Genomic DNA, 57,487 nt, shown 5'->3' with positions numbered 1-57,487 from the left:
CTGATTTTGTGCTATTGCAAAAACAATGAGGCTCACTTGGGCTCTTAATAATTGGGCTCCCTCAAGAAAGAATTGGCTTGATAAAAAGAATGGAAACGATCATGGCCCGATTTCTATTAACGGCTTTAGCCCATTCTATTAATCATCGAAAATAATTGAAGGCCAAATTTTCAGCTACGTAAACAACGTTTTGGAGATCAAATAAAAGGTAGAAAAAGTCGGGGTATTACAATAATGACGTACATGCTGCTTTGTGAAATCCAAGGTGGCAAGAACATTGAAAAATAAAAGCTTTTCAATTGACATTGCTCTTTTTGAGTATGAGCTATACTACCTGATGTTTGTGTTAACATCAACGGTTACCATTTATATTTGTATATGAAATAAATGTAGTCGTGCCCTCTAGCCCGTCCCAAAACATTCACATGCCCGGCCCAGAACCGGCCCACTTCTATTAAGTATATATACAAACGATATTATTCTTATTAAGTATACATACACACTATATTATTCTTATTAACTATGCACGGGCCAAATGATTTTCAAAAAATAAGAAAATATATTTATTACGAATTAAATGAATATAAAAAATATATAAACATAATGTAAAAATTATTGCAAATGAAGATTATAAACTTCGAACGTAAGCATTGTATTGATAAGATTATGAAGACTTAAACAAAATACTGCTACTTCTACATGCTTCAATCATGAAATATACTATAATGAAAGGAGATGAGAGAAAGAAATAGAAATAAAAATAGAATAGTATATACACACAAAATAAATAAAACTGTTTGAAAAAATAAATAATTCATTATTCCTTCGAACAAAACATAGATTTCAAACAAACTTCTCAAAAAAATCGTTACAAACATCTCTCTAACATAAGTAATTCATACATTTTGAAAGACTTCTTTGTAGACAACATTAAGAGTTGAATCACTTCTACTATCATTCTCATCCCCACAAACTAAAATCTTCAAACCTTCACGACTTGTAACTCTAGAAATAGCAACATAAAGTTGTCCATGACTAAAGACCGATTTTTTCAAAAATATCCAACATGTGAAAGAGATTGGCCTTGACTTTTATTAATGGTCATTGCATATGACACAGCCAATGGCAATTGGCATCGTTGGAATCTGAATGGTAGCCTTGGATCAGACGGTATCAAGGACATTCACAGAATCAAAACCTTATGACCAATACTATGCCCCCCATGACAAGAGCTTCCAAAACATAATCACCTAGTCGGGTAATTATTAATCTGGTGCCATTACACAAACCATTAGAATGATCTATGTTTCTCAACAACATCACAGGAGTTCCAACTTTCAACATCAATTCATGATTAGGTGTACCTGAACACTTCAAATTATTCAAAAATTCGACTGAATGTATGTCAGCAGAACCATTCGAAGTGGAATCAGAATTTGAAATGCTATCAGAGCTCAAATACACTCGACCTTTAGACCGATCCATTGAAATCATGAACTGGTTAACCGCATCAACAACATCAAGCGTGGGAGCAAGTATAGCACGGTCATGCAAACAATTGCTCAACTCCTCAGGATCCATATAAGAATAATAAATCTTCTCAACAATGGTTTTAAGAGGATCTCCATCATTAGACAGTACAACGTGAGACGAAAGCTCAATAACAATTTCACCGTCATTCGGATCTCCAACAACTCATCACCTACAGAAGCCACCCAAGAAGAAAATTCCTTCCACTTAGAAGCTTCAACAGGATCTTCAACACTCAAAAGTCGCATGTTTTTGGTCAACCTCAATACTGTACAACTACTCCAAAGATATGAGGAATTATTGGTGGTATTGACAACATTATGTCGACTCCCTTTAGGAATAACAGGTAAAATTTGTCTAAAGTCACAACCAAAGACTACAATTTTTCCACCAAAAGGTTTGCCCATACTGGACTCACTACACACGCGAAGAATATCTCTAAAAGTCCTATCCATGGCTTCTATGCAATGTTTATGAATCATCGGTGCTTCATCCCATATGATAAGCTTCAACCTTATGATAAGCTCGGCAAGATCCGTCCCTTGTTTTATGTTGCATACACAGAATCTTCATTAACACTGATAGGAATCTTAAAACGTGAGTGAGCAGTTCTACCTCCAAGTAACAATAAAGAGGCAATGCCACTAGACGCCACGTTTAACACAATACTTCCCTTTGAACGAATTCTTGTTCACAAAGACTTCCATATGAATGTTTTACCAGTACCTCCATAACCATAAACAAAAAACATTCTTCATTTACTTGAATTGACAGACGACATTGTTGTATCATGAACATTACGTTGTTCATCCGTGAACTTCGAAATATATTCCAAGTGTTCTCTCCCTAAAGCTTCACGATCATAACACAACTCATCGCTGACCAATGTATTTTCATAGTTTCAAAATACCGGGATTCTGGATACGGCATACCATGGTAATCTCGCAAACTTTTACCAACATTCTTTAACTATTTCTCAATATTAGCCAACACATAATTCTTAATTTCTTCATCATTCAACACCAAACCTGGAGTAATAAAAATAAGAATATAATTAGGGCGACATAAAAATATTTAATAAATTTAATAAATACAAAAATATGATTTCAAATAAACATTACCCGGTTGATTCCTTAATTTTCTTTGGTTATAAACATCATCATCGGATAAATGTTTCCAACACTTTTTCCAAACCATACCCGGTCGAGAAACAGATTCTGATGACAACATACTTACAAATAGCAATCTTAGTGAATAGGCAGAGGACCAAAACGAAGCCTCAACAATTCCATCAATATACTCCTTATCATCATCCAACAATCCCAAAGCGAAGCATGCATCTCAAAATGTATCATACTGAACACCATTAACAAATCTAAAATCTTCAAAGCATGTAGCTCCCTTAACGACATTCAACAGACATCTCAAGTAATACATATCACCAGAACCAGGGGCAACATAAAACAACTTCCCAATCGAATAGCGTTGCTTTCTAGGTTGCCAGTGATCTTTCTTCCACACAAACTTGCTCGAAAATTCACCATGTCAAATTTCTTCCTTTAGAATAAATCTTATTTGCCTCTATCCAACCTAAGAACTTACTCTCATGAATTGTCCTCCGATTCATAACATTATCCAAGGAATCAGCTTCATAAAAAATGATATGTTGTTCATTAGGAAGATGAAAACTCAACCTTTCAACTGAAGGATCCTTGTACTGAATCTCAAACCCAAAAATTCTCCAAGCAGCTTCACATGATGATACATATCTACAATCATAATACAAACTTACTTCATCAAGATTTCTTTCAACACCATCAACACCAGATTAGAAAAAAGATGTCATCACCCTATCATAACCCTTATGTACATATTTGAACAAATATTTGATTGACCGGGACTGATTGCACCACTCAACATTAATATGACCACCATATTTCATAAGGAGAAAACGATTATGAGGAACAACATATCTGTTATCCAAAGGAACACCATCCTTCAACACAAACCGATCATTATCTCTACGCATATAAATGGGATAACCATCATCAAAAACAGTATCAGAAACAAACTTCTTGGGGTAATACTTAGTACAACGTCCATCACGCATGCAAGGGGATGATTTTCATACAACACCGCACGGACCATGCATCATTAATTCTTTGACACACTCATGATAATATGGATCAATCAATGGATCTCGAATTTCAGCAGATATAATTTCATCAATGCGCCGAGGATGAGGTTGTTTATCCTCATTGCTTAAAAACAACAAGATATGTGCATGTGGCAATCCACGCTTTTGAAACTCAATGGTGTAAACAACTGCATCACAAATAATAAACAAAATATGGTTCAATAATAAAATAAAAATGTTAACTTCATGTTTTAAAAAAATAAAAATAATAAAAACCTGCTTTAACGGCTCCAAAAAATTTTTACTCTTAACATCGTTTATGAAACCATCCAACTTCACTTTAAACATCCTACTGACGATATCAGGGCGATCATCAGATTTTAAACCCCTAGACCCAACCAACCTACCAATCTCAGGCCACTTAGGATTGCACGTATATGTTATAAAGAGGTTTGGATAGCCAATCCATCTACATATAGCCATCGCATCTTGGTAATTCTGAATCATATATCAGGCACCACCAACAATACTGGAAGGCAAGATAACTCGTTTTCCATGCCTGGAACTATCAGTTTCACCACGTAGAACCGCCTCCTCCAAACCGCTATAGATCTCAGCCCGCAATTTCTTTTGTTGTGTTCGTACAAACGTCAAACGACCAAACTCAATCATAGTGTACCCATCAATAACAAATTGTTGAAACAATCGCTTAGCATACAAAATAATAGAACACTCAGCAACTCTGTCATGCATGCGGTACGAATAAAACTCTTTAGGGCTAACTCTCTTTCTATTGGACAATGAGGATGTAGAAGAATCAGAAAAACCTATAAATTCTGTATAACCATCCTCCCCATAAGGGAACAACAATGGATATTGCAATGAAAGATATGAAGGATGAAGTTCACTAATCCGCTGCAGTTTTCCTGACTATTTTTCAACAATAATGTCTCTATCACCTAATGTGTGATCAAAATCCCCTACCACATGCATGGCCACCTCAGAAAAAGAAGGTAGATTATAAGTCCTTCCATCCCGACCTATTTTTTCAAGCAACCTCAACTTCACATTACCAAGACATTATATTCATCCAACATAAATTGTAAGTCAGATACAATCTCATAGTGAAGATTATTAACATCATTTAGTGATGGTGATCGTCATAAATGTCTTGCCTTTTAAATAAAGCTAAAAAGTTGTTTTTTTTCATAAATTTTAAACTTGAAATACAATATCACGCGGTATGATCCGTTGCTAACTTTCTTAAGTTGCTAGCTCTGCTAATTTGACAATGCAATGTGTTAAAAATATCAACACGAAGTTTGATATGTCAACATAAACTTAGTTGATATTTTTAATACATTGTGTGGACATTGATATTTAAAATGTCAACACAAATTTGTGTTTACATTTTAATATGACCGTGTTAACATTTTTTAATACACTGAGTTGATGAGTTAGTAAGTTAGCAAGTTAAGAAAAGTTAGCATTATAACGCACCCTATAATATCACAAATTTAAATAGTTGTTGAATTGCATATGTCATCACATCACATCAAATAATATGATTATCCATCGCATTTTAATATAGTTGGATTCCATCATCGGTAGAAAAAATTAACAACTATTTAAGTTTGTGATATTAGGGATGTGATCAACTGCTAACTAATTAGCAATCCAAAATTAAGACCAATTTTTAACCATTATAGTAGGAGATCTAGTGGTTGATATAATGCTAAGTAAACTATATTTTAAATTTAAATAATTATTAAATAAAATTAAAGGGTATTAATGTGAATTCTCTCTTATTAAAATTATCCCAAAACTTTAAATTTACGTAACTCATTCGATTTAAATTATTTTTTCACAAAAAATATATCAAATTAAAGGTAATTTTATAAGAATTCTAACGAGATCCCAATTGCATATGTTCTGACGACGTTCGGATGATGAAATTTGATGATTTTTATTTCAGTTTTCGTATATGTTGATAAGCAGATTTTTATCAACAAATATATCAAAAAATCTCAATATAATGTATGTAAAATATCGACATAATGCATGTAAAATCTCAATACAATGCATGTAAAATCTCAACATAATGCATGTAAAATCTCAATAAAAATGTGTTGATATTTTCTTGTACTTGTGCTGAAATACTCATGTCATTGTGTTGATATAAAAAAAACACGAAAATTATGATATAATAATAGAATGACGATCTTAACCTTTTGTTGATATTTTGTCTACTATTTATTGAAATTCGTAAGATTTAATCTCATCCACTCATTTTAAAATCTAATGGTGGAGATTTGGTCTCATCCACTCATTTTAAAATCTAATGGTGGATATTTTGTCTACTATTCATTTTGGATGTATTTTGTCTATATATATATGGATGTATTCAGATTAATGTGTTAATAAGCATTAAAACCTTAAACTAATACCACGTTAATAAGCATTAAAACCTTAAACTAATACCACCCCCATGGTTTGTCCATGTAATGGCTGAATTTAGTGCCACTTGTTCCTTAATAAAATATCAAAAAAATCGGCCAAGGTCGTTTGTGGAAGACACATTTTAGTCAGTTATGGAAATTCCTTTATTTTCTCCTGCAAATATCAGCGCATTATTTTGTTTAATTGATTCTGATTTTGTCTTCACGATTACACGCCGTTTTCATTTTTCTTCTCTCCCTCAATTATATTAAGAATTTTGTACATTAATATTTGAGTACTCTTATTTTTTTTAAATCATGTACATTACTATTAGTTAAGCTTTACATTAATATGCAGTACTAGTTCTATAAATTAAGAGATACATTATTATGTTGTAATAGTACATTACCCTTGATTAATATTTCATTTTTTGTGTTAGTAATAAAAAAATGTATGCTAAATATTAATATACACGTATTTTTTTACTTACAACATGGTAACATTATGTCATGCATTTTTTACATTATTCATTATGCCTAATATTTTGTACATTATACATTATGACATGCATTTTCTACCTTCATCTTAATATATTAGTTGATTAACTTAATTATTTTTGCTGCATCTTTATATCAACCAATACATCAAGTCATTATGATGGTTATGTTTAAAAGCGACGACGTACATTATTATACTGTTTTCGTACATTATCTTATATAATTTTTGTTTGTATCCTTTGGGTTTTTGGTTTCACATGGATCATGATGTACGAATATGGCTTCGTAATAAGAACGATTTAGTTTAATGTATAAAAGATTTAGTTTAATGTCTTGTAGCACGTTGCATCCATACCCTTTGGGTTTAGCAATCCATCGGGCTAGGTTGTAGTATCGACCGACTTACGAAAACTTCACCAAGAGCAAGGAGATAACTCTTTTCTCTTAGGGTTTAGCAATCCATTTGGCTAGGACATATTACCAACACTTTCCTATAATTTCTGTTTTTATCATTTGATTTTGGTTTCATACAGAACTTGATGTACGAATATGATTTTGTAATGTACGAAAGACTTAGTTAAATGTACGAAAGAATTAGTTTACTGTATGAAAATGGTATTTGAATGTATGAATCCCAGACATTAATGTAATTAAATTATTGAATAATGTATGTACATATATAGCTACATCATGTCGTAGTGAATGATATTTTGAAGTCATGTACAATTATGCACGTATAATGTAGCATGTGTTGGGAAAGGTTGCATGACCTCCTCAAAGTCCTCATCACCAAGACTTTTTGGGGGGCTTTGTACCAATTTGTGTTAATAATGTACACGGCCTGAATTTAAAAAAAAACATTCAATCGGCGACAAGCACTCACCAATATCACATTACAGGTCGAAATCACACTTAGAAAGATGGTTTATGGTGATTTTAATCACTACATCAAAGTGAATTTCACCACTTTCACCACTTTAGATTCCCTAATGTACAATCACAGGCGAATGAACAATGCAAAATCAATTGACAAAAGCTTCAATTTTATAGCAAAAACTGGAAACTCAACCAACGAAAAACCCTAATCAACACAAACTAACTTAGAAATCAAAATTGATACAGACATAATGTACAAAAACAATCAAAGAGCAGTTCCTCAAATTTGAATCTACACGAATTTGAAGCAAATTCAAAGTTTGGGCTTTACCTTTCACCCCGCCGTCGAAATCAGATGGTAATTGAACTAATTCCGTCGACGAAAATGGATTTCCTGGGTATACACTGGAATTCCCGCATCGTGATGGTCACCGATTCGCCGTCCTCTAGGCCGTTCGTCGAGATAAGGGTCGGTAGAAGCAACTTCGAGTGAGGCGGCGGCTAGGGTTAACCGATATTACTATTGAGGGAGGAGAGAGGGTGGGAGTGATGAGGGGAGAGTGGGAGGGAAATGAATGGACGATGAGTTGAAATCCCGTAAATCACGTACCTGCACTTTAGAAACCGAACCGTCTAATATTGTGATACCAAAATTGCCCTTTGATGTACGAAACTGGTAGCACAATGTACCGACTAACATTTAATCAAAAACATTAGAGTAATAGATCCAAGGGATTGTATTAGTCCTATGTTTGATACTAGGGGTGATAAGGAGGGTAATGCACCCCTATATATATGTATGTATATATATATGTAGGGTTGCGTTAAAGATAGAACCATTCTTAAGTGTAGAACCTATAACTCTACATATTTTATTCATTGGATGAGGAAAAAATGACGGTCAAGATTAAAAATCATACATATTAGACTATGTTTTCACGACATTCCGGACTCAACATGTGAAAAAACTCACATGTTGATGGAAGAATGAATGAAACGAAGAAGAGTCCATGCATGCTTTATTATTTCACTTCTCTGCATTCACCCATTAATAATAGTTTTGGTTGTAATGGGAAGTTGTTGTGCAAATCAACACCATTGGATTAAAAGATCTAACGACCTCCGTTTGGCATTTGTTCTACGTTTAAGAATGGTTCTACGTTTAAGAATGGTTCTGTCTTGATCACAATCCTATATATGTATATATATATATATATACACACACCTCGCAGACCCCATCCTATTATTGATCTCATTATCAGTGTCATAAATATATAGTTGAGCAAACTTGGGAAGTGCACCATGCTGCTTTAGCAAACTACCAATTAAGGGATAATTTTGACCATGTACACAAAAAACAGGAGGAGAACGGCCGTGTTCATACTATTATCAATTTTACCTCACAAAGAAGTAAAACAAAACATAGAATTATATGAACGAATATTTTTCAAGAAGTGAACACTTTTGGCATCGTTAGGGAACATCAAACACAATAAAACTTCAGGAGGTGTTATCATAAAAGGAATCTCGATATCCTCATTCATACAACAAACGGAATATCTCGGACTCTTAGGTTTATTCGGTTTGCCAAGACGTTCTTCATACCAAAACAACGCACCACAATGCGAACATGAGAACAAAGCATCACCGATATCCCAATAATCTACAAATAAAAAAATTAATTAATTTAATTCATTCCAGTAGAATCTAAAGTTTTATTAAAAATCTAAAAAAATTAATAAAAGTAAAAAAAATATGATAAAATTGATATAATTCAATCTCGATAATGATAGAAAAATACCTCCAGGGGTGAGTTGTAATTGAGTTGTAATTGAGATGTGAGAATTGTAATGGATGTGCTAGTGCTAGTAAACTTGGTGGTAAGTCACTTAGCCAAATATGATCCCACCTTGACCAAAAGCCCCATTACATCCCAATGATTAAAGTCCTTTTGATTCATGTGTCACAATGACTTGATAGTGATAAGTTTTGCCTAAGTTTGGGGGAGACACCATGAGTGCCTTAAAAAATAATAGAATAACCGGAAAAACTCCTTTTGATGATCTAGTTATGACGGTTTGAGACTCCCTAGACGCTACTCGAGCATAAATTGGAGTAGTGGAGTGACAAGCTCTTAGGTGGTTAGTCGGTTGATTGGTGCACGTTGCATGTTCCAAAGTCCTACTTGCGAGTGAATGCAGGGTCAGTCCAATAAGTTTTGAGGACTCGTGTGGGTTGTTGTAATGTGAGAGGAAAGATCATAGAGGTCTAGAGAGTGTTAAAATGTTTAACTTGCTCGGGACGAGCAAGACTTAAGTTTGGGGGTATTTGATGTGAATCAAAGTGTAGTCCTATATTACATTATCTTAACATACTTTTTAAGGTGAAAAATGGACTCATTTTGATATATTGTAGGACAAAAGACCAAGCTCTAAGAGAGAGAGGAGAACGGAAAAAGATCTGAATCTGATCAGTAATCATCCCTTCAAGATTAATTTTAAATGCTTATACAAGGCCACCATTGGATTCATGCTCGAAAGAACTTCGCGTGGACATATCCTACTGATTATTTGTAATTTCCTCCTTCTTATAGGAGTTAATTTTATTTTTTATTTTTTAAAATAATTGTGTTCATCTTTCATTGAATATATACATATCCTACTTATTATGTCTTTGCTATTTCTCAACACTCATTCCAAGATTCAACATTGAATACATTTTACAGTATACAAAAACAATTATAATATTTTACCCTATTCACATTTGTTAATGTTGTAAAAATATGAAAATTAATATATCTTTTATACTTGTTCAGGTAATTGAAGCATTGGAATTTGCAGAAGATACGTATCTCAATCACCTTTGAAAAGTGTGATCTATTTTTGTTTTTGTAATAAAATAGGATTGGGCTTTAATAGTTCAAAAAATAGTGAACTGTACAAACCAATCAAAGTAAAGCTAAAAAAATTCGAAAAACAAAAACAACATAGAAGCATTGGAGCCATAAATGACAGTAACAATATTCATAAAAAAAAAGCAATACAAATAAAAATCAAAAATCAAAAATAAACAAATAGCAGAACTTCATTTTCCCGCCAAAATGCTACCAGGTGGCAGTAAAAAAAACTGGCACTTTATATATTGATAGATATACATTTAATTATGTATAATTGTATTTTATATAATGTATAAATAGGGGTGAGATCAAATGTTAACTTTCTTAATTTGCTAATTTTACTAATTCATCAATGCAGTGTAGTGTATTAAAAATGTCAACACTTATGTGTTGACATTTTAATGCCATCATGTTGACATTTTTAATACACTGCGTTGATGAGTTAGCAGAGCTAACAACTTAAAAAGTTAGCAATATAACACACTCCTGTATAAATATAAGGATGGACATTGGAAAATATATTGATAGAGGTTTTATTGTGTATATTTACTTAATAAATATATATTGAAAAATAATACTTCCTTCGTCTTCCATGACCATGAGTCCCGGTTTATTAATTTAGTTCGTCCGCCATTAGGAATCCCGGTTCAGTTTTACTCTAAATGGTAGGTGGATCCCACATTCCACTAACTTTTTCCACCCACTTTTCTACATATTTCTTAAAACCTGTGCTGAACTCAAATGAGACTCCTAATGACAGACCGATGGAGTACTCCCTCGATCCCTAAAAACATGATCATTTAGTTCTGTATGGGTTTTAACGTATAATTCATAAAGTAAGAGAGAGATAAAAGGTAGTGTATGTAGTGCTAATGGAGAGTGGACTCCACATCATAAGTAGTTTAGTGCAGTTGTAATTAAAATGAAGTGTAAAGATAATTCGTTGTTTAACTATCCCAAAATTAGAAATTTCATATTTTTCAGGGACAAACTAGTAAGAAAATAGTTCGAATTTCAAGGACGGATGAGAATAGGACTTCATATATCATACAATCATACCAAAAAGTGTATTTCTATATTTCAAAACTAGTACAATGACAATACTATAATTACTTTTCTTTATATTTTCCTTAAACTTTACCAGTTATGCATTAATTCTCGTGGCGTCTCAGATGTTCATATTTTTATGTGACAGAGGGAGTATATGTTAAAACACTTTTAATCCTTTTCTTTTATTTTGTATATTTCATCCTTACTTTAATTCGTAAATCAATCTGTTTATAATAATTGATCTTGATGATAGTAAGAACTAAATATTGGCTAAAAGTTGATCTAAGGTGACAGTGGAAACACAAATACAATTATTCACAATACGTCCATTTTTTGTGTTTTGCAATTACCTTTCTTAGACCACCCGCAACGCGTTACGCGGGTGGCACGAGTCTCATTCCTCCGTGACGAGACGGGCACGGGATGCGTTGCAGCGTCCCATCCCGTCACCAGCCCGCCGGATTACTCGTCACGCCGAGACGCCGCGCGAGACGTCTCGCCACGCGCTCCCGCGACGTGGCGTGCGCTGGGGCCATGCTTGACGCCCACTCGCCGGCCTGAGAGTGGGTTTCGTCACGCAGACGCAATAATTCATTTTTTTTAAATTCGAATTTAATACATAAAAAAATAAAAAATTCGAAAACGGTAATATAACCGTTTTCGACCGTTTCCTTTTTTTCTCTATAAATACTCCTATTTCATCTTCATTTCACACACAAACACACATCTAATCCTCTCAAATCATCTCTCTTTCCTCTCCAATTTTCATCTCAAATCATATCTTTTATTCTTCCCCCAAATTTAATCGATCTAATGGATCCATATGAGCAAATGCGTCGAATAATGGAAGAATCACTTGAAGAAGATCGACGCCGGGAGGCGGAGGAAGCCGCGCCACCCCAAAGACACTCCCGGACTTACATCCATCGTAACCGGGAGGAAGCCGCCGCAAGGTTAGTCCGCGACTACTCCTGCGATAACCCGGTGTGGGGAGATACCTATTTCCGTCGCCGTTTCCGCATGCGGCGACCGCTATTTCTCCACATCGCAAATACATTGGCAGTCCGGGAAGAGTTCTTCCAAGAAAAGTTCGACGCCGTCGGCCGTCCCATCCACACGACGCTGCAGAAATGTACTACAGCAATCCGTCAGCTTGCGACTGGACAAACGGCGGATGTGTTCGACGAATACCTCCACATTGGAGAAAGCACTGGGAGAATGTGTTTGATCCAATTCTGCAAAGGCGTCCGGGCAGCCTTCACCGATGAATTTCTCCGGAAGCCAACCACGACAGATTGCCAGTTCCTGCTCCGCCTTCACGAAGAAGTGCACGGATTCCCCGGGATGCTTGGTAGCGTTGATTGCATGCACTGGCAATGGAAGAATTATCCGGTGGCGTGGAGGGGGTCGTACACGAGCGGCCACAAAGGCACCCACCCCACCGTTATACTTGAGGCCGTTGCCGACTACCGGCTATGGATCTGGCATGCGTACTTCGGGGTCCCCGGCTCGAACAACGACATAAACGTGCTCCACCAATCCGACCTCTTCGCCGAAGTTTTGGATGGTAAAACGCCGGCCATCAACTTCACCGCTAACAACCGACGCTGTAAAATGAGGTACTATCTTGCTGACGGCATCTACCCGAAGTGGCCAACCTTCGTGAAGACGTGCACCAGGCCTGTGAACCCAAAGTAGGCGCTTTTTGCGCAGAAGCAGGAGGCTGCTCGGAAGGATGTGGAGCGGGCGTTCGGGGTTCTCCAAGAGCGCTTCAACATTATCAAAGCCCTGGCTCGTACGTGGTTCATGGAGAGCATGGTCGACATCATGTATACGTGCATAATCTTGCACAACATGATTGTACAAGACGAAGGACCCGAGACGGGAAATTGGTTCGACCCTAAAGCCCCCGGAAGCTCTATCGCAAGTAGTCCGCCATGCAGTGGAGTGCATACGTCTATACAAGAATGGTTGTCTATTCAGGCAAGGACACGTGACTCTTCCGCCCACGCCCAACTCCAAGATGATCTAATGGAGCACATTTGGGCAAAATTTGGCGGAGGAAATTATTAAATTATGTATTTTTAAATTTTTTAGGAAATTATTAAATTATGTTTTTTTTACGAATTTTATGTTGTAAGTTTATTTTATTTAATGAAGTGTGTTTTTATTAATTGAATTTGGTTGGAAATAAAAATAAAAAATAAAATTGAATGAATAGTAATTTAAGGGATGGTTAAGGGACGGATAAGAGATGGAGGGTTGCAGGTTCCGTCCCTTAATTAAGAGATTTAGTAAAAAAGTATACTGTGACCCATGAATAGTAATTTAAGGGACGGATAAGTGACAGTCATGCGGATGGCGTTACAATTGCAAACTTGGATATTTTCATAGCATCTTTTCCGTCCACGTTTTTTTAAATCAATTTTGTATCTATATGTCTCTACTTTCCATTCTCACCTTTAGTTTAAAGTTTATATAGAAATTGGTATTTATAAGGTTCAGTCAAAATATCGTTGTTTTCTAGGGTTTACACGTCCAGCATAAATATTTGACTTGCATATCTAAATTAAATTGTTTCAAGAAATAAATTTGACTTATGTTATTCAAGTGAAACATATTGCATTCTGGAATCGATACAGATTCAGCTTTTATTTTTATGAAAAATATAACATTGAAAATATTAATAACAATTTCTAATGTTTTAAATCAAATTATACATAAAAAATAAAATAAATATCGATAAACGTGTAATAAACTAGAGTTATGCTCATACTATAAGGTAAATATGATAGCATTTTACATAGTTAATAGATAAATAATAATATGCTACACATCTTGTAAGTATTATCATTATCGTTTAATATGCATTTTCAACATTATCTAATTTATTTTCTATATTTAATTTCATTATAATACATTTAAAAATTATTACTAACATTTCTCATATACAAATTTCATAAAATCAAAGCTGAAGTTATTATTTTTTAAATTATTTTGAAGTTATATAGAAAATGAATAAATTTAACTTTAACTGTCTAAAATTTGTAAAATGTCAAAAAATTTATAATAAAATTAAATACTGTACTGTACAAATTTATTGATTCTTCTAGTTTCTTGGTTAATAAAGTGTAGTTTGGCTTAATCATGTTCACATATTTCAATCATTACGTGCACTCTTCGTCTCTTGCCAAATTACCCCGCCGTCCTTCTTCAATCTCTATGATTAAGAAAAGCGACAAATTCATCGCTGTTGACTCCTATTTCCAAAAAAATGGTGTTTAAAACATGCCAGACTCTCTCTCATGTCTCAAGAAATCAATATTTTCAACTATTATTTCCTATTTCCTCTGTTTTCATCAGTTTTGGGAACTATTCGTTTCAAAAAGCTGAATATAGATTAGACAAGTGTCTCAGTTATTTAAAATTGATCATTTTCTGTTATTTCTCCTGCAACTGCTAGATCTCTCCAGCTCCTTAAAGGTACTCGCCGATGTTAGAAATCGCTTTAAAGTTGTTCAAGTTCCAATTTTGGGAATCTTATATTGTTTCTCGATCACTACTGTTATGTTTTGCTCTCTGTTTCATCCTATGCAATTGAGATCTTGGTAGTATTATATATGAAATTGGCTGTCAGAATTGACTCTAAGCCAAGAATTAGTGTAATTTATAAACTAGTGTGGAACAAGGGAATTCATTGCAGCATAGAGTAATTTATAGTCACTTTACATTTAAACTGAAAATCAATTTGGCATTACTTAACTTTTGAACCCTAGAATTGGAGGAGAGAGAATGATGACTTTGTTTTGTCTATGCATCTATGTTCATGTGAATATTTCCTCATTTTGCTGCTTTTTCGTTTATTCAGTGAGACACTATTGGAATGGAAATCATATCCTGCCTTACTGCGCTTTCGTGTTGTGTTGTGGATTCGAAAGGGAGTCTTCCTCCTGTTGTAGTTGGATCGTCTTTGAGATATTCTCACCGACACACCTCAGGGTTAAGGAAGCAAAGAGCTTTGGCAGCAGTCTGCTCCGCTAAAAGATATGAAGATGTCACCACAGGTGTTTTGAGTGAAACCTATGATCCTTATGTGCTTGATGGCCTAAATGGTTTAAGTGGCACTCGTGAGGCTATACCTAAAGTCTCGATTCCTGGTTTGCCGGATGGAGACAATGTTGCTACCATAAACAGCTGTTTCTGGGAATGGAAGCCCAATTTCAATGTACATTATGAAACATCAGGTTCAGAGAATGTCAACTCCCCGCCTGTTCTTTTCCTGCCCGGATTTGGTGTAGGCTCATTTCACTACAAGAAGCAGCTGAATGATCTTGGTCGGGATTATAGGGTGTGGGCGCTGGATTTCTTGGGTCAAGGGATGTCGCTGCCAAATGAAGATCCAACTTTGCAGTCCAAAGATGGGAACCAATATGTGTTACCGGGCCAAAATGATGTTTGGGGCTTTGGAGATGAGAGTGAGACGTGGGCGGAGGAATTGGTTTATTCGGCTGATCTGTGGAGGGACCAAGTACACAAATTTATAGAAGAGGTACACACCGTAACGCGACTCACTCATTGTCCCAACTATTATTTTCTTAGATCATATGAATAATAACTGTAACTTGAGTTGAAGTTATAGATGATTAAAGTATTATTGTTGAAAAAGTGTTTCTTGCTTGCGATGTTGCAGGTGATTAAAGAACCCGCTTATCTTGTTGGAAACTCACTTGGGGGATATATGGCACTCTATTTTGCAGCATGCAACCCACAGCTAGTGAAAGGCGTGACCTTGCTGAATGCAACACCCGTCTGGGGATTTCTCCCTAACCCTCTAAGATCTCCAAGATTGTCGAAACTCTTCCCTTGGGCTGGAACGTTTCCTCTCCCTTCCAGTGTCAGGAAGCTAGTACAAATTTTGTAAGCTATACCAGAATTCTTTCTTATCTTGATATTTTATAGAAAACTGTCCAATAAGAACAAGCGTGCTTCTGAGATAATTGCTCGAGACTCAAGTCCTGTTTGGTGTTGTAGGTGGCAGAAGATCAGTGATCCAACAAGCATAGCGAAAATACTAGAGCAAGTATACACAGACCATTCAACGGATGTGGATGATGTGTTCACACGCATTGTTGAGACAACACAACATCCAGCAGCAGCTGCATCCTTTGCTTCCATCATGTTTGCACCTCAGGCGGAATTATCCTTCAAGGAAGCTTTATCTAGGTACGTGACGAAGAAGAACTCGTGGCAGCTTCTCTCCTTTTCACGAGTGCAGCCATATCAATGGAAGTTTTGATTGATTGCAGGTGCCAGATGAACAACACACCTATTTGTCTTGCATATGGAAAGGATGATCCTTGGGTGATGCCCATCTGCGGTATGCAGGTGAAAAACCAAGTTCCCGATGCTCCCTACTACGAGATAAGCCCAGCAGGTCACTGCCCTCACGATGAAGTTCCAGAGGTACTAACAATAACAACGATAACAATGTTGTCTTCCAGAACTCAAGTCAGAAATACAACAAGATTAGCTTATGTTTTAACATCATTTTGTTGTTTGATATTGCTAGGTTGTCAACTTTCTTCTGCGTGGGTGGATTAGAAGCCTGGAGTCAGGCGGCTCAGTCGTGCTGCCTCTGCTCGATGACTCTCAAAGCCTCGGTTATGAAGTCACTAAGGATTTGGAGTTTTCAAGGGGAGGGCCTAACAAGTTAGTGAGGGTGCAATTCCATGGCTCCAATTACTCTTTGTGGAGTTGGCTAAACTCTCAATTCAAACCTCTTTTTCGACGATTGCTTGCTCAGCCCTCGTTGTGAAGTCTGTATTCAATCATCAATTTATTTGTACAGAAAATTGTTTCTTTAGTCCAACTTGGATGAAAATGCATGTAGATGTAAGTTTACACATACATTATGGTGTTAATAGTTAAAAGAATTTGCAGTTCGAACTGATTTGTGCAGAGGCAAAACAAACACACAAAGATGACACATTATTGTCTGATACAAACTAATCTGATGTCATGCAAGTCCATGTACTTTCTTTTTCTTTGTCGCAACGAAAATTGTTAGCCCTAATTTCCTAGATTCACATTTTCTTGGTTTCAAATAGCTCCCATTCAGATTGTATTTCAGTCAGACCAGCAAATTAATGTAAAATTATACACAAATAAAAAAAAATTCTCAATTCAGCAGTAGGATAAACAAATTGATTATCCCAACTGATTTCTGCCTATGATAGGGACAGTAAAAGGTAGAAGATGCTGCAAGTTCCGAACATCCCACGTACAATCGAAATCTGAAGATTTTAAACTACAACGTGAACCTCAAGACACATGTAAAGATATGTCGAACCAAATTCTACGTGCAAATTTATCAGCAGCTTCTTTGGTCTACTCCGCTGGTGTATCAGCATGCTTTCTCACGAAGAGCTTGCTTATGTCTTCTGTGACGACATTGCTCCTGCAAAATGGTACACCAGCAATACATAAATTTAAGGACATATTGAACCAAAGAATTTGCTATTTCATTATAGACTACCAAGACCACATAAACTAAGTCATAACTCATGAATAAGGAAAACCACTAGATAACGTTGAAAACTATTGATAATTAAAGCAATAACGTAAGCTAAATTCGCACTTCTAAAAACGCCAAAGTAATAGAAACTATTGACTGCCTGCAATTATTTTCACAGTTGCAGTTTTCCATTAGCATTCCGAAATCAATTGGGACCTAGGGAAGCAATTGGTACTAACAAGAATCAAGTTCTCTCATATATATTCTAATAACTAAACAAGGATTATTGAGCAGAACCTTACATATACAGAAAAATTAGTGACACATAGATTTAGATTAACTAGACTGATGTCTGTAGCAATTTATGACTACAAGTTAGCAGTTCAGAGCAGTACCATTATGACTTGGGTAGTAAAAGTAGAAGGGAGAACACACCTTCCAGACAGCTGAGGCGGGAGCAAATGACCACCTACAGTTTCAGGAACACTCTTGGTGTTAGGCAGCATGCCTTTTGGAACTTTATTACGCGGATAGCTTCCAGCTGATACATTTAAGTCTCTCTTTCTTGCTGCACTTTCTGCCATAGCAGCTGCAACTCGGGATGAGTGGTCAGGTGCATTCAATTGAGATGGCACCACAGGAGAGTCCAAGAGGAATGCGGCATCGGGAAGTTTAAGCACCGGAGATTGATCAGGAACCTTTCCTGATTGTTTACTTGGAGGCGGGCTCAAAGCAGTTGAGACCCTAGCAAGACAAACAAGTGCGAGAGTTCATTAGAAAACCACAAATGAGTAGATCTGGATGCAAGTTGAATCTATTGCCGTAATTTTCATGGCAAGATGACAGGATTGGGATCAAGAAGCTGGAAGGCCAAAAGGCAAGCTAAGAGCCCAAGAATGAAGAACTAAATGATGGCACGTTAGCTCAAAAATATCATACTCCCTCCGTCCACGAAAAATAGAGCACATTTGTCATTTTTGGTTGTCCACAAAAAATAGAGCACATTTAAAAAAGGAAAGTTTCCAACTTCTCTTTTACTACTTTTTTTCCTTCTCTCTTACTAATAATATGGATCCCACATTCTACTAACACTACTTCTCTCTTACTTTTTCACTTCTCTCTAACTAATAATATAGACCTCACATTCCACTAACACTACTTCTCTCTTACTTTACCAATTTCACATTAAAACCCGTGAAATCCACAATCTGTCCTATTTTTCGTGGACGGAGGGAGTAGTTCTTTCGGAGTTCCCCAAGGCTACCACATGTGGTAATAGCAAACAGATACACCGGCAATAACCAATAGACCATCAACAAGTGATTCTCCTATCCAATCAAGGACCACCCATCACCCTAGTCCCCCTAGTGTTCCATATCAGACACAAAGAGCAGGAATAAGGGATAAACATCTAAAATAAAGAAATGCACAACAAGAAAATGACCAAGGTAGGATAAAACTGAAACACCACTCCTTGCTCATTTCGTATTGTTTTATTTGGGCACAATGAAAGAGACTGCCCTAGGTTGATTGAGAAGTTGAAACAAGTACAAATTGTTAATTTAAAAGAACAGCACTTGGGATGTTTTATATTAATAACTCAATCCACCAAAACCTAATGCAGCCAAACCACGAGTTGTAATACCAAATATCAAATCCTCATCCCACCGAAATAAAATGCAGCCAAACCACGAGTCACAATTGCAATCATGAATGGTTCAATTGCCTTTATAGATTAAGCTCTCAGAGCATTCCTTCTATCCCCAAAGAAGAAGATAATAAAAGAGATGATTGTTGAAACGCTATGCTTCAGAAATAAACAAAAAGAGAACATCAAGATTGCAGTTTTAGACTCTAAAACCGTTCCCAACAATACTTTCCTTAAGAGAAAAACCCTTCACCCATCTAATAAAAATTGACATGAAACTCAATTTAAAATTAAAAGTGCCGCAAAAAGAGCAAAAAAACGAAATGATGGATTTGGCAATTACCTGCTTTGGAGGTGGTCAGGGGCTGGTCGTTCTTCAGGGTTTTCTGGAAGTTGTTCAATCTTTTCTTGGGCAGCAGCGGGGGGGTTTTGAGGTTCGTCTTCGTCGGAAGAATCTGCGTAATCCACCAGAGACATACCTTAACTATTTCTACGATTTATGATTTTGTCTTCGGATTCTCTGTTTCTTTCTTCTTCGCACAAATTTCCTCCCCTTTCTCTCGCTACAATTTATTTTTTATTTTTTATTTTTTATTTTTTCGACATCCTTTCAAAATATTTGTTCTAGTATTTTTCATTGAATTGCCTTCAATTATTTAAAATTGGAAATTGTCCTCATTATATGTTTTTTTTTAAAAGTGAATTACAAAAATGTCCTTTGGACTATGCGTTTATCACGCATGAGGCTCGTTTCACGCATGTATTCTATCATAAAACTACATCAAATTTTGTGAACTAACGTCTAATTTTGTGCCAGATGTGTATGAAATTCCGCCATTTTCAAAAACTGAGTTGATCAACTGGGCGGACGAATGGATCAGGATGAGGAGTCAAATTTGCTTCACAAACGGATCAAGTTGGATCTGCTGACATGCAGCAATTAGAGGACTGATGCGTCACACAAGAACGATCCCCAAGGGCAAAAGGTAGAGCATACTTTTCAGAGAAAAAAATGCCCTAAGGATCAAGACCACACGTCTTCCTATAAATGGAAATAGAGAAGGAGGAAGGAGGCAACTTCGAAGAGACGACGCTCATTAGTTTTTAGCTCTCTTCCAGAGCTGAATGGGAGCTCCAAACACTCCACACTCCTAAATTCCGCCTGCATACACGCTGGGTTCCTGTTTAGTTTAGTTTCGAAGGTGTTTGGTGTTGGTTTTTTGTCATTTCAATCCTTAGTTTTGTTATTCCGCTTCGAGAAGAGGCGATGAAACAATCTCTGTTTTCGTTTGTCTATTTTCAGTTTACATTTGATGTTGCAGACAATCGATGCTTTTGATTTAGTAAATTTAGTGTTTGATTTCGATCTGTGTTGAAATGTTTGCTTACCATGCATGATATCTCTGTTCTTCCTTTGATTTCAGTCCTATGACGCAGATCTTAGCTAAACTGTTTTGTTACGTTTCGATTTGTTTGGATCTGAGCTTTTGATTTATGCTTCTGTCTAGTTGTGAAGGAAATTATGGATAAGCTGTTCAGGATGTCTGGATCTAGTAGCTGAATGTTTTGTTTCTGCATGATGAAGGTTTAGTTTCTTGTTCACGTGGGTGTAGTTTAGTTCTTAGAAGTAGATCTAAGTTACAAGTTATTATGATGTTTCATTGTTTGTAATTGTTCAGATATGCTTTTACTCTGTTTTCTTATGTTGATTATGTGAAGAAGATGAAGGAAATAAGGACGATAGGATCTACCATGATCAGAGCCATATATGTTTGGAGCTATGTAGTGGTAAGGCGGCGGCGGAGGCAGGAATCCCAGGTTAGGTTCGGAGGACGGTTAGGTGGTGGTACATCTTGGAAATGGAGATGGAAAGTTAGAAACGTTTGTTGTGGATATTGAGTGTCAGCTGCTGAGTGAAGTGGGTGTTGATGCAGTTGAGTGGGTCGAACTGCTGTGGAAAGGGGAACTGTATATGGTGGAACAGTTTCTAGACGGTTTGGAATGCGGTGAGGAACCAAATGCTGATCAGCGGCTGCCATTCGAGATTCCAAGTTAGCTATGGTGGACATAATCCAATCGAGTTGACTGGACGGAAGACCGCCTGAAGTGGCGACAGCCACAGTAGGTATGTCTTGGTTTCGCCGGATTTATCAGTTGACGGCATACCGAACTGCTCGTGGCTGGAACTAGGGACGTCATTAGGATTGGTCAACATGAGAACAACAATGAAAGCACCAAATTGATACGATGTTGATCGTATCAGAGTGTAGGATCGGCGGCAATGGAGGCTCGACGATCAAATTCTGCGTGCGGAGGTCTCCTCCGCCAGGCAGTTTGTTTGCTGTGAAGAGAAATTAGAGAACACAACAAAAGTGGGAAATAACTTATCATTCATTCATATTTTTTAATACATTGACAAGTTCCCATTTTATATCTAAGACCTTAGGGCGGTTCGACCTCCTATCTCCCGGGAAAGAACCACAAAGAAAACCCAGATAGAGCTTATAAATATTCTCGACTTCCTACTCTATTACATTTGATAAACGAACATAACTAACTATAAATAACTAACTCCCTACTTAGTATTGGAAACGGATTGGAGCATAGAGCGAAGGTCCGACGATAGCTTCCTCTGCAAAGTCATCGACAAGCTCTTCTGATGTTGTTCTCTTATCAACTCCCCCCCGATAAGATCATCCTTGTCCTCAAGGATAAGAAGAGAAGATAGGGAAGTGATCGGATCCCAGGTGGGCGACGACTGATCGGCACCAGACCACTGTACTAAGGCCTGTGTAACGGTCTTCCCCTCCTGTATCACTTCTGACTGCCGAAATACTGCTGCCAAATCTGACAAAACCCGAAGGATTGGCGGCGACAGATCAGCCTGAACTACTTGTGGGTTGTCGGATTGTGTCGGGGCTGAACTCGGTGGTACAACAACAATTTTGAACAGATCATGTTGGCCCTTATGTGACAGTAGAACGGCCAAGGTGTGAACAGAGTTCTTGTGCGGTATAGATGAACAACCACGTAGCACAACCAAGGAGTCATCTCGGAAAAATTCCATAGTGCGTGCCATATAATCATGTGTGACACGACCAAGTGATTCCAACCACTCCATGCCTAGAATGATGTCTGGACCGTGGAAGTCTGAAATATGTAGATCAATTCGAAATAAATGACCTTGAAGATCGACCACCGTCTCCTTGCTGACATGAGAACAAACTAAGGATTCACCATTGCCATAAACACGAAAAGGTTTAATCTTAGTCAAAGAAAGACTTAGCTTTTCGGCGATGCGCGGATGTATAAAATTGTGGGAGCTTTAGTTGTCAACTAGAATATTCATCGCGGATTTGTTGATTGTTCCCACAATATTAAAGGACTTCGCGTGTTTTCGGCCATCGACGGCATTCAAGTGAGATAGATCTGTTGTGATACCATAATCATCTGGCAAATCACTCTCTAATGCAAGCACATCATCTTCCTCTGCATCGATGCCCATGTAAGCCAAAAAATTATTGTTACACACATGACCTGGGCCCACTTGTCCTCACAATACCAACATAATCCCCGACGAGAGCGATCTGCCTTCTCCGATGCAGAAAGGCGCACCACAGGCAATTTACCTAGCTCTCGGAATCGGTCACTGAAGGACGTGGACCTTGGGAAGAAGACGCTGCGTTTGGTTTTGGTGCAGGGGAAGTACTGTATGGAGATTCGCGCGGGATCCGACTCTTTCGCTCATAAGTGGAAGTCGATTGTTGGTGCTCGCCGACATGCCGATAATTCCTTCGCCAAGGCAAAAGCTGCTGCTAAGGTGGTAGGTCAATGAAGTTTGACCTCTCGTTGAAGAGGTTGTTTGAGACCGGCAATATAGATCGGAAGAAGTATATAGGCAGGAACTCTGGATAATTTATTCTGCAATTTCTCAAACTCAAATTGATACTCCGAGACAGTGCCGGTTTGACACAACTTAGCGATCAAACCGATGTAGCTTTCATAACAGTCTGGATCGAATCTGTATCGAACCTCGTTCAAAAAATCCTGCCGCGTGACATAGTCGTTGTTGGAGCAATAGTGTTTAATCCATTCGGAAACCGGTGGATCGAACAATGGAACAACATAGTGAAGTCGATTTGTATCCGGCATCATAATGTGATCAAAATAATATTGAATTTTGAAAATTCAATTTGTTGTGTCTGTGCCGTCAAAACGAGGAGGATCTAAACGAACTCCACGGTGCTGATCATACGATGGGTTCCCACGTGGCAAACGGTCGGTAGAAGGATACCAACACGAAGTAGGACAGGGGCCAGGCAACAGCGAATAGATTGGGCGATCTGATGAAGAATAGTGACCATATTGTGGGAGCATTAGATTACTATGTGGATTGTTGAAGGAATAAGGACGACATGATAGATCAGAGTGATACGAGTCTTAGTTTTAGGAATTATTAATTTGTTGAGATATTTTAGAGATTTGGATATCTTTTCTTATATTTATTTCTTGTTCCCTAAGCTAGTATTCTAGTATTATAAATAGGATAGATTGTTATCATTTTATTCAATCAATCAACGAAATACAATATTAATCTTTTGCCCAACGACGAGTTGAGAATTATCTTTTACATAGATTCTGCGCTGCCCGACGGATAGGTCTTCCGCGCACAGCCAGATCTTCGCCTCCGCCGATCCTACGCAAGGACGCCGGAGAAAAGATACGAACAAGGTTCGTATCAACTGGTGCTTTCATTGAGAGGTGACCCTCCCACCATCTCGAATCCCGCCGGACAACCTTACTTCGCCAACGCCTGACGGGAAGGATTCCCGCTCGCCGCGTCGAAGTGATCTCATCCTCCGAGTTCTATTATCATGTCCTACAACTATCATCGCCAATTCCACCACAACCATGTGTCACGCAGCTACGCCGGAGTTGGGCGTAGTGCACAAAACACCCTGGATTGGCAGCAGCTATTCCGACCACGACGTGCAACCTGCTGGGACCCTCCGAGCAGCCGCGATCCACCGGGTTTTCCGCCCGATGATCAGCCACCACCCACGTACAGGCGTGAACCCTACGGTCCGCCGCAACCTCACCGAATGGGGTCTTTCCAGATGCGCCGCCCCACTTGTTGGGATCCGCCCCGACAACGAACCGATAACTGTTATCCACCACCGTATCGTGATCCAGATATGGTCCCAGATTCATACGTCGAGCCACGAAACTCCTACGCCCGATATCGCCCGTGGCAGCCTCAATATCACCCTCGTCCAGCCACCAAAGCGGAGGACCCGATTGACGCAAAGTTAGACCGCTTAATGGAAGCATGTGACAAGATAGAAACTTGGTTCGAAGCCACAAATCACCGGTTTAGCAAATTACGATCGTTACCGCAGCCCGAGCCAGATCTTGATCAGCCCCATGTTTCTGCACCACTCCGAAAGATGGCATGTCCTCCATCAAGAAATAATGAGGCTTCTTGTGGGCCTTCACGTTTTGTTCCCAAGGACTCAGCGGCTCCACCACTCCAACCGCAGCAGCCGAGTCCAGCACCGCCCTTGGAGCTGTTGTCCGACTCCGCACCGGGACCTTTCCAGCTCGTGCCCCCGCCGTCTGTGACGACACCATTTGCGACCTTTACTCAGCGTCCAGCAGCTGCTATCCCGAGCTCCATGAAGAAAGAGTGGGAAACGAATACACAAGAAGGAAAAGAGCCAATGAAGATTGAGAATATTATAGTTGAGTACAAGACTGCAGGTGAGACAACAAAATCGGACCTTAAGGTAAAAATGGAGGTGAGGAGAAGCTTGTTTGAAGAAGAGCCGAGATTAAAGTCTAAACAATTGGGGAAGAAAGGAGGTGGTTCTTACGTTGGTTTGCCCATGATTGCTTATGTCCATATGGATTTGAATGTCGGTGATGTTACAAGTATGAATCATCGACCAACATCACTCGATGCTAGGTTGATTCCTCCGCGCAATGCAACATCATGTTTGGGCATTCTGCGAGGTACGGAAAAGCTTTTTGTTTTAGTATGGAATTGGGGTGACCACATCAGTCGGCCTTCGTTGCTTTTTTATGGAGGTGATGAAGGGACACGAGCAACTGCTCGGTGTGTGTTTGATCCAGGAGGAGACGCCTCGCCAAGCTTTTGCTTTCAGCTCTCGTCCTTAGTTCGTGGTTCCCACCTTGAGGACAAGGTGGATTTTAACCGTGGGGGAGTTGATACGAGTCTTAGTTTTAGGAATTATTAATTTGTTGAGATATTTTAGAGATTTGGATATCTTTTCTTATATTTATTTCTTGTTCCCTAAGCTAGTATTCTAGTATTATAAATAGGATAGATTGTTATCATTTTATTCAATCAATCAAGTTCCCTAAGCTAGTATTCTAGTATTATAAATAGGATAGATTGTTATCATTTTATTCAATCAATCAACGAAATACAATATTAATCTTTTGCCCAACGACGAGTTGAGAATTATCTTTTACATAGATTCTGCGCTGCCCGACGGATAGGTCTTCCGCGCACAGCCAGATCTTCGCCTCCGCCGATCCTACGCAAGGACGCCGGAGAAAAGATACGAACAAGGTTCGTATCACAGAGCCATATATGTGTGGAGCTTTGTAGTGGTGAGGCGGCAGGAATCCCAGGAAATGGGGATGGGAAGTTAGAAACGTTTGTTGTGGATATTGAGTGTCAGTAACTGCTGAGTGAAGTGGGTGTTGATGCAGTTGAGTGGGTCGAACTGCTGTGGAAAGGGGAACGGTGGAACAGTTTCTAGATAGTTTGGAATGCGGTGAGGAACCAAATGCTGATCAGCGGCTGCCATTCGAGATTCCAAGTTAGCTATGGTGGACATAATCCAATCGACGGAAGACCGCCTGAAGTGGCGACAGCCACAGTAGGTATGTCTTGGTTTCGCCGGATTTCATCGGTTGACAGCATACCCAACTGTTCGTGGCTGGAACTAGGGACGTCATTAGGATTGGTCGACATTACTGCCAAGTTCATATTCAATTTATGCCTATGTTTTATGTAAGAGTATTCGTACTGGCACTACAAGGCAAGGAAGAAATAGAGATACATAGGGGTTGTCAATTTTTTGCAGTTGCCTGGTTTCTTATTAGAGTTGTCCTTTGGAATATGAAGCTAAGCAAACTCGTACAGTTTCAACTTTGTCAAGATCATGTATCTTTTATGCATATGTTTTAGGTAAGAGAATTTGTAGTGGCACTATAAGGGAAGGAATAAATATAGATGTATTGGGGCTTTGTCAAGTTTCTGGTGTTGCCTGCTTTATATTAATGCAAGTTTCAATTTGTGCTACTGTGTGCTTCATGAAGGTGAAGTTGACTTGGTTATTTGATAAGCACATTTCGGCGACTCTTGGCTTCAATGGTGGTTAAATGTTCATTTAGTGTATCACATCTTATGCTTTGCTCTACGGATGATCGTTTTAATACATATTGATTATTGATTTTGTGCATTGCAAATTGATTTTGTTCCTTATTTTATTGTAGTTTTAGGTGAAGCGGGCGGCTTTAAAGATGACAAACGAGTTATTTTACTTATGAGTTCTGTTGAAGAGTGACGAACTGTGAAGAATTGAAGGTTTTAGTTTATAATGATGAGATTGATTTTAATTTTAGAGGGAACATTTTTTTAGGTTTATGAACTTTGTCAAAGTATCATTTTAGATTTGTGAACTTTGAAAATATCATTTGAGGTCTGTCAACTATGAGTTTATATTAATCGAAGTACTTTTTACCATTTCCAAGTTTTTTCGGACGAAAATACCCTCAATACCTTCAAGGGTGTATATTTTTACTAAACTTATCAAATACTCATATTTTTTATAAGAGGGAACATCTTTTTACGTCCACAAACTTTGTCAAAGTATCATTTTAGGTCCGTGAACTTTGAAAATATCATTTTAGGTCCGTTAACTACAAGTTAATATCATTTGAGGTATTTTGAACTTTTTTCCGGACGAAAATGCCCTTAAGGCATTCAAAGGGCAATTTGGACAATTCTTTCGCCACTCATCTTGCGTCAAACACCTAGAGTCCAATATTTTTTTTACTACTATTTAATTCAATTACCATCCAAATTGAATTTAAATATAATTAAAATTTGCTATAAAAATAGTACTGTGTGTTAAATTTTCAATTATTAGATGACCAATTATATAGGGATAGTGAATTGGGACTTGATACTTTATTTTATTTTTTCAATCTAAACTGCATTTTAAGAACTTACTATGTGATTTGTGAATTATATTTAGTTTATTTGTCTTGAAATTACATAGCTATTAATTTGGATGGTCATTCGGGGTATTATTTATATGAATTTCTGAATGGAGATCAATTACCATCCAAATTGAATTTAATTATAAAAATTTGTCGTTAAAAATTGTTGGACTATAGGCTTCTGGCGCAAGATTAGTGGCGAAAGAATTGTCCAAATTGCCATTTGAAGACCTTAAGGGCATTTTCGTCCAGAAAAAGTTCAAAATACCTCAAATGATATTAACTTGTAATTGACGGACCTAAAATGATATTTTCAAAGTTCACGGACCTAAAATGATACTTTGACAAAGTTCGTGGACCTAAAAAATGTTCCCTCTTTTTATAAATAAGTTTACTATATATTTTTGACGAATTTTCTAAATATAATTTGACCTTCAATATTATCACTCAATTTTGTGACATGCAAGAAAAGTTCATTCTTCAATATTTTATAATTAAAAAATTTTAAAATATTTTTGAGGTATGGATACTCGTAAAAATTAATGTCACAATCAATAGACAATATTTGAATAATTTTTTAATTATAAAAAGTTGAAGAATGAACTTTTCTTGCATGTCACAAAATTAAGTGATATTATTGAAGGTTAAATTATATTTAGAAAATTCACCAAAAATATATAGTAAATATATTTATAAAAAATATGAGTATGTGATAAGTTTAGTAAAAATATACACCCTTGAAGGTATTGAGGGTATTTTTGTCCGAAAAAACTTGGAAATAGTAAAAAAGTACTTTGATTGATATTAACTCATAGTTGATGGATCTGAAATGATATTTTCAAAATTCACGGACCTAAAATGATATCTTGACAAAGTTTATGGACTATAAAAGATGTTCCCTCTTAATTTTAAAGTTAATGCAGCGTATATTTATTGTGATAGATTTTTATCTTCCTACTCCATGATTTAATGTTTATATATTTTAGTATTATGTGATTGTTTCAAATTTATTATGCTTCAATGTTGATTTGTATAGATTTTTTATTCTCATATAACTAAAATTGTTACTCATATTGTTCATTGTTAATATTGATTCTAATTTTATCTAATTAATTTAAAATTGAAAATTAATGTGTTAAAAATATATTACTCTGCACATGCGTAATGCTAGTTTATATTAAAACTAGGTTATATTAGAGTATTTGGATTACGGTAATCAATTGATTAAATTATGTTGAGTGGCAGATCACAAAAGTATTTTTTGCAATAAGAGTAAATTAGTAAATCAATATTTTTGTAGGTTTAGAATGATCGATGACAAATTGATAATATAGATATATACGAATAATATTGTACAATTTAAATAATGGACTCCGTATTCGAATATTGTACAGAAATTTTGAATATTATTAATGACACATGTATGTCACAATGACATTTGACATTCATTAAACATCTAAAATAATCTTAAAAATCTTAAATATCATATGATTATCTTAATTAAAATTATTTTTTCATATATCATATATCAAACCAGAAATAATTTTATGATAATAATATGTTTGTACAAAGAAATTTGCTCAAAAAAATATACTAGTATAAACAAAAAAATGCCCTCCAATGGTATAAATGTCAAAAGAGAAGGAAAAAAGGGAGATAAAAGACTCGAAATAGCAAAAAAGTATAATGTAGTAGATCTTCGTGTGGATATTTCAAAACTTAGGATCAACTGACATTCGAATTGAACTATGTAGTTCCCTAATCTGTACACTCTTTTAGATACATAAATTAAAAAATAAGTATTTAATGAATAAGTGGAGGTATAATAAAACAAAAAATAAAATAGATTAGCAATGAGAGAATAAAATAAGAAAGAGCAAATTAAATAGCTGAAAATAAAATAAAATAAAAGATAAAAATTTAAATATGACTAAAAAAATATACTATACAACTTAAACTAAAATCAGATATAAATTAAATACTATAGGAGTAAAAAGGTCTCATATTTTAGAGAGATAGTAATAGTAGTAATTTATTAGTAGATGTTGGGGCCGTGAGTTATGTCTAATTTTAATATAAATAAATTAATATAACAAGGTAAGTTTATTGAAAAACAAACAAAAAATAGAAAATATTTAATTTTGAAGATATTAACCAGAAATAAATAACTAATGTAGACGGTGAACTTCAGCAAAACAAAAACCGATTCCCAAAACCCTAATCCCCAAAACCCAACATCAATGGCCGACGTCAAAGCCGTTGATGAAGGAGGCGAATTCCCCGAGAAACGCACGCTTGATCCCCCAAATTCCATAAACAAAGCCCTAGACGATTCGAGTAAGAGGCAGAAAATTGAAGTTCCCACCAGCAAAAATGGCTCCGTTCCACTCGTCGCTGATGATGCAGCGAAATCGGAGGAGCATGTAAATGCCGTTGTTGCTGCTGCGGAGGAAGACGAGGAAGATGATGAAGACGAGGAAGACTATACTGCCGAGCAAGACGAGGATGCAGACGAGGATGCAAACGGGGAAGCCAGCAGAAAAGGGAAGGGGATCGTGGTGGACAGGAAAGGGAAGGGCAAAATGATTGAAGACTCCGACAACGATGATTCTGATGGCCATGTAGATGATGATGACGACTCGAGTGATGATTCCGACAGTGATTTCTCCGATGGACTTGATGAGAGTGATCTGGAGGATGACCCGCTTGCTGAGGTTGATTTGGACAACATTTTGCCGTCAAGGACTAGGCGGAGTCGAGCGCAACCTGGGGTCCGATTTTCTAATGATCCTGGCAAGGGTAACGATGCGTGATCGGATTTTTTGATGTTAGTAGAAAAGATTATGGAAGTGTAGCTTTAATTTGACATTGTGCTGTGCCATGATTTTTCGTTACGTTTGGAAAAAGGAGCCCATTATCGTACTGTTCAGACGTTCCTTTTGATTAGTTGATGTGATTTTCCTTATATTATGGCTTAAAGTATGTTAATCATTTGATGAGATGATTTCCAATGCGATATAACTCCATCGATAATGTTTCAGATGCTTGACATGGACAATTGTCCCCATTTATTGTGATTTCTACTTATTAAATCAGATAAACTACACATTATAGTAGATGGCTGGAATAAGAGATATCTGTCTTGATGATTGAATTGGATTGAAATCTACTTTAGATACTTCAGTCTCATTATTGTTATGTTAGTCTTCTTGCAGGAAAAGAAGGTTGTTATTGCAGCTCTTGTTTAAGGAGTAAATGTATCAGAATTGTTTGATTTAAATAACATCTGTTTGTGAAAGTATTTCTTATTAGCTTTGTCACAACAAGCCTGCTTTTGCTGGGATTTCAAGCACGACAAATGTAAGACCACAGCAACCAGCATACTCGTAGTATCTATCCCTTAGTGCAACATTCTTTTACAGTAATTTACTTGATTGGTATGAAGTCTTAATGTGGATATGAAGGTACTTGAACATTCAATATGTCTATAATACATTGGATCTTCATTTAACTTAATTAAGAACACAGGGTTTCGGCTGCTGTAATTTTGTGTAATGACCTGTACTTATATAAGGTTAATTCTAATGATGTTTATGCATGATACAGTTGATCTTTCTAATAAGATGACTGAACATAGTGCAAAAGTACATATAAAGTTTTCTTGATTGATAAGAATCTAATCAGATTAGGAATCCTCCAGGTGAGGCAAGTCTAGAACAATATGTAGAAGTAGTTTAGTGAAGTAAATGACTTCTTGGTTTATTATCTTTGTGTAGTTTATGCAGAGGCATTCACTACATCATGTGTGCTTTCTTTTATCGTAACTAAAAGATACTATTAAACATGGGATGAGATGGAAGTGGATGGTTTCCTCAATAATATCTCTTTGTAAAAACTAAAAAGGTATCTCACGATTTTTTGTTGTGGATTGTATTTGGATCCCTCTCTTTTGTGTCATGCTGAATGACCCTATGTACTAACCCAGACTTGGTTTTTATTTAATTTTCAAAACATCAGACTGAGGAGTTACATAGTTTTCAGGTGATTATGATTGCCTGTACAGAAACATCTGAGAATGTTGCCATGGAAAATTACACACCTAGGAGGCTAGGACTTCTGAGGTGATGTGCTCAGTTAGGCATTAGCATAAATGGACTTGCAATGAAACACATGATCATTATTGTTAATGATAACTTGGAACTCTGAGGAAAATGAAGCTATTGTTACATTTCATGTTTGTTTATATGGTGAAATTGGATGATACGGAACGAACTTTTTGTTACGTCAGCAACATAAACATTTACCCAGAGATGCCTCACATTTTAGTTTGTTGAATGTGAGTCTATTAAGATAGTAATGCCATATGGTTTCTCATTGAAGTGAGTTGATTATATTTGAGTGCAATTGACTCATATTAGACATAGGTGTTTGCATTTCTATGACTATTGACTAATAAGCATCTAACCTAGAAATGATGCCATTAGGTACGTTTTACTCACAGATTCTTATCACTCTAGTCTCTATCTTTCTTACAAACTTATGTTAGCACTTCTTGCTTCTTGAGTTTGGTAACAACTATTATTGTGAGGTTTAAACATATGTTCATCTAGACTTAATACATTCAAGCTTTTACGTGATAAAGTATATTGGGTGAGATTTTTTAGGAAAGTGAAACTCACTTTCTAAATTTACTTGGGATGCCATAGTTTTACTTCTTCTGGATACATGGTCCGCTTGAGACTCTTTTTCAGTTTTTCTGAGATTATCCTTTCTTCATGAATTATTATGTTAGAATTATCACTGTTAGTTTATGTTCCACCAAGACTTCCTTTTTGGAAAACCAAGATTCTTAAAACTAGATGACTGGTTCCTAAAACTAAAGAAATGGATTTGAAACAGCACAGAAACATAAATGATCTCCTTCTATATATAATTTCTTTCTGCTCCTGTTATGAGTCTTCATATTCCAGGGCTCTATTCCAGGGCTCAAGCCTAATCAGGCAAATGAACTGTAAAGCTGGAGTACAACAGGATAGAGGGAAATTTCTGTAGGAGTGTTAAATGTGTAGAAATCAGAAACAAAACACTTAATAGTGAAAATATTCTGTTGAACTGGCTTTGGCATTTACTAAACGGAATTAGATATTCTAGTAGCCCTAGTTGAATACATCCAATGAAACCCTTCCCAATTTTAATTTTAGAATGGATTATGTTTTATAATTTTAAAAATCATGCTTGACTGCTTCGTTTGATCTTTTCTGTTCCCTTTTTTTGGAATTATTGACTACCTATATATTTACATGTCTGTTCTTTTCCAGATAAATTGAGGACAGGGATGGACTACATTTTTGGATTTATTTCTACAATTTATACTTGATGCAGCTTTCAAGTGGAAGGATCCTGGTTGCTTTCTCTGCTTGGCGTCTAGGGCTTAGGTATGTGTGGTTATACTTTGCTTCTCATGTTTCCGTAAATTGGCAACAAAAGTATATGATGCATGAATGACGATGTGGGGTGTGGTTTTAGTTTTCAGATCCTCAAATTAAGGTAAATTAGGTCGCATAATCATGCATTTCTTTCACTTGGGGCACATACAGTCGACAAGGTGCAGTGTATGCAGTTGCATTCATTTGTATGCATAAAGGGGAAAAAAGATTCTTTATCTTGCTCATTTAGGTCTCCCAACTTTGTAAGTGGCTATCAACTTTTACCAGCTAACAGCGTTATGCCTCTCATCAGAGGACTGGATTTATCTCATACAATAATCACACATCAAAATATACAGAGCATTTAAGTTAAATACAAGAGAATGTAACTGATGTCTGATTAACTTCTGTATTTATGATTTGATCAGAGGATAAAGTATCCTCTCGACATATAAATAAATGCTTATTTATTTTGATCTTGAACAATCATTGTCTTAAGTGCTAGAATATATTCCCAATTTAATGTCTACGGATGGTTCCAAACTAAAATAAGATTGCACAAAAGATGAAAAAAATTTGACAACACTAGTAAGATTTAATACTTTGACGAGCTCTGCATGCATTAGGATATCCTCAATGTGTCAAAACTGTGCTCTGGATTCAGTTTATTGAGAAATGTTTCATGGAGAACTGTGAAGCTAACATAAGTGAACGTCATAAAAACCAAAATTTAACGTTAATAATAATATTTGTCTTAAATTTCTGTTCAGAAATAGATGGATCATGTCACCAATTTTTTATTTCTAAGAGTAGATATCAAATACAAGTATACAACCATACCTTTCACAAGGAAAATTATATTTAGTTATGTTAGGGGTATTTGAGTAACTTGCTGCCTATCATTTTGGGTACAACCTTATAGCTCAATTATACGCTAATTAGAAGGACTAGCAATGTATATTCACCATAGCTGCGGGCACGCGGCTATAATGCCACACTATTGTGCTGTTAGTCAGATCGAATCCTATCCTGCCCATTGTATTATTCCCAAAGTTTGTGTAATAGAAAATTAGCAAAATAGAAGGCGAGCCCCTCATTATCCTTTGTAGAGATTGCATTACTATAGTTAGCTAGTTTTCACCAGGATGCTTGGAGGCTGGCTTTAACTGACGCTAGGAGTCTAACTTTGAGAGTGTTGTGGCATCAATCTAGTACCTCTTGGCTAACAGTAAACTATGTTAGATGAATGCTGGGGAACCTCATACTAGTTCTCGGATCTTTGTTTCAACATGATTTCATTATGTTCTCTTTTATTACGTTGAGTTTTCTCTTGGGAATTTCAAAGATATGGTTGATTTGTTGAATTACTGTTAATATAAATGTGGCTGGTTTTTGGATTATATTATTAGTTCTTGAACCTGTGTCTCTGAGAAATTCCTACAAAGATGCTAGCAGCTATAAGTCAGTCTAAAGACATGGTTGATGTGTTTGACTAAAGACAACGTGCAACTTGCTAGGGGAATAAAAAGTGTGCTTGCCACGGTTAACTAGAAGTCTAGAACCATGTGCAGTACTAGAATTTTTGCTGGAGTGTTTGGATTAGGCCCACACCTTGTAAGCTTGTCTGTTTCCTATTAGATATACAGATAGACCAGAACTAGAACCCAAATAAATACTGGGGACCTTTTTCAGAAATTTATCCATTAGATGTTATACATCCATCGGCATTGGTACTGGAACCGAAGTGGATGAAATGGTAAATAATACTCCCTCCATTCCTTAGTAGTGGAAGCATTTCTTTTCGGCACACGATTTAAGAAAAATTGTGTTTAAGTAAATGAAGAATAAAGTAGAAAATGAAAAAGGTAGAGAGACGAAGAGAAAATAAAATAAGAGAGAGTATAGTAAGTGAGAATAAATATGTTCTCTTTTACTAAAAATGGAAATGACTCTACTACTATGGAACATACGAAAATTGCAAAATGACTCTACTACTATGGAACGGAGTGAGTAGTCAGCTCTCACAACAGAATATCTAAACTCAAGTCTAAGGGGCTATGTTTTACGTTTTGACAGACATATATCTAATAGCACTTACTGTCAGATGATTAAAGACGACGTGTTGCTTGACCTAATGTCATTTGTTTATTACCATCTTGGGGATAAGACTCTTTTCTAGCGAGCGGGTGTTAATTATAGGAATAATTATTTTGGATGTGTACTATTGAAGGGTGAAAGAATGACCAAATAAGGTATTCATGTAATTTATTTATAATCATATATACCAAAGCTCATCTTAAAGAAAAATTATGTTGTTTATTTTATATAGTTATATGTATAGAGTGGATTGTAGAGAAATCATCAAAGAAATTAGTGAATAGGTGGTTCACTCTATCAGTATCAAAGATTTTTTGCATTGGGATTTCTCTCATGCATTTTAAACCGTTGGTGGTTCTTTTCTTTTGTCGCAGATTCTTCAACGATATAAACTTATTTTGGCTCTGATTCATGATATGATCGTCAGTGCTTGGTGTTGAAAAAGGTTCTCATCTTCTGCTTACGGCAGGAACTACTTGGCATTATTTGCTTTCTTTACCGAACAAGATCGCTGTCGCCTTAGAAGCCAATCTAGAACAATGCAAGAGAGCCATTGAATAAGTAGTGTTTGACATAACTTTGAAGTATTTTCAAGTCTGCAATGATAAGGGAGAACATGAATTCCTATGGTTTGGAGTGTTCCTTGACTTTGTGTTTGGTTCCCACTTCACCAACCAATGTATTTTGTTGCAGTGTCAGCACCAAAGGAACAAAGAGATGCCCCACAACATGAAGACTAGATTCCTACATCATGGTTCAGAGGTAGAATTAGGTTTGCAGACTCGTCTTTTTAGCTTTGAGGCATCATTCAACAGTATAAAGCATATGCAATAACCCTTTTGATGTGATAACTTAATATCTTATGACATCCTCAATATCATATGCAGATTCTAGGGGGTTCCATATTTGTTGATTTTCGAGGGATTTGGTGTTATACAAGGTAAGATTTTTAGCATTGTCAAATTTTTTTGAGTGTTTTATGGTGTGAAATTCAATTCTTGTTCGGTTACTGACTTCAAATCTGGAACAATAAAAGTTAACTATTCTATAATTGGAAATCTAAATGCAATTTGAAATTCTTAATCTAGAATTTATACTAGACAATGATTGAGTTAGGTTCATACTCCTTCCGTTTTTAGATTACTTAAAATATACTCCTATTAAAATGGCTCAAAGCCAATGAAGTGCTTAAAGGTGTTTTAGAAATGAGGGCCCTATATTTTTCATAACCACAAAAATGCATTAGTTATTATGTCGAAAATCTTAGAGTCGTGTAGAGTAAGACAATTGTAGTATATTCACAACATCTAGTTGAATATAGTAAAAGAATAACTATAGTGTTTATAGGGAAAATTATCTACATTTTGCAAAGTGGATTCGAATATTCGAAAATTATCTACATTTTGCTAAAAGAATGATAAATAAAATATCAGAAACTGAATGAAGAATTATATTTTCATGTATTAATAACAAATAATTACTGTGGTAATATTATTTTATTTAATTATTGTGGTATTATATCATATTCTTTTCATCTAATATCATTTCGTGGTACAATCATACTAGTTTTCTTTTGATTGTAAATTCAAATTTGTGAATATAGTGATATGTATTACTGAATTCCTACTCTTTCTTTTACTATAAATAATCAAAGATTGGAGTAAAAAGTAAAAAAGCTAACCAAGGATAAATATATATTAAGATTTTTTTAATATAACCAAATTTCTTCTGTAAAATAGATTTTCTTTATTACGTTCATTATTTTTTGACACGCAATACTAAAAATGTAGATTAATAACCTTACATACATTTTGCAAGATTAGGAAAGAATACAAAAGTCAACATATCAATTCATGAAGAAATGCAATTTAGTTGTTAGAGCACTTTTCTTCTATCCAGTGTGATGAGTTGCAATTGAAAAGTTCAAATCAAATATCAAATTGATACATTAAAATTTTGAAGTAGTTACATGAAAACGAACATGTTCATGAGGTCGTAATCGAGTAGTGTTAATTTCAAACTTGACTTATTATTGTATAAATTATAGTATTAAACGGGACTGAATGAAATATTATACAATTTGGCTCATTTATAGCTCTTGGTAGCTAGTAGGTCCAAATCTTTACGAATGAATAGGCTAATAATCTTTGTGACAAGTAACATGCCAAGCTTTATATTTTAATATTGGTATTTGCATAAAAGTTAGTGTGATATCGTTTAAGAGCACCCACAACCACAACCGTGCTCTTGCCAACGAGCACGGTTGTGGGCCCGGCCCTACTTTTTTGCATGCTCTTAGGCAAGAGCACAACACCCACAGTTGTGCTCTTCCGCAAGGACGAGAACAAGAATCCCACCATTTTATTATTCAATTTAAATAAAAACATTTCCACAAAATTAAAATATATTAAAAATACCTGGATAATATTACAAAATACATTAAAAATTACATAATTAAAATCCTAGAAAATAAAAATTATATAATTAAAAACCTAAAAATTAAAAATTTCATAATTAAACTCCTAAAAATTAAAAATTACATAATTAAATTCATAAAATTAAAAAACACACTACCTGTGGCTGAATTTCGCCCACATGTGTTTGATTAGGTCTTCTTGTAGCTCAACGTGGGTTCGGGTATTGCGCATTGTGTGCCTAATTTCGATCCTCACACCCACCGTCGTATGCACACCTCGGCGTGGGGGAGACCTCGCGCTAGAGCTTCCGGCTTCATCCTCGTCGTAGAAGCTAGCCGCCCTCGGTCCTTCGTCAGCTATAATCATGTTGTGTAAGATAATACACGTGTACATGATGTCGACGATATTTTTCACGTACCACAGCCGAGCCGGGGCCTTCACAATGTTGAATCGGGCTTGAAGGACCCCAAAGACTCTTTCGACGTCTTTCCGCGCGGACTCTTGACGCTGCGCAAAAAGAACCCGTCTCGGGTCTTGCAGGTTACTGAGCGTCTTCACGAAAGTCGACCACCTTGGGTAGATACCATCGGCGAGATAGTAACCCATGTGGTATACATTTCCATTGACGGTGATGTCGATCGCCGGTGCTACACCATTCAACACATCATTGAAGAGTGGTGAAGAATAGAGCACGTTCAAGTCGTTGTTGGATCCGACAACACCGAAATATGCATGCCAAATCCATAGGCGGTAGTCGGCGACCGCTTCAAGGATAAGTGTTGGGCCGCCGGCTTTGTGGCCGCTTAAGTGTTGCCCCCTCCAAGCAGTGGGGCAATTCTTCCAACTCCAATGGATGCAGTCAATGCTGCCAAGCATTCTGGGAAAGCCATGGACTGATTCGTGAAGACGAAGCAACCGTTGGCAATCATCACCGAAAGCTGCACGAACGCCCTCGCAAAAATTTTTAAGACAAAGGATTCCAGTGGACTCACCGACATGCAAATACTCATCGAAGATGTCGGCCGTTTGCCCAGTAGCGAGTTGTCGGATGGCACACATACACTTCTGCAACGGCGAGAGACTTTGCCGACCGGCTGCATCTGGACCTGTTTGGAAGAATTCAACACGGGCGGACAATGTGTTGACAATACGCATAAACAAGCGCTTTGACATGCGAAAACGACGCCTAAAGTAATCTTCCGGAAACCGCGACGGGTCGGCAAAATAGCCAGCAACGAGCCTTTCGTGGGTTCCCTCCCGGTCACGATGGATGTAGCGGCGAGTTGATCTAGTTGGTTGAAGAGGAGGGGCGGGGGTATTCGCTGCGACATATGCTTCATAAGCGGCACGATATTGTTCGTAGTATTCTTGTTCTTCGAGCTCCGCTTCCGCAATGAGATGGGTGAAATCCATTTGAGGTTTTGAGTAAGAGATGAAGGTGTAGATAAGTTGTATGAAAAATATGAATGAGAGATGATTTGATGTGAAAAATGGATGAATAATGTGTGTATTTATAGATGATTTCGGGGGGACAAAATAAAAAAAATACAGAAAAATACAGAAAAATGGGCAAAAAAACGACCATTTTTTGGGATTGGGAATTTTTTTTTGTATTATTTTCGATTTTTAAAAAAATAAAAAAATGATTTTCCAACGGATATGCCGTTGGTCAATCACACGCTGCCACGTCGCCTGCTCGTTGGCACGGACGTGCTTGATTCATCGAGCAGCGCCGTGCCAGCGGCAAGAGCGCAGCGGCGGACAGCGGTGCCGCGCCGTTGGCACAGACGGACGGACAAGCGCCTGCTCTCCGTTGTTCATGCTCTAACCAACCATAATCCAAATCCAGTAGGCGATGCTAACAACCAACACAAATACATCTAATTTAATCCGTAATTCCGATTTCTCATTTTAGTCCGTCCGCGAATAAGAGTCTCGGTTCATAATTACCATAAATGGTAAAAAGACAACTCATTCCACCAACTCATCCACTCACATACTATCATTTAAAACCAATAGCACAAAATGGAGGAAACTCGGCATAATTCAAGACCTAACTTTTTGTGCCTCTAGCTATTCGTGTCTTCATCAATTGAGCATGCTCACTTACGTTATTCGACTCAACGTGCGTTTGGACTGAAGGGGAAGGAAACTTCGAGTACAAACCCACAATCCAATAGCCATCCGCAACGCATCCCTTAGCCGTCCGTCTCTTATCTCGTCCCGGAGAGACAAGACGGATAAGAGACGGCGTTGCAGCCTTCCGTCTCCATCCCGTCTCGGAGAGACGCCCGTTCCGGAGGGACAGCTCGCGAGACGTCTCGCCACGCCCGTTGGCGACGTGGCGAGCTCCGGTTCGTCCGTGACGCCTACTAGCCGGCCCGCGATTGGGCGTCGTTTTTATCTGAAAAAATGTTTTTTTTTTGTTTTTTTTAAAAATTCAGGAAAAATTCAAAAAGTAAAAAAAAATCCCAAAAAATATACTAGTCGTTTATAGGCATTTTTTGCAAATTTTTAAATTTTTTATATTATTTTTAAGCCTCCAATCAGTTCTATAAATATCAAATCATTCCCACAAATTAATCCATCATAAAAAATATGTTTTTTTTATTTAAATTATGTATTTTCAATTTTTTAGGATTTTATTAATGAGGTTTTATTTTTTTTTAATTTTAAGTTGTAATTTTATTTTATTTTATTTAATGAAGTGTGTTTTTATTAATTGAATTTGTTGGAAATAAAAATAAAAAATGAAATTGAATGAATAGTTAAGGGATGAGATGGTTAAGAGACGGATAAGAGATGGAGGGTTGCAGGTGATGTCTCTTAGTTAAGAATGGAGTAAAAAGTACAGTGGGGCCCATGAATAATTAAGAGATGAGAAGGTTAAGAGACGGATAAGAGACAACGTTGCGGATGACCTAAGTGCTAGAAAATAAGGTTCTTCTCGACCTCCTAATTTCGAAAAAAACTTTAGAAGATAATCCTATTTTAAACGTCCCAAATAAGCCATGAGATGACATAAAAGAGGGACATCCAAACCTCCCAACAATCCTTTATTACTTTTGTATTTGAAGATGTCCTTATGGCAGTCCTTCGTCATTTTTTAAGGTGGTGTTCGGTTTCCTAGATAAAATAATATCAAGATATAATATAGAACTGAGTTATGAGATTATTTTAATCATAGAGGGTTAGCTATGACTAATCATTCCATGATTATCTATCTAAGATTGAGTTATCTCATGAACCGAACACACTACATATTTAATCCCATGATACAATCTTATAAATCGAACACCCCAAAGAGATGTTGTCCACAAACAAACTAGCTCCATGATTTTGTCCACCTGCTCTGTTAAGAAAATTGGACTAAACTTTTACTAAAGTGACCAATATCTTAATTCTTGGAGATCATAGTGAGCTCACATAAATTGTTAAATACATTTAATCTTGCTATAGATCTGTGTCTTGACCCACCTATCAAATTTGTCCAATCAATTCATATGACACAATCACACAAAACTCCATGTGTGTTAGTTTTTACAATTATATCAGTATTAAATAAAATTGTAGGTTAAGCGTAAATTTAGGACTTGAGAAGCACCACGATTAGCTAGACGTCAAGTTATGTTCCTCCAAACAATTAAACACATATATAATTGTGAAGTTAAAATAAACAATCAATCATATCATAGAACTATTAGTGATCTAACAATAACTATTGAATGAGCACACTTGTTAGGTGACGTTTAATTAAATAAAATGGAAGTTTGGAAACTTACTCGTTAAACAAATTTCAAATCCTTAAAATCTATGCCGTCAATCATCCATTTGATGCAATTAAATTAATAAATTATTTAAAAATCAAATATTAGTTTTTATAGTATCTATAAACCATAAGTATAATATTCATTTAAATTATGAAGTTTTTACAAAATCTGATCAGTCATAGAAAATATAAAAACGAAATATTCAGTCACAAAATTTCAATTTTCTTAATTACCATATACTTATAAAAGTGACGTCTTTGATCATGCTTAAAACAATATTGTTTAATTAAAATAAATATTTTTCTTTATTTATTTTCCTTTTTTATCTTTATTTGTGGTGATCTACCTAATACTAATACTCAGCCCCTTCTTTTTAGAATGTTGCACCATAAGTGAGTCATTTTCTTTTTTAGCAAAAAATAATAATACTTCTTATATCTCTTATGAGTCATGTGCACTCTTTTCTTTTTAGTCCGCCCTACAAAAATATGCATTTTTTTTAATTTTGGAAACTCTTTTTTTCTCTATTGAGGCGAGACACATCCTCCACTAACAATACTTTAATTACTTTTTATTTCTATTTCTATCTTACTTTACCCATCGTGCATTAAAAGTCGTACCCAATCAAAAGTGCATACTCTTGTATGAGTGAGAAAGAGTATTATTTTATTCTTTCACCTACTTTATTCTTTTTTTTAACTCTCTCTCCACTAATTCTTTAAATATCAATTTCTTTAATCTCAAGTTCAAAATAAGCCCCTCTAGATATTCTCTTTAGTAATTAGGAAATAGATATTCGTAAAAAATCAACTCTTGCTATTGTTACACTTGATGTAATATTGAATTGTTACATTAATTGGTTTCATATATTCATTGTTTGAGTAAGACAGATATTGTATGCACTAAGGTTTTTGGAAAATGGTGCAACTCAAATCGTTGATAGAGGATTGTACTATTATATTGTCGATAAGTTCTGTAGATTTTAATTGATCTTATCTTGATTGTAAGTTCATTATATAGATTTGTCTCCCAATTGGAAAACTTGTAATCATGTCATTATTGTTTAGTTCGTTGTCAGGTGCAAAGTGCCAAATATATAAAGAAATTCCAACATATCAATCAACAAATTTGCAAAATATATTGGGCATGTGGTGTGTGCGCATTATTATGTACAAGATCACCACAGGACTTATATCCAGATTTGGGGGACACATGCAGAGAGCGATCTCTTAATTGTTTCTTATAATTTTATGTCTCATCTACCATGCAATACATATTATTATATACTATATGTATATAATAAAGTTCTACTATTAGCTAGCCTTAAATCCCTCTCATAATATATAGCATAACATTTACTATAATTTTATGTTGGAATGAAGAGAATACGTGTGAATGAAGGAAATAATCAACGCTAAAATTAAAGCTTAATCAAGAAAGAAGGAAATCACTTTACTTTCCTTGTTAATGTATAATTTAACTCTATATAAAGAGTTGGATGTATTAGAGATAATGAATAATACTCCAGTAGCATAATAGTGTAATGTCAATTTTACGATTCTTCTAGTCTTTTATATTTGGCATTCTATTTTCTATCATGGTATCGAGGAACTCATGATCCATGAATAACCGTTAGTTCGTTCATCGTAATACCAAAATTATGATCCAATATTTTTCAAACTGAAGTGGTTCGTAGATATGACCAAAACCGTCTACTTAGCTCTTTGACACGAGTCAAAGCCGTCAATGATGAAAATTGAAGTCTTCTTGACACGAATCAAAATTGTCATCCAAAAACTAATGAACTCCTTGACATGAACTTAAACTATCAATTGAATTGCCAAATATCCTTGAATGGATCTAAATTTAGTGTGGTCGTGGGATAAATATTCTTCTTTTTCTGTTTTTAACTTTATTTTGCAGGCTACCAAGAACGTGGAGAATGAGAATATATCTTATATAAGGGTTGGCTCACATAGAGGAATTTCACCTAGAACCAGTGGCGGACGCAGGAATTTTACACTGGGGGTTCCAAACCACACAATACAGGAAAAAAACAAGGAAAAATGGAAATAACTAAATATTGCACTTGTAGGATTTGAACTCTAGCCAACAAGAGTTGAAGATTTTTAACCCAACTACACAACCACTTGAACTACTACATAATCTGAAAATTAGTGGGGGTTCCAGTGGCCCTCCATCCTAATAGGTAGGTCTGTCACTGCCTAGAACACTGGTTTATCCTACAAGGAAGGCTCAATACCAAAGAGAGATCATTTAGATTTAGCACACTCGGAGTTGAAAATGACTGATGTGTTTTTTACATAGAAGACCTGAGATGATCGAACACCTCTTCTTCTGCATTAATCTTTTATTTTCCGCATTATATTCTATTTTTTTATCAATATACTCTCTCCATCCCATTAAATATAAAATATTTATTTTTCGACACAAGATTTTGTGTAGTGTTGTTTAGTGAGCTAATGAAGAAAAAATAAAGTAAAGAGAAGAAAAAATAGAAATGATGTTATTTTTCATTTTATAAAATATTTTATTATTAATTATATAACCTAAAAAGAAAAAAATGTTTATTTTTAATGAGACTAATATACATTATAGCATAATCAAAATGCAATTTGAGGCATATACTCTACACTTCTCATTGTGCTATATAACTAAAAGGGAAAAGCTATTTGACCATAGTATGGCTTAAGCCCAAAATAGTTGTGATCTAATAAAATATTATGAGTAACAAAATATTATGAGCAACAGAAAGTCCTTTTCAAAATCTAGGGACTTTCCATAAATATTTTTTTCTCAAGAATAGGAAAGGAGTAGAGTATTAAGTTTAATGAATATTTATGTAGTTCAATCTCTATTTGAATTTTATTTGCCAATAATACTTTTCTATACAGAGAGTTTACATAGGATATTATTGATCTTCACTTTTTTATATAGAGAGGTTAAATAGTGAATGTATTCTATGAAGGCTGGGAGAGGTGAACTCTATTGTTTTTCTCAAGCCCTATATATTTGTTTGCATCACTTCGTGTTTGACGTTCATTTTTTATGGATTTTTGTAAAATAATTTAATTTTACTATATTAGTAAGTTTTAGTGTAAGTTTTTAATTAATTCAACTAGAATTTTTCACTTATCTAGTATATTTTTAATTAATAATAATTAATTATTTGGTAAACTAATCCAAAGGTATAGTGTATATATTTCGTAAACGTTAATTTTCAGTGATATATTCATTAGTAATATTTTTTAATAAATATTTATAAAATAATAAAGTTAATTATAATAAATTTTTAGGATAATTAAAGAATCCCATCTGAGACTGACTGCACTGATAAATGATATAAAAGGTAAGTGAAAGATATTTTACACGAATGAATGTGTCATATCTACATATTACTAAGAACTTGAGTTGAATTTGTAATGATAATAGTAAGTTTTTGACCCGACATGAGATGATAGGAGGATAAAAAGTTTCAATTTATAGGTAAAAATGTGACACGAAGGCATTTATTTAAGTGGGATGAAAGTGGTGAAGGGACATGATAAGAAAAATAAAATGATTCATGTAATCCTCATTGGTTATGATTTAATCTAAAACCAATATATATTATATGTGTGCCCTACCTACCCATCAATACGCATAACGTATTGTCTCTCTATACCATAATCAACAATACTATAATTAATTTTGTTGCTTAGGTCTACATTCATAAAATGCCCTTAATTTGAATTTTACATTGGTTCATTGGCATCTCCAAACAACCAATCAAATTCATTAGAAACAAAGTGTTATTCCCACACATTTACATTCGTGGGAAAAGTGACTCATGCATCAATTCGGGCTTCCATAGTTAGTTTTTATAATATAAAAAAACCCTAGAAATGTATTTTGATTGTAGTGGGGGAATAGAGGATGAAATGTAGATTGTGTGGATTAGAATTTTTTGTATTGGGTAGTGAATTTGCTACGGTGGGCCATGGGCCGCTCACGAGAAAGCGGCGACGTGCGTCTCACTGCGCATAACGTGAGCATGTGAGGTGCACATGCCCGCCACATATATATTTTTTATTCTTTTAATTTTGAAATCTATCCGTCAAAATATGGACTCTAATTGTGATCGTGCAACTTAATTAACTCACTAATCTGTCTCTATATAGATTCGCCTCTATTTATAGTACATGTACATTTGTATAGATATGTTTGCCCACATTCACTTTAGTAAAATTGCTTTATCAATGCATGTGCTGTGAATTTTTGTAGACTATATCGTTAAAAGAACATATTATAGATTTTGTATGACAAGATTTGTGGAATTATCAAGGCAAAAGTAGTCTCCATACGTGTAAGGGAAAGCAACCAATCCATCAACTTTCGATTAAAATATAGACTAAATGTAAACTATTTTATGATCCTGCATGAAGATGGATTTATCCATTACCACTTCTTTAATGATGGTCGGTTTCTTCTAGAAAGCAAATGTAATCAAATTAAAGATTAGGTTTTCACCCACAATTACAAATACAAATATAATATATATATATATATATATATATATATATATATATATATATATATAAGTAGGGGGTAGCTAGGCTTACTAGTCCATACATTACATCAAGTTAAAGTACACAAATCTTATGAAATTAAGTGGCAAATTTACAGCGGATAATTGCACTTCCAAAATGAAATATTAGTATATGACTGCATAACTGGAATTTTGATATGGGATATTGATAGGGATCCCTTTGAGGTTACCATGCTTTGTTGTCTACATTCTCTTTACCTTTTTTTTTACATTTGCGGTCCCATTTTATCATTTTGTTTGAACAAGATTATGTGTAGAGATTCGTTAGCATTCATTTTGTTTGAACAAGATTATGTGTTGAGATTCTTTAGCTCTGAGAATATAAGTTTTTGCCAATATTTTTGGCTGACAGAATTGAAAGAGAAAGAGAGACCGATCCTAATTTAAGGAATTAGGGTTAGTTGTAATGAAAATTTATAAAACACATGAAAAATAAATTACATATTTGATCTCTAGATGGAACCGGGAACCGATGAACCCAACAATGTAGAACTGGGACCAGACCAAAAACTATTAAATTGTTATCAGTCCATGTGAAGATTGATTAAAACCGGACCGATTCTTGATTATTTAAGAACCGATTAACCAAATTAGCAGGCCTAATTACTACTCCCCCGTCCCATAATATATTTCACACTTTCTTTTTTTAGTTGGAAAAAATTCTCTCTTAGATTAATTTAAATATATATAGCCAACTTAACAAAAAAACATCATTTCCTAAAATTTTGTGTCATTACTTAAGTGTATCATTACCCAAGTATGTCATCTATTTTGAGAAGGATGGAGTACTTGTGTTCATAAGGTTAATGTTTATTTGAGTATTATAAAAAGTTGACTTAGTAGTTAGACAATAAGAAGTTGCTACGAAAGATTTAAGCAAATCTTAAACCGTGTCACTAAACGAGTTATTAGCACACTAATTGTTTCCAATAGTGAGACTTGTAAAAGAATTAATAATTAATTATGTGTATGTGTAAAAGGTTTTACAATCCTATTCTTGTTTTAACCTTTCCACCTGAACTCCCACTAAGAGGACACAACACAACCAACACTTGTCCACCGCAAAAAAAAAAAACAATAACCCCAACATCCCTTTTTAATTATACTACTAATATAACACAGCCCACTAATTAAATTGTGAGAAAATAAATAAATTGTAGAGCTTAATAGATAGTATAATGTTGAATGAATGTGTATTCTCCCAAAGGTGGGAGACAAGCAAAGAGGTATGACTGCTGGAAGATCTGGTAAAAGAATAAACTATAATGGTGAATGCTTATGTTTTACCTTTTTTAAGCAGATTGTTCCCTCTCTTAATTAAATTAAGATTGATAGCCATCACTATGTCTCTCTCTCTATGGGTTTGGGACCATATTTCTGTGCTTTCAAAGGACAGAATAATATCTCTGCTCTCAACCACACTGTATCAACCTCGATTGCCCACAAACAATTTAATCTTGGCTTCTCAAGAAATATGTAAAGCTGATTTCTTTTTCTTTTTTTTAATTATAAAAAAACTAAAGAAAAAGTAAACGAGTTAATTCAAGAGTTGGAAACGTGTTTGTTTCAACTTTGAAACAAATAGTATGTGGTCCATGTCATCATACTCCCTCCGTTCCATAGTAGTGGGGGCATTTCTTTTCGGCACGGAGATTAAGAAATTAGAGAGATGAAGAGAGAATAAAGTAAGAGAGAGTAAAGTAAGTGAGAAGAAATGTGTTAACTTTTATTAAAAAGAGAAATGACTCCACTACTATGGAATGTACCAAAATGGCAAAATGACTCCACTACTATGGAACGGAGGGAGTATAATTTATAAACCAAGTCAGCTTCTTGATTTTTGGTTTGTGTGTAGGGCGAAAGTAGGAGGTCCCAAATCTCAATTAAAATGAGGCCATAAACGTCTCTACTTCACGTGACACACTCAATTGAACATCCATGTAAAATCAATTTGATTTTTTAGCATCTCTCCCATAAAAACATAGTGGGTTTACAGCTTACTGACAGCCTCTAAAAGAAGAACATAAACAGGAGATCATATTCCATAAATGGCAAGATCATCCTTAGCTTTGGTGAAATCAAATTGGATTATCAATCTTGTCCTTGATGGGGAAAAGGTGAAGATCTTGCTTGTTGCAAATGTTTGAAAAGCAACAAGATCTAGCAAAATCTTTCTCCTTTCTTGTGACTTTCTTTTTCTTTTCATTTTTTATATTTCTTGTGCGTGTTTCAACTCGTCTTAAATAGGGAAGTGTCTAATTCTCTCTCTTTTTTTAATTATAAAAAATCTTTATAATACATCCAAGTAGGCAGTCTTCCTACGGATTCTTAACACTGAAGATTGGTTGACCAAAACTCAGCTCTTTAAATCCCCCACCCTTCATTCCTCAAACTCCACAACAATTCCAACAAACTTTCGTCTTTACTTAGGATAAACAATTTTAAGTTTTAACACATTATTTTTCCCTTCCTTTCCTTGGACTTCTAGAAACATGTTTCTCAAACAAAATACTAATTGTAGTAGTAGTAGTATTGCTTTGTTGCTATGCTGCTGCATGCTCTCCCTCCCTCTCTCCCTCTCCGCCATCCCGATCCCCGTCCACGGCCACTTCACGTTCCACGGGAACGAATTCGCGGCCCGGGATTTCGGAAACCAGCTCCATTCCCTTCCGTGGGCGGTCCTCCACCCCAAGAAGGTCTCCGACGTGGCGGCCACCGTGAAGCACGTCTGGCAGATGGGCCCGGCCGCTGCCCCGACGGTGGCGGCCAGGGGCCACGGCCACTCCCTGCTGGGGCAGGCGCAGGCGCCGCAGGGGATCGTGATCAACATGGAATCCCTCCGCGGCGAGATGCAGGTGATCAAGGGGAAGTCCCCCTATGTGGACGCCTCTGCCGGAGAGCTCTGGATCAATGTGCTCCACCACTGCCTCAAACACGGCCTTGCCCCCAAATCGTGGACCGACTACCTCCATCTCACCGTCGGAGGCACCTTGTCCAATGCCGGGATCAGCGGCCAGGCATTCCGTCACGGCCCTCAAATCAGTAATGTCCACCAGCTCGAGGTCATCACAGGTCCGTATTTCAATTATTCATCAACACTGTTTTCAATCAAAATCCTATCAAGACTAATGGATTCAGTGAATGAATGCAGGGAAAGGGGAAGTGGTGGTTTGCTCCCAAGACAAGAATGCTGACCTCTTCCACAGCGTTCTTGGCGGCCTCGGCCAGTTCGGGATCATAACCAGAGCAAGAATCTCCCTCGAGCCAGCGCCTAAGATGGTAACAATACAACACAACACGATTCAAAACAATCAGTTTTCAGGAAATATCAAGAATCATATTGCTAAACTGAGAACCATTTCATAAACAGGTGAAATGGATCAGAGTTCTGTACACGGATTTTGCTACCTTCGCGAGGGACCAGGAGCGACTGATCTCTGCGGAGAAGACGTTCGACTACATAGAAGGTCTGGTGATCGTGAATCGGACGGGTTTAGTTAACAACTGGCGATCATCATTCAATCCAGAGGATCCTGATCAATCAAACCAGTTTGTATCAGATGGGAGGACTCTCTTCTGCCTTGAGCTCACCAAGAACTTCAATCCTGGTGAAGAAGCTGCCATAGATAAGGTTAGATACAAGACCCATCATCATCATATTTACCATTACTGAACAGCTATGCAGAAACAAAGAATGTGTATAATCTTAGTATTTCTGTTTTTTTATGCAGGAAATAAGATCGTTATTATCTGAATTAAGCTACATCCCATCAACAATGTTTGTAACAGAAACTTCATATGTGGAATTCTTGGACAGGGTCCACACAGCAGAGCTTAAACTGAGATCAAAAGGGCTGTGGGATCTCCCACACCCATGGCTTAATCTCCTCGTCCCCCGCAGTAAAATCCAGACCTTCGCCGACGGCGTCTTCGGCAACATTCTCACCGACACCAACAACGGCCCCGTTCTCATCTACCCAGTCAACAAATCAAAGTAATCATCAATCAAAGACTCGATTTTTATTTATTTTTTTCGTTGAGGCATTTCGTCGAACAAATTATGACCGTTGTCTTTTTCTCGACAGATGGGACAACAGAACGTCATTCGTGACGCCGGATGAGGACGTGTTCTACCTGGTGGCGTCCCTACCCCACGCGGCGGAGAGCGAGGAGCTGCAGAATCTGCTGAATCAGAACAGGAGAATCTTGAATTTCTGCGATTCGGCGGAGTTGGGAGTGAAGCAGTATCTGCCGCACTACAAAACGCCGGAGGAATGGCGGGCCCATTTCGGGCCGAGGTGGGAGATCTTTGAGCAGAGGAAATCGGCCTACGATCCTCTGGCGATTCTGGCGCCGGGGCAGAGGATTTTCCAGAAATCCATATCGATTTTATGACCGAAAAGAGGAAAACGATGATACAAGGCAACAGTTTTCAGCTGTAAAAGCTGAATTTGGGATTAAATATTTGTATATTTATTTTAGATATAATTATCGTTATTTTTTTATGCCTTTTCAGATCTTGGAAGAAAACAATTGTAAAATATGAAAGGGAGAAATTATTCTATTTCGTAAAGACATAAATTAAGAGATACTACTATTATTTTAACTCAAGTCTATAATTAATTTCCCGTTTTTGAGTTTAAATTTACAATTTCTTTTAAAGAAAATAAAGTTAGTGAAATTAAATAATGTTGCCTAAATTACTAATTCATCGACGAAGACAACATGTTCACACTTCACAAGTTTTAGTCTTGGTCTTTTCAGGTGTGAGCCACTACTAAGGAAATAGTTATATACTGAAGCTAAACTATTATTATCCCGTTTATTAATATTAATAATTGGATTTCATTTTCAACTGATACTACTTCGATCGTTTTTTATGTTCCGCAATTTTAAAAATTAATCAGCAAAAGAATTATATTTTAGTTTGTTCGCAATTATGTCACAACAAATTTTCTCTTGTGAAAACTATATCTCATGCCACTCAAAAATTCATATAAGGACGTCACTGTCAGATTTTGTCGCCGTGAGATAATTATAAACATATCTAAATACTATGATAGTCCCAATTGATTTTAAAAGCTGCAGGATGGATAGTTCTTTTTAAAAAAACATGATTTTTCTAATTGATATTTACCGCAATTTTAAAAATTAATCAGCAAAAGAATTATATTTTAGTCTGTTCGCAATTATGTCAAAACAAATTTTCTTTTGTGAAAACGGTATCTCATGGCACTAAAAAATTCATATAAGGACGTCACTACCGGATTTTGTCGCCGTGACATAATTATAAACATATCTAAATACTATGATAATCCCAATTGATTTTAAAAGCTGTAGGATGGATAGTTCTTTTTTAAAAAAACATGATTTTTCTAATTGATATTTACCGTAATTTTAAAAATTAATCAGCAAAAGAATTATATTTTAGTCTGTTCGCAATTATGTCACAACAAATTTTCTTTTGTGAAATCTGTATCTCATGACACTAAAAAATTCATATAAGGACGTCACTGCCGGATTTTGTCTCCGTGAGATAATTATAAACATATCTAAATACTATGATAGTCCCAATTGATTTTAAAAGCTGCAGGATGGATAGTTCTTTTTTAAAAAAATCATGATTTTTCTAATTGATATTTAGAATTAGGGACTAAAATTTGATAAAACTTTATATAGCTCCGAGAATTTTCTCTTTTAATCATTTGAAATTTAGGCTAAAGAATCGTTAGTGGATTAAATTTAGGACTAATTTTTTAAAATAAGCGTAGATTCAAGTATGTGTTATTAAACCGTTCACCCCCAAAATAGGCGTTAGTTAGACCTCTTTAAAAAAAGGCGTTAGTTAGAAATTATGAAGAAATAAAATTAGAGGCACCTTATTAAATTCTGTTCAAAAGCTAGCCATAAAGTAGATTCAAAATAGAATGGTAATCGGTGGATTTCACGTGTAAATAATACGAAGATAGGAGAAAGAAAATCTTTTGAAGGGAAAGTACATTTATTCCTTTCTTCTTTTCATCTTTAAACACGTAAATAAAATTATAGAAGAACCAATGACATTATTAGATAGTGAGTATCTCTTAGTCTTCACCCTTCAAAGTCAACATTTTACTTGGTAGAGTACTTATTAGAATCTTCTATTCTAAAATTTAATGAAAGATCTAACTAGTACAAGGTCAAAATAATAGTAGTAGTACTACTAGTTAATGCATGTACTCCCCACAAAAGAAGAAAATTAATCATTGAATTTTTTGGGTAAATTTCTACTAATTAAAAATGCATGATAGTATAAATCATCAATTAATGTGGTAGGGAAATTGATACCCCTCCTCTATCATTAATTGACTGGTCTTATTTCACTTGGATTTTAAAAAATGTAATAAAATAGGGTGAAAAAATATTATTGGTATACGAACCCTAATTTTATAATAAAAATATGAATTTAATAAAATTAGTAGAATATGAGATCTATTATTAAAATAATTACTTAGCAAAAAGTAAATGCGAGTGAAATTGAAGTCTTAATAGGAATTGAATTGACCATCATGATGAAACTTTATGATATTCATGGGAATTGTCAAATACTTACTAGATATTTTCTTCGTTCTATAAAAATAGAGTAGTTTGTCATTTTAGCATGTCCCTTAAAATTAGACTAATCATAAACAGGGAAACTTTTGAATAACTAAACACTACTAATTATATATACCCACATGCAATTCACTAGCAGTTACTTTTATTATATTTTTCCTTTTTTAATTTTATTTTATTAATTGTGCATTAAAATCTATATTGTTTTAAGTTGTGGTATTTTTATAGGACGAGTAAGTATGAAACTTCATAAGATGGTATCATTATTATGGAGTACATGATAAATATTTACAAAAGGTTTAATTAAAATGGAATAGTGGACTCGCATATATGACCAAACTCAGTCGTTGATAGTTAGCCCTCATTTTCTAATGTTTTTGCTATGCTTAATAATAAGTCTTCCAATAATTGTAATTTAATGGTCCATCTTGCTCAACTTCTAGTTGACTCGAGTCATCCGACAACTAGATTGCAGAATAGCCACCATGGTCGGTTTCGCATGCACACACAAACACACACTATATATACATTTTACACATTAAATTAATACTCACTCCGTCCCGCACTACTCGCACCTTTCCTTTTGGGCACGGAGATTAAGGAATGAGTGATAGACAAAGTCAACAATTACGGCTGTAGGTATAAATTGTTATTAAAAATGGAAAGAGTGCAAATAACTTGGGACGCCCAGAAAGGAAATAAGTGCAAGTAGTGCGGGACGGAGGGAGTACTATACTGCGATTCTTGGGCAAAATTAGAGCATCCACTACGCATCCCTTAACCGTCCCGCGTTTCGTTCCGGAGGGACGGAACTGCCGCGAGACGCGTTGCAGCAGGGCGTTCCATCCCCAGCCGTCTCCATGCCGTCCCTTAGCCAGCGACCACGTCACGCGCCGAGGCGACATGGCGAGCTCCCAGGCCATGCGTGACGCCCACTCACCGGCCCGCGAGTGAGCGTCGTCACGCTGACGCAATATTTCATTTTTTTTTAAAATGAATTTTAAAAAAAATATTTTTTATTTATAAAAATTGTTTTTTATATTTAAAAACAATTTTTATAAATAAATGAATGCAATAAATTTGTATTAGCTCATATATATTTGATGGACTTGCGAATTTATGAAACTCATTCTTGGTTGTCTCTCTTTTATAGAGACATCATTGAATGTTTTATGTTCCACTTTCGATGTGGGACAAACTCATTCTTGGTTGTCTCTGTTTTATAGAGACATCCTTGAATGTTTTATGTTCAACTTTCGATGTGGGACAAACTCATTCTTGGTTGTCTCTCTTTTATAGAGACATCCTTGTATGTTTTATGTTCCACTTTCGATGTGAGACAAACTCATTCTTGGTTGTATCTCTTTTATAGGGACATCCTTGAATGTTTTATGTTCCACTTTCGATGTGAGACAAACTCATTCTAGGTTGTCTCTATAAAATTGTATTTTAAATTATGTCATTTTTATTTTTTTACAATTTTAATTATGTCTTTTTCTATTTTTTTGAATTTTAAGTTGTAATGTTATTTTAATTTTAATGAAGTGTGTTTTTTAATTGAATTTGTTGGAAAAAATAAAAAAATGAAATTGAATGAATAGTAATTTAATGGACGATTAAGGGATAAAGGGTTACAGGTTCAGAGTAAAAAAATACAGTGGGGCCCTCAAACAATAGTTTAAGGGACGGTTAAGGAACGGTGAGGGACACTGTAGTGGTTGCTCATAGGGATGAGGTTGTTAATTTATTCTTCTTTACAATAGTGAATTGCAAATTACTAAGTGAATGGTACATTTTCGTTTCCATGGCATTTTAATAATAATTATGAATATTGTGAAGTTCGGTAAAACATAAATATTTGTCTCTAGCCTACAAAATTTGTCAAGGAAGGAGGCTATGTAACTACTTTGTCTTTTAGCAAGATCTTCACTACCAGCCGTCAATTTGTTTCCCCCATTAGAAGCTTCTAGAACTATTACAAGAAATGCAATTAGGAATTGGTGTCTATAACAACTACTATATGAGGTGAGATGCAATTAGGGCTTGGTATACTACTTTACTTGCTTTTTTAGTTATTGTCAAAGTGGTAACAAAGTTTTAACATTTTTGGCATTAACTTTTCACCACTAGATTATGTCTACCATATTAACCTAATGTCTAAATGTGACGTGGACTATGGGATTTTTCATACTTACATCATAAATGACATCTTTTATCGGGTCGATTGAAGATGACTCACAACAAAGATATTTGGATGTGAGAGTGATACCATAAAAGTGAGATGCCAAAAAAAAACACTTAGATAGTCGAGGTCAACCCAACAATTAATGAATCATCCCAAGTTGCATGTACTTAGGCTGATGTGTGGACGTGATCATAGGCCGAGGATGAAATAACCATATGTCATCCCGGAACTTATTCTTACCCTCAGCCAGACACCAAAGAATAAAACCATGCTTATAAACACAAAAACGACACAAACGACACCAAATAAGACTATCATGACCCGAGCAAACAACAATATAAGCACGCCAAGGAGAATACAATAATCTTTGGAAAAAATATGAGATGTTGTGTACCAAATTGAAATAAATGTGACATTTCCCTTGTTTTTTAATGTAATGAAAATGCTAAAATTATTAAATGTAATGCGTAGGGATTCAATAAGACATCTGACCAATAATATGTCACAAGGATAAAAAGAACTAGCAATAAAAAAACTACGAACTCCCTACAATTTCTAAACAGGCCAATGGCAAAAAAAATAAATGTGACATTTTATGGTATTTTCCCTTTTGTGGTGTAGCATTCAGCTTACTCTGATCTCACTTTGCAATGTATTTGTAATGAAAAATATCATCTTACAATTTTCTAACCAAGCTAAGCTGTCTATATAAAATATAATAATGGAGTATAAAAAGAATAATAAAAGGTGAAAAAGTATATAGTAGTACATCCCAAGTCTCATCAGAATCTTAATAAATTAAATGGGACAGAAATATGAAACTTATATTCATGGGTCCTATTTTACATATGCACAGCGCAACTTTTGATAACCCTACTTTCCAAAAGAAGCAAGAATCTAATTGAGCAAATTCTGGAAACATGTGAATATGAAATATATATTTCATGAAACCATGTGCTCACAATCTAATGTGGATTCTTGCCTGTAGATTTAATGAAAACCAATTAATAATATGTATGTGCACATTGGTTGGAAAGTTATAAAGAACCCTCTATGAATATATTCCACACAATATGGCTTTTTCTTCTACTTCTTTTTATATGCTGTTAATGTTATCATGTCAAAATTTACACTAGGAATATTTGACAAGATTCGTTGTACCAAAATTATTGACTCATCTAGATAAAGTCTATGTGGCCTAACACTTTAAAACCACTGAGTATCTTATATTTGAATGAGGAAAATTTTAATTTATAATCTCATTGGACTTTAATGATTTTATATTTCATATTTAGCGAGCACTTGCCGAGCAAACAAAGATACAATATTAATTTTATATAAGCACAAGTCTAGGTCAACATTCTTATTATTTTATGTTAGTATGCCTTGAATATGTACTGTTTGTCACTAGTCAAACTTGGGCTTAACCCGCCGTGTGTCTATTTATATAGAAGTAGGGCGCATAACTATGTAATCTGAAAATACAATCTGAATACAATTTGTTCTTATTTCCTTTCCTTAGACGTAGCCAACACAACGTTGGTGAACCACGTAAATTCGTGTTTTTTTTATGTTTCTGTTTGTCTCGAATACACAATTGCTCTATTCTGTCATAATAGTTTATTTTCACGTGGGTTGTTAAGATTAAGAACATACACAGAAAGAATTAACTACTCATCAGTTAAATTTTATTAATTTCAAAGATTTAAGTCCCGTTAATTTCTTTAATTTTTGTTCATAAAGTCGTTGGGTCCACTATTGATTGATAATTATCAAATTATGTATCATGTCATATTTGGAAATTTCAAAATATTGATTACACATTTGTAAGATGGGTTATTTCAATCACCAAATGAAACACTGCATTATTATTCAATAAAAACAATTGTGGGATTACATAATAATTAAATCTCATATCGAGCTTGTAGAGAGAATATAATTGTATTGGCGGCTTATTACTCCCCTAGCTACTTGCCATATAGTTGGAACTAAAATAGTACTAAAATATAATCTAGGATTGAGTTGTGAGATTATTTTAGTTAGAGGGGGTTAACTATGACTAATTATTTCATGATTAGAACATCCGCAATGGATGCCCTAGTGGGCGCCCTAGTGGTTGCCACATCAGTATGCCCATTCTTTCTACAATGGTGATGCCCTAGTGGGGATGCCCTATCAATTAAACTCAATTTGCATTTAAATTTTATTATTATTATTTTTTATTTTTGTTTTTAATTACTAAAATATCAAAATATATTATATTAAACATCACAAATTTTAAAAAACAACTACATTACTTCATTAAAAAAACTACATTACTTAATTAAAGTGTGGTGGGTAAAGTGTGTGAAAAAAGTGAATGAGGGGTATTTATATAGGTTTAATAAAGAACTAAAAAAATTACAAAATCGAGTTCTTCGGGCTCGGGCGCGGCTTTGCAATGGGCACTCGATTAGGCGCCTGATGGATCGGGCGCCCGAGTGGGACGACCGATATTTCGGTCGAGAGACTTGGGCGCCCGATCCATCAAGGGCGCCTGCAATGGA

The 57,487-nt window shown here is 35.7% G+C and overlaps 5 protein-coding genes and 1 pseudogene across 11 annotated transcripts; 4 read left to right on the top strand and 2 right to left on the bottom strand.

The window, feature by feature from the left end:
- Positions 1–896: 896 nt before the first annotated feature.
- LOC121754704 lies at positions 897–2,281 on the bottom strand (annotated as a pseudogene).
- A 12,340-nt stretch (positions 2,282–14,621) lies between these two features.
- Positions 14,622–17,371, top strand: LOC121755661 (pheophytinase, chloroplastic-like). The gene is made up of 6 exons (XM_042150993.1): positions 14,622–14,908; positions 15,294–15,974; positions 16,116–16,342; positions 16,457–16,648; positions 16,732–16,888; positions 16,995–17,371. Exons 2-6 carry the CDS (start codon positions 15,309–15,311, stop codon positions 17,238–17,240), a joined length of 1,488 nt encoding a protein of 495 aa, XP_042006927.1. The 5' UTR covers positions 14,622–14,908; positions 15,294–15,308; the 3' UTR covers positions 17,241–17,371.
- A 147-nt stretch (positions 17,372–17,518) lies between these two features.
- Positions 17,519–20,198, bottom strand: LOC121755710. The gene is made up of 3 exons (XM_042151073.1): positions 19,931–20,198; positions 18,375–18,683; positions 17,519–17,882 (listed from the first exon to the last, which is right to left on the bottom strand). The coding sequence occupies exons 1-3, from the start codon at positions 20,062–20,064 to the stop codon at positions 17,813–17,815; spliced, it is 513 nt and encodes a 170-aa protein (XP_042007007.1). The 5' UTR covers positions 20,065–20,198; the 3' UTR covers positions 17,519–17,812.
- Positions 20,199–24,913: 4,715 nt separating this feature from the next.
- On the top strand, positions 24,914–26,186 carry LOC121755699. Its single transcript, XM_042151053.1, has 2 exons — positions 24,914–25,599; positions 26,087–26,186. The coding sequence occupies exons 1-2, from the start codon at positions 25,035–25,037 to the stop codon at positions 26,107–26,109; spliced, it is 588 nt and encodes a 195-aa protein (XP_042006987.1). The 5' UTR covers positions 24,914–25,034; the 3' UTR covers positions 26,110–26,186.
- Positions 26,187–30,029: 3,843 nt separating this feature from the next.
- Positions 30,030–37,216, top strand: LOC121755700 (nucleolin-like). Of its 7 annotated transcripts, XR_006040846.1 has the most exons (8): positions 30,539–30,642; positions 31,059–31,094; positions 31,629–31,746; positions 31,885–31,964; positions 33,162–33,278; positions 35,741–35,811; positions 36,060–36,128; positions 36,254–37,216. XR_006040846.1 is itself a non-coding variant. In XM_042151059.1 (7 exons), exons 1-3 carry the CDS (start codon positions 30,084–30,086, stop codon positions 31,914–31,916), a joined length of 627 nt encoding a protein of 208 aa, XP_042006993.1. In that variant the 5' UTR covers positions 30,030–30,083; the 3' UTR covers positions 31,917–31,964; positions 33,162–33,278; positions 35,741–35,811; positions 36,060–36,128; positions 36,254–36,926. The 7 variants fall into 7 exon arrangements, 6 of the variants coding, with proteins under 6 accessions (XP_042006993.1, XP_042006989.1, XP_042006992.1 ...); XM_042151059.1 differs by lacking the exon at positions 31,629–31,746 and having other exon boundaries at positions 30,030–30,642; positions 36,254–36,926; XM_042151055.1 differs by lacking the exons at positions 31,629–31,746; positions 31,885–31,964 and adding an exon at positions 31,171–31,203 and having other exon boundaries at positions 30,030–30,642; positions 36,254–36,924.
- Positions 37,217–48,537: 11,321 nt separating this feature from the next.
- LOC121755660 (cytokinin dehydrogenase 9-like) lies at positions 48,538–50,768 on the top strand. Its single transcript, XM_042150992.1, has 5 exons — positions 48,538–49,234; positions 49,314–49,441; positions 49,533–49,793; positions 49,894–50,156; positions 50,248–50,768. Exons 1-5 carry the CDS (start codon positions 48,655–48,657, stop codon positions 50,555–50,557), a joined length of 1,542 nt encoding a protein of 513 aa, XP_042006926.1. The 5' UTR covers positions 48,538–48,654; the 3' UTR covers positions 50,558–50,768.
- Positions 50,769–57,487: the final 6,719 nt, after the last annotated feature.

The sequence above is a fragment of the Salvia splendens genome, chromosome 11 (genome assembly GCF_004379255.2).
Source record: "Salvia splendens isolate huo1 chromosome 11, SspV2, whole genome shotgun sequence".
Lineage (NCBI taxonomy): Eukaryota > Viridiplantae > Streptophyta > Magnoliopsida > Lamiales > Lamiaceae > Salvia > Salvia splendens.
This window is presented reverse-complemented; position numbering and strand designations above follow the sequence as displayed.

What these genes read in the sequence shown, in the direction of transcription:
- LOC121755660 (XM_042150992.1), top strand. Translation starts at nt 48,655, where the DNA reads ATGTTTCTCAAACAAAATACTAATTGTAGTAGTAGTAGTATTGCTTTG. An exon ending in CCAGCTCGAGGTCATCACAG is followed by an intron (nt 49,235 to 49,313) that starts GTCCGTATTTCA and finishes GAATGAATGCAG; the next exon opens with GGAAAGGGGAAGTGGTGGTT. An exon ending in TACCCAGTCAACAAATCAAA is followed by an intron (nt 50,157 to 50,247) that starts GTAATCATCAAT and finishes TTTTCTCGACAG; the next exon opens with ATGGGACAACAGAACGTCAT.
- LOC121755699 (XM_042151053.1), top strand. Translation starts at nt 25,035, where the DNA reads ATGGCATGTCCTCCATCAAGAAATAATGAGGCTTCTTGTGGGCCTTCA. An exon ending in ATGTTTGGGCATTCTGCGAG is followed by an intron (nt 25,600 to 26,086) that starts GTACGGAAAAGC and finishes TCTTTTACATAG; the next exon opens with ATTCTGCGCTGCCCGACGGA.
- LOC121755700 (XM_042151056.1), top strand. Translation starts at nt 30,084, where the DNA reads ATGGCCGACGTCAAAGCCGTTGATGAAGGAGGCGAATTCCCCGAGAAA. An exon ending in TTCTAATGATCCTGGCAAGG is followed by an intron (nt 30,643 to 31,058) that starts GTAACGATGCGT and finishes GTCTTCTTGCAG; the next exon opens with GAAAAGAAGGTTGTTATTGC. An exon ending in TTGCAGCTCTTGTTTAAGGA is followed by an intron (nt 31,095 to 31,170) that starts GTAAATGTATCA and finishes TGTCACAACAAG; the next exon opens with CCTGCTTTTGCTGGGATTTC.
- LOC121755710 (XM_042151073.1), bottom strand. Translation starts at nt 20,064, where the DNA reads ATGTCTCTGGTGGATTACGCAGATTCTTCCGACGAAGACGAACCTCAA. An exon ending in CCTGACCACCTCCAAAGCAG is followed by an intron (nt 18,684 to 19,930) that starts GTAATTGCCAAA and finishes TTGTCTTGCTAG; the next exon opens with GGTCTCAACTGCTTTGAGCC. An exon ending in CCGCCTCAGCTGTCTGGAAG is followed by an intron (nt 17,883 to 18,374) that starts GTGTGTTCTCCC and finishes ACCATTTTGCAG; the next exon opens with GAGCAATGTCGTCACAGAAG.
- LOC121755661 (XM_042150993.1), top strand. Translation starts at nt 15,309, where the DNA reads ATGGAAATCATATCCTGCCTTACTGCGCTTTCGTGTTGTGTTGTGGAT. An exon ending in TTCAAGGAAGCTTTATCTAG is followed by an intron (nt 16,649 to 16,731) that starts GTACGTGACGAA and finishes GATTGATTGCAG; the next exon opens with GTGCCAGATGAACAACACAC. An exon ending in CTCACGATGAAGTTCCAGAG is followed by an intron (nt 16,889 to 16,994) that starts GTACTAACAATA and finishes TGATATTGCTAG; the next exon opens with GTTGTCAACTTTCTTCTGCG.